General features: G+C 42.9%; 1 protein-coding gene and 1 gene segment (V, D, J or C); both read left to right on the top strand.

Moving 5' to 3' along the window:
* Nucleotides 1-2,252: 2,252 nt before the first annotated feature.
* Nucleotides 2,253-2,724, top strand: LOC129399664 (immunoglobulin kappa variable 1D-33-like). The segment is given in 2 exon segments: nt 2,253-2,307; nt 2,417-2,724. Coding segments are annotated over 2 exon segments (363 nt in total).
* A 14,536-nt stretch (nt 2,725-17,260) lies between these two features.
* Nucleotides 17,261-57,966, top strand: LOC101537355 (immunoglobulin kappa light chain-like). 2 transcript variants are annotated; one of them, XM_055120396.1, is made up of 4 exons: nt 17,261-17,309; nt 17,421-17,714; nt 53,005-53,040; nt 57,440-57,966. In XM_055120396.1, exons 1-4 carry the CDS (start codon nt 17,261-17,263, stop codon nt 57,760-57,762), a joined length of 702 nt encoding a protein of 233 aa, XP_054976371.1. In that variant the 3' UTR covers nt 57,763-57,966. The 2 variants fall into 2 exon arrangements, 1 of the variants encoding a protein (XP_054976371.1); XR_008627232.1 differs by lacking the exons at nt 17,261-17,309; nt 17,421-17,714 and adding an exon at nt 49,953-50,533 and having other exon boundaries at nt 52,897-53,040; nt 57,440-57,578.
* The last annotated feature ends 7,349 nt before the right edge of the window (nt 57,967-65,315 follow it).

The following is a 65,315-nucleotide window of genomic DNA, read 5'->3' as shown; positions in this document are numbered from 1 at the left end:
CTGTCTCAGGGTCTCTCATGGCAGCGTGACTGGGTGGGCAGCCCTGAAATCTTACCCTCTCTTCCTCCTGTCTCCAGATGCACTGTCAGTTTAACTTCTGCAGCTGTGAGCGCAGAATAAAATGAATGCTTCTGAATTTAGACTGCCAAATTGGTTCTGTTTCACATACCATAGTGAAACCACTCTTTTATCATTGTTTTTTGGCTTTGAGAGGCCAGCTGCACTCAAGCATTATTCTTGGTTCCTGGTCTAGGATCATTCCTGATGGGATCAATGGACCAGATGTGGTACTAGGGATTAAACCTCAGTTGGCCCCATGCAAGGCAAGGGCATACCCACTGGACAACCTCTCTGGTACCCGGTGGTGTCTTTATAATGAATTTCAACTTCGCTAAGGTCCTGGGCATTTTTCAACTTTAGTTCTAACTCTTCTCCATGAGCCCCTGTGGAGGTTGTTGTGGGAAGTGTGTTGTGGGGACTGAAAGAGCAGCAGGACTTGGTTAGAAGCTCCCTGCTGAGACCAGACTGACCCTGACAGCAGGATCCTGCAGCAGGAAGAGACACAGTGTCTGGGCAGGGAGATCTCAGCACACCTGGAGTCAGGTGAGTCAGATGTCAGGAGAGGAAACCCATCTCCATGTGAGTTCCCTGTCCACCACTGTCCGTCTCTTCGGTTACTTGCTACTTCATGGGGAAGTAGCATGCTCCCCACTGTTCCCAGGTACTCGAGTACTTTAGCATGTGCAGATTCATCTTGGGTAGTGGGTCATAGTGGGTCGCTCATCTGGTTTGGAATGGACGGTGCTTGAACTTTTGGTGTGGAAGACCGTGGGACTGTTCATAAATAGATAGGTTTATAGTTCCAAGGATACCCTCCAGAATGAAGGAACAACAATGTCATTGGGATTGTGGGTGGCAGCTCTAGCATCCTGGATGTCAAGTCACCTCATACAGTTCTCTGCACCAACCATGGGTAATGCTTCTCCTTTTGCTATCACCCTCTGCCTCGCACACTAACTCCAACACATGGTGGGTACCAGCATATATCGAGAGGTGTCCTTTGCTGTATGTAAGACCCAACGTCTGTGAGATCACCTACATTCACATTTTTGTGATGCTCTAGTCTATATCTTCTTTAGATACTACATCCTTCATCTGGTCTCTGAGAGCTGCAATCTCTTATAATTGAAGTAGATATAACCTGGGGTATACAGGTGATGGGGCAGAGGACATTCAATGCAGAGTTCGTCTAGATGGACTGTTCATCCATCTCTCTGGGCACAGTTAAACCTGGTCAGCTCAGGGGAAGAGGGAAAAACTAATGAAAAAAGTTCAAGGAGGTCAAAGAGGTTCCAGGTCTAGAATGACATAAAATTGGAAAGGTAGCAAGGTTTTGTAGGTATGGAGGGAACCTGATCTAGAGGATCAGGTTGAAGTAGTGGGATAATATCTCAGAAAGAAGTTAAGGAGGATGCAGGGCTCAGCTGGAGACACAGGTTAGCTTGATAGGTGCTCTCTCTTTTGGCACTAATTTATAAATCATGTTCCCAAACATTTTATGACCCTTAACACTCAGTGCACCTCTGCTGTTTTAATTGATAATGTCATGCTCACACACGCAAAAACTCAGGGATTGACTGTGATAATGATTCAAGAAATCATGAACCATAAATATCCACAGGCAGCTCCAGGTATAGGCCTGCTGGCTCCCAGCATTGCAGTAAGAGAGTAACTCTGCATCCTTGTTCCAAAAAGCATTGAATTTCTCAGCCAAGGGAGCTGAGCATTGTTCAGAGAAGCCTCCAAATTAATAAAAGTTTAGATATTGAAAATTTAGAAAATATGATTACTGAATAGCAAAGCCAAAAAAGAAACAACCCTTGCCATAATGAAATGCGCACATGTAAAATCAAAGATGTTGGAAGAGTTAGTGTCAGTGACTGACAGAAACTTCTCTGGGGTAGAGAGAGCAAGAAGCTCTGTCCTGACTCTCAGGAGACCAGAGAACCCGCCCTCCTGTGCTCACACGGGGGCCCTCCTGGGGCCCGGGGAGGAGCATGTTCTCTGTGGGCAAAGTTCTGCTTCCCCACAGGGACCCACACCCCTGACTGCCCTGCAGCTGGGCTGGTCCCCACACTCACCCTCCCCCCTCTGCCTGCCCAGCCTGCCCAGCCCCCTCTCATTTGCAAGTGCTCAGTCTCATGCCTGGACACTCAATAATAGTCTGTGTCACCCTGCATGTCTCACCCAGAATGGACATGAGGGCCTTCGTGCAGCTCCTCAGCTTCCTGCTGCTCTGGCTCCCGGGTAAGGAGGGAAATGAGGGTTGACTTGACATACTGCTCCCTGGGCTTCAGGGAAATTAAACTGAAGTATGGTGACTGGTGATGATATGTGTTTATATTTTCAATCCCAGGTGCCAGGTGTGATGTCCAGATGATCCAGTCTGCATCCATGTCTGCATCTCTGGGAGAGAAAGTCCTCATCACCTGCAGAGCCAGTCAGAACATTAAGAAAAATGTGGACTGGTATCTGCAGAAACCAGGAAAAGCTCCTAGGATCTTGATCACTGATGGATCCAGTTTACAACCAGACGTCCCTCCCCGGTTCAGTGGCAGCGGGTCTGGGACAGATTTCACTCTCACCATTAGCAGCGTGGAGCCTGAAGATGCTGCCACTTATTACTATCTGCAGTATGAGAATATGCCTCGCACAGTGATATGAGCCAGAACATAAACCAGCCACAGATCAGCTGTGTGAGGCTGGGCTGCCCCAGCTGCTCCTCCAGGTGCCTCCACTGCTCAGAGTCAGATGCAGCCACACTGTGATGTGATAGAGGATTCTGGTACAAGTTGAAGGGACACATTTCGTCTCTATCCATCTCCCCTTTTTTCAGCAGCAGAGAAACAACGGATCAGCTGATTTAGTTTATGGAGATTATTTCTCCTGAATAATGTGGTGACAGGGTCATTTTAAATTCAGAGGTGAGCTCTGCCGAGATGTGATCCTGGGGGGCGCACATGTGTGGCCTCTCCACAGCTGCATGAGCATGATTCCAGAGGCCAGCTAAACTACTTTTGGTACCGGCAGCTCCTTGCAGAATGTCTCCAGACTGAGAACTAAGCCGCAGCCCCATGCCTGCCCAGGAGGGGAATGGTTTTTCTCTTGCCTTTTCCTTGCCGGGAGGGGATGGGGGGAGGATGTGGCGACTGCTATATTATGAGGAACACAGATGAGAGGTACGAACTGCAGCAATAGACGTGAGGGTGCTCTCGGGAAGGTAGGTGGCACCGGCCCCGCTCTCCGCCGAGATGTGATCCCAGGGGCCACATGTGTGCGGCCTCTCCGCAGCTGCACAAGCATGATTCCAGAGGCCAGCTAAACTACTTTTGGTACCAGTAGCTCCTTGCAGAATGTCTCCATACTGAGAACTAAGCCGCGGCCCCATGCCTGCCCAGGAGGGGAAAGGTTTTTCTCTCTTTCGTCTTTTCCTTGTGGAGGGGGGCAGGGCGTGGCGACCGCCATATTATGATGACCACATATGAGAGTTACAAGCTTGCAATGATCCAATATCTGGAAGAAATTTTCCTGGACTTAGTTACTAAAATACAGAAATCCAAACCCGTGCGGCCACTATCGCGACCTCATTTCTCTTCACAACAGGTCTGACTCTAGTGGGGAACTCCTAGCAATAATAGTGAGGTTTTTGTTGAAATGTTGAATGTAACCAAAGTAAAGAAAAAGTGAAATTTATCAGTTACGCGGGGGGTAGGGGGGAATGGGAGGTATACTGGGTTTGTTTGTTTTTTTTTTGGTGGTGGAATATGGGCACTGGTGAAGGGATGGATGTTTCAGCATTGTATAACTGAGACTTAATCCTGAAAGCATTGTAATTCACATGGTAATTCACATTGTAATTCACATGGTGATTCAATAAAATAAAATAAAAATTCAGAGGTGAGGGGAAAGGCCACTCTATAAAGTCCAGCAACCATATTAAAATACGCTAGTAAGATCCCATAACAGAGTGTGAAAGCAAGTGTACACCATAATTATCTCACACTGACTACATCTCACAAGTTCTTCCTCACCATGCCAAGGCACCTTCTGATGTGGGCCAGAGGGAGAAACTGCATCTTGATACCTACAGAGTTTGGAGAATATACTTCAATCTGCTACCTGGAAAGGAAGGATAAGGACCTCGACTGCCATTGAAAACAATAAATACTTTAGTCACAGGGAAATGGTATTTTGTGCTCAATACCACTTGAAATCAAGTTTAGACCCTATGTGGAAAAATGAATGTTTGGGTAAAACTGAAGGCAAGTAAGAAACCATGGAAGAGAGGAACATTTCAGCAACCCATGCTAAGTCTAATGTTTTGCTATCTAGGGCTCAAAAGCAAAATATCCTCAATCACAAAGGCAGTGTTGCCTGCCTGTGCAGGTCTTGAATATTCCATAGTGAATAAGAAAATGAAAGTCACTACCTCAGGAGATTCCTATCGCTAATTATATTTGTCCAGAATGGAAAGTCAAAATCCAGTATTTGTATACAATATTGTGCTGCTCCTGACAGAAGAGGTATCACCTACAGGATGAACTCGAGGGGGAAACCTGTTTCCTCTTGGGTTCCAAGTCCACTGTGGGTCTCCATCCTTATGTCAAATCATGAGTGTCAGTCATCTGCCAGGATGCTTACACATCTTGACTTGGGAGAGTCCTGCTGGTCTAGAGGGCCATGAGGTCTGATTTGGATTGTTGGGAGATGAATTTTGTGGGGAAAAAAACTATCAAACTGTGAACCAAGCTGGGTCTGCAATTCCGGGACATGCAATAGAATAAAGGAACAGTGGTGAGTTGGGGTGCTGGCATGATGCATTTATGGACATGGATACTAACTCACCTCACACAGCCTTGTTCTTGCACCAGCCTAGCCTCATAAGCCTCCTTTCGGAAACACACTCTTCACTCCATATTAACTCCAACACCCTATGCTGGTGCCTAAGTAGTCATAAAAGTTTCCTTCCACTACCTGAATTTCAACACCTGTGAGGATGCTGACATTCACTGGCTTAGGTACTGTCCCCAGTCTTGTTCAGACACTAAGCCCTTTATCAGGTCTCTGAGAGCTGCTATGTCTTAAGAATAATGAGATGTTTGTGATGAGAGATACGCAGGTGATGGGACAGAAGACATTCAATAAGGAATGAGTCTAGGTGGAGTGTTTCATTCATGCCACCTGGACACATTTTCATCTTGTCAGTTGAGGGGAATACAAGGGAATGAAATAAACTTCTGGGTGGCCAGGAGGTTCCCAGTTTACAATGATACAGAGCTATTAAAGGCAGCATGACTTAGCAGATATGAAGGTAAAAGTCCTCACCCCAGGGCCAGGGTTGGGGGATAATATCTAGAAAAACAAGGAGGATATAGGGTTTGAAGAAGACACAGTTTGGCTTGTCGGATATTCCCTAAACTGGCACTAATTTATCAACCATGATCTCACACTGTTTATGACTCTTTCCCCTAAGTATTTATCTCCTTGGTTTTAATGATAATTTGTCATTCATAGAATCTTAGGACTTGGTTTTAGTGATAGCTCAACATAGCATGAACTATGACCTATGCAGAACCCTGACACCACCTGGCCCCAGAGGACCTTCAGGTTTTGGCCAGCTGTTTTGAAGGCCTGCAACCAGAGAATTTTGCATCCTTGCATTCTACCAATGAATTGCTCAGACTACATAAGTGAGTCTTATTTATAGGACCCATCACTAGATCCTATGAGCACCACCTGTGATCCCCCCCAACAATATAACTTAAAACATAAAAATTTATATATTTAAATATAATATTGGGATATGAGAACGATAAGGACATCTCCTATATCTTAATCACTTACAATGTTGGGCGCTTATGATTTCTGGATACCACAGCCGCCTCCTGAGGAATTTCCTCTGGGAGAGGTGTATGGAGCTATGAATGAGTTACTATGAGCATGAAGTCTCTGGGGCAGCCACGTGTGTCTGTGGGTGCACTGAGGAGGAAGAAATGTGTGTTCTGTTAGATGTGAGGCAGAGAGCTTCCATGGGCTCAGTGAGAAGATGCACAGTGCTGGAAACCCTGAGAAATGATACCCTGCAGGCACATCCATTGTGGTCAGCAGACAGCAGGATCTGTCCAGATTCAGAACCTTCCAGATTCAGGGCCCCGATACCCAGGGAATGTATGGCAGAAAGGTGAAACACTCCAGTTGTTGAATATGAGTGAAAACACTGGCAAACACTTTTATCTTGTCTAAGTTATGAAGCCCCTATCACTTAAAGAGGGGTTACATTTTCCATATCAAGCTATTTGTACAGAAACATGAATTCAATTCACTAAGCCCAGGAAAAGACAACTTAAAAGACGTGGTTCTAACCATATGAAACTCTTGTTAACTTAATAGCACCAGATAGCAGAGAATTGTTGACTCCCATGACTGTCTGAAAATCTGATACTTTGGATGTCTGACCTGGGAACTGTCTCATAATTGGCATGTGGGAGATAGAGAAGCAAAGTGGTCTCATATATTCCTGGGGTTGACCTGAACACATTTATACATAGGTAAAAGTGTCTGATGAACCAGAAATCTACTATTTGTAAGAGATAGGAGACAGAACTCCATTTATTCCACAATAAGATTTAAAGACAGTTCGATTCAAACTTCTACTTTTCAAGCAACTCCCAAGTTTAAATTTTATTCATAGAAAAGAAGAGAGTCACTTTGTTCACAAGAGGGACTTCCTCCACTTACACCATATTTTCACACCAATGTACCCACCCATGTACTTACAGGTTGTCCTGGGGAGGATCTATGTTTGAGTCTGACATAAAGGTCAGCTCTGCACTTGCTTTCACTCACTAGGACTTCTCGGGTGAACTTCTCAAAATGAGGTTCCAGCTCAGGTCCTGGGGCTGCTGACACTCTGGATCCCGGGTAAGGACAGAGAACATGAGAAATGGAAACAGTTCAGCAGGGGAGTGTGTGGGATCCTTGTGTGTGTATGTATGTTGGATGAGACATTTATGATCTGCTGGGACAAGTGACAGAGGTGAGAGAGTGAGACACATTCTGGAAGGAACAAGGGCCTGTGCTCTGGAGAGATGTGATAAAAAAGTAGAGATGGCACAGATAGAGACGACTTTCTCTTCATTAAACTCTCTTCTTTATTCCATTGATGGTTAATATAAACCATTCAAGTAATGACAGTAAGAAAAGGGAGTATTTTGATGAAAATCAGTAACAGAATGAATACAATGAATTTGAACATATTTTAATAGAAGGTTGCACTATTTTCAATACATTATATTCATGATCCAGAGGCGATGTGGTGGTGACCCAGTCTCCACTCTCCATGCCCATCATCCCTGGAGAATCGGTCTCCATCTCCTGCAGGTCCAGTATGACCCTCCTACATAGTAATGGAAATATCTACGTCTACTGGTCCTTCAGAATCCAGGAAAACCTCCAACGGGCCTGATCTACAGAGTTTCTAATAGAGAGCCTGGGATTCGATAGTTTCAGGGGTAGTGAGTCAAAAACAAATTTCACTCTTCAAATGAGAAGGGTGGAGACTGAGGATGTGTACTGTTTCCCTTGAGAGTTCTCTCTAAGGCAGGAAGAAGCCCTGACCATTGCCTGGTGTGGCTCCAAGGCAATGAAACAAACAAATTTCACAGCTCCCACATCCCAAGACTTCCTTCCCCAGTCACTCTCACCTCCTCCACCTACACCCCCAGGGCTTCTCCTCTGACTCTGTGATAAGACTCCAGGTGTCAGCTCCGACTCCCTGTCCTGACTTCACAGGCCCCAGTTCATCCTATTCACACAGGGGTCCTGGTGCCTTCAGAGTGGGGCCCTAGTTTCTCTCGTTCATGCCCATCTTCTCCTTAGTTATGACCATTTCCGTGGATTCCTGTGCAGGATATTCTTGGTTAGTGAGGTCATGGGAAGCTGAATGTAGAGTAGAATTCCACCACAAGGAGCGCCATTATACTTACAGGCTCCTTCTCATCTCTGGGACCCTCCTGCCTTTTCCAAAATATTGTTCATGATATCTCATGAGATCATAGTACCTAGGACTTATCTATCTATGTTGAACATCTCCTCTGTACCCTTGTCACCTGTTAGTCATTTCTCATTTCTCTGACACTTACTCACTAGACAGACACAGTCCTCTGAGAGCTGAACCCTTATAGGAGGAAGGACAATGGGCAGACTGGGAACCTTCCTCATTGGGGGTCCCATGGGAATCTGGCAATGGAATAAGAGTGTGATTTTTTTCCTGAAATATGACTGACCTGAACCCCCTGTGCTGCTCCTGTCGAACAAGTCACATGATAAACTCTGTCTCCAAGCTCTGCTCTAGGGAGGACCCATGTCCTCTAGGTCCTGCCCAGCACCTGCTGAGTCCCAGGGTTCCACCCCCCCCCCATGTCACTCAGTCCAGAGCTATGTCCAGCTCCCCATGGCTCACATAGGGCCCTGTTTGGGGACTTTTCCTTCATGATGCTGGGCTGGATGGCAGATGGGTCAGAAGGCTGAGCACATTGCTGGTTTTACACATTTGAGAAAATGTATGAAAGATAAAACCAACATTATAGCAACATCAGTTTCACATCTAGTCATATAGAAATCAACTGTCTAATACCACTCCCTGTCTTTTGCCCAAAGAAATCTTCAATGAGTATTTGGTAATCATCAAGGATTAGTCATTCATTTTCACAGCTAAGCCCTGTTGGAACAGACAACACAATTTACTTCAAGGACTACAGATAGGGACTTAGTTTGCATTTGTTTCATTGTGATTTTTCTCCACCTCTGTAATTCAGTGCAATTTTCAAATCTCAAGGAAGCCTACAGCTCCTTTTTTTCCCATGTCCCCAAGGAAGAGGGTCTTTATATCTGTACTGAAAATAACTCATACTTGGGCATATTACAATTACGAACCAAGTGATTTATCCACATCGGTCTCTGACAATCCAGAGATGTGACATGAACATGGGCAGAGTCTATGATTAACGATGGGTAGTCTGGGTGTGTGGATGTTGCTTATTGTTTCCCAAAAGAACTTGGTTAGAGTGGAAATAGTCCACAGCAGTGTTCAATTGTGTATAGGATAAGACATAGCTGCATCAAAGACATGGCAGAATAGTCTTCAATTACACTAAACTCAAATGTCAAACAGCTACTGAGTTGCACTAGTTGTATTTCATATCTCCCCACTATAATTATTATAGAGACAGTCAGACATTGGAAAAACACGGGCAATGCTCAAGATGAAAATCACTCTACATCCAGGCATGTAACTGACATAGAAAGCATGTTTCCCATCTTTGGAACCCTGCATTTGAATCCTAACACACCAAAGAAGCATTATGGGTCAATAGTGGATGAATAGTTATTTTGGGTCTCTCATGAAGTCAGAGAAAAAAATCTTTATGAGTCTTGATCTTGAGAGAATGGTCCCAAGGCCTTCTCAATGATGCATCCTGTAGTGAGCAGGCCTTCAGCATATAGTTTGTGGTCAAACATTCACATAAATAGGTTGAGAAAGCCATTTTACAAGATCCTGACGACTGGGACATTTTTACAAAAGCAGGATGGTTAGCCAACAGGAGCATATAGATCAGCCTTCTGGATATCTATTGTTATCTCCCCTAGTTGCCCCAGGTGCCATTAGTATCTTCTAGTTTTACCTTAAGGCCATGACGCAAGTAGATTGAAACCTAAACATACATAAGTGCTGTGGAGTTACAATAAAATAGCTTTTGCTTTTGTTCACCTTCCTCTGTATATGTGTGTGTGTGTGTGTGTATGTGTGTGTGTGTTTGTCTCCCCTCTCCCTATCACTCTCGTACCCTGGCCTCTTTTTTTATATTTTTAAAAAATTTTAAAAATTGTATTGAATCGCTGTGAGACAGTTACAAGCTTTCATGTTTGGGTTACAATCTCACAATGATCAAACACCCATCCCTCCACCAGTGCACATTCCCCACCACCAATATACTGGGTATACCTCCTCTTTCCCACCCTTCCCCTGCCTCTAAGGCAGACAATAGTCCCCATACTCTCTTTCTCGACTTTTGGGCATTATAACTTGCAACACAGACAGAGAGGTCATCACGTTTGGTCCATTATTCACTTTTGGCATGCATCTCCCATCCCAACTGGTTCCTCCAGCCATCATTTTCTTAGTGATCCCTTCTCTATTCCATCTGCCTTCTCCCCTCCGCTCATGAAGCAGACTTCCACCTATGGTGCAATCCTCCTAGCCCTTGTATTTACCGTCCTTGACACACTCTCCTTTTAAACCCCATTATCCGGTTACTCGGGACGGGACAGTATCCAATGGTGCATCAGAGCTGGGCTGAACTATCCTAGAGGAGGAATGGGGCTGGATTAACCACACTAGAGAGGAGCCAGGAGCCTCTGATCTCTGTCATCCCACCCCCACCTTTACCATTTTCCTTACAGGCTCCTCCTCATCTCTGGACCCTGCTCCATTTTCCAAAGGAACATCCACCCCATCTCTTGGGGTCATAGCACCAGCACTTACCTACCTGTGATGAACATCTCCTCTCTACCCTGGCTACCTGCTCATCATTTCTCCTCAACTGGATGACCAGTTTCTTAGGAATATGAACCATTTTGTTCCCACAGGGTCAAGCTGGAAATTTTCCCCTTGTTACAAACCCCAAGATTGTGATAGTCCTGGGAAAAACAATTTGGGACTGAGAGTGCATAATCAGGCACACAAAACTGTCGTAAAGGAAACATAAATACACAAATAAAAGGCTAAAAGTTTAGGGTCTTATAGATGTAGAGGGCATAAGAGGCAAAAATATAATCAGAAAGTGTCCAGACTTTGTACTTTAGGGTGCCTGCTGATTGTCTCTGTGAGACACCCCAGCCTCTGCTCCTCAGGCACCCACTGAATGTGGATGTGCTCACCAGCTGTCCTAATGTCCCTGCCAGTGTAAACACTGACTTACCTGTTGGGACCCAGTCTGTAGAGGTGACATTACCTTGAATAAACGGCTTCCTGTGATGTCACTGGAGCTGCCCAGGCCATCCTGAATCTTGGACAGTCCTTCTATGTGTGTTTGTTGGTCTCATTGTGTCTGTGTGTCTCATTCGCTGTGACTGACTCCAATGGACAGAGGTTGAAGTTGACAACTCAATTGGCCTAACGAGGTACATTTCCATGTTGTCTGACTGGGTTTACAGTCTCTGTTCCAAAGTCTTGGGGAAAGTCTGGCTGAATCTCCCAAAATCACAGGAGCCACCAGCACCTGAAGCCAATTAAGTTGCTGTATCACACAGTGGCCACCAGATGGCAGATGGACCCCAGAAGTGACAAGAGAGTCCCTGCATCTGAGCAATACTGAGTCACAGGCCTGTGGTCAGCAATGCCAAGGGCTCTGTGTTGTGGTGGGAAAGTATGAAACGTTTAGAGTCAGAGTTGGAGCGAGATTTTTACTCTTTTCTGCTTCAGAGATAGAGGTCCTGTCCTGCCCGACTACGATGGACTGCTTTAATGCCCCAACCAATTTCACAATTGGAGAGAGAGCTGTAGAGCACTGAAGGTAAAATGAGGTCACAGGAGGGCACAGGTGGGAGTATAGAGACACCAGGAAGCCCACTCTGTGTCCATACCCAGGAGCGGCCTGTGAAGACAAGGAGAGGGAGAGGTTCCTGCTGACAGGAGGAGGGTCTCAGGGGGAAGTGACCCTGAGGGACCTTCACATTCCCTTTGGAACCTCCCAGAGCGTGAGAATCTCTGGTGTGTGGTGTGAGCCCCCAGCCTGTGTGTTTCTGAGAGAGAGCTTGAGCTGATGCTTTATATGCACGCACCCTCTGAGCAGCGTCAGCCTCATGAGGACATCATGGAAGTGGTGGAGGACTTTGCCATTCTCTTTATCCTCACCCCTTGCTGATCTAATTTCTGAGGAAAAAAGGCCTCAATGTTCGATCAGGGCTAAAAGCTAAAAGTCCAACATTGCCTTGGGGATGGATCTGTTGGCTCTTTCTTTTTCTGATCAGAAAATGCATCAAACTGAATGAATTAATTTCTTGTTGTTAAAGTATGGGTTGTCCTGTTTTCTTGTCCACTAAGATATCAGTGAGGACACTGTGTGCCCTTCTGCAGCCTCCCTGGCTGTTTCTAGGAGAGGGTCCCTGTCACCCACAGGGCCACACAGTGTGAGCAGCATCTCACCCTGAGATCAGCCTCAGCCAGGGCTGCAGAGAAAGTACATGGGCTCAGGGTTATGCCTTCAATCCATCCAGATGATCCCTGGAAGCACAACTTCCCTGAGTATCAATGGGGGCATTCCTGGAGGTCTCTAGGACCACCTGGCTGACCTTGGTAGACAGGCATGGGGGCTTGCCTGGATGTCATCGGCTCAATTAGCATCAAGCTGTTCCAAGAGCTCAACTCTTAGTATTGAACTCTTTGGCTGGCTCATCTGACCGAGATTGCCTAGAATGACCAACACCTGCCCCCAGCACTGGTCAGGAGCTTCTGCACCACCCCAGACACATTGACAAAATCAGTATTTGTTCCTAGGTTACTTTTCATTACATTATTCCCTACTGCTCTGTCAGGATTGGGACAATGAGTGCAGACACATGGCTCTCTCACCATCACCAGGAAAGTGCTCCAGGGTCACAGACACCCCCTTGGGACACTCACCCCCCACCCACGGAACCTATTATGAAGTGTTTGTGGACTTGGAGTCCCTGGTAGCAACATGACGGGGGACAGCTCTGAAATCTCACTCTCTCCTCCTAATCTTTCCACACACAGCCCCACCCTATCTCCTCTAACTACCTGGTGGAGCCTGAATATGTGAGTTCTCAGAATTTCTGCTTTTAACTCACTGACCCCAGGTCATTGTGCATCATACCAGCTGTGGTGGCTGCTGAGTTAAAGCCCAGGATTCTCTTACATGCTGCCCACTGCTGACCCCAAGGTTCTGACCCTTCTACATGAATCCCTGACAGGGTCCTTGTTGGTAAGTGCGGTGCATGGAGCAGTTAATAATAATATAGGGATTGGTTACACTCCCTCAAGGGACAGCAGATTTGTTTGGAACAAGATCCTGCTGTATGAAGAGCAATGGTGGCAGGGAGGGGAGATCTCTCCTGCTCAGTCAGGTGTAAGGCAGCAAATGGCCCTGGAGGGTCCTATCCTGGGCCCTACAGAAGGGGAGCCCCGGGAGCTGCTCCTGTCTGACAGAAGAACTCAGGGAGGCCCCAGTTACAGGCTGATCACTGGAGAGGAAACCGTCTCCTCTAGATTCCATGGTCACTGATGCCCCCCCCCCCCCGGGGCCTGCTGCTTCCTGGGAAACATTCCAGATCCCCCTCCCCAGGACACTCAGTATGTGTATGTCCTGCTGTGCTAGTGATTCATGGGAATCTGGTTTGGTCTGTCTGGTGCTGAATTTAGTGATGGGGAGAACCATAGGACACTGCAGGGAGAGCTGAGTTTCAGTTCCAGGGACAGCCTCTAGAATGAAGGAACAGTGATGTTGATGGAGTGGTGAGATGGTGTAGGATAACATTGATTTGTCTTTTCTTCCTTGCCACAGGGAACTTAGGTTTATTTGGGTTACTCCCATCACAGTGCTCTGATTCCTCTGTGGTTTTTTGTGACTTCTTTCTTTGCGCTCTCTTGTAAATATTGTTTTCCTCTTCTCTTTAAGTCCTTTGCATAGTTTATTCAAAGCAATATCTTTTTTGTATGGGCACAAGAATATAGTAAATGCGATTCTTTTAAAAGATGGGAGTTAATTGACTCCCAGTGATATTTACCTCCTGGCCATCTGTTCTCTCAACATAAGCCTCAATTGCCCTTACTTTCTAGGCCCACAAAAGCAGGGTCCCAAAGAAGGACTGGATGGACACAGGGCAAGGGGTGAGCTATGGCATCGAGATGGGCCTGGCCAAAGTGCCATAATGCTTAACTCTCAGCGATAAGAGTTAAGTAAGAGCATGGTCATTTGCAAATTCTGTCATGATCCAAAAAGTAATAACTAGATTCGGACCCTACTAGGGTTAGGAACGATTAATCTGGCCTGAGCACTATAGTCTGAGTCTGTGGTGAGATGTTCCCTGGAGAGCTGCCCTACAAGCCTTAATGTCTTTCTTACTGTGCCCATACAAAAATAACTTATATTAAGATGTTAATCAAGATACTAGGAAAAAAAGAATACCCCTGGGTGGTGTTTCTGCCCTTGAGCCTGATGGGAGTCAGGAAGTCCTTTCTTATGTTGATTTTGCTACCAGACTGGGTGTAGCATGGGCCCAGAGGGCAAGGAGTGAAAAGAGGAGCAGGGAGAGGCAGAAAAGGGGTGTCAGGGAGTCCTTGGGAGAGAAGCAGTGAGAGTCAGAATCAGAGGTCAGAGGCAGAGAGAGAATCTGGAGATCTGGGATGGAGGAATTCAGGGCTAGGAAGGAAGAGTGCTGGAGGGGAGAGACGTGAGAGTAGGAGTTGTTGGGAGACAGAGCAGGGAGCAAGATGGAGCACAGAGAGATGAGCGGGAGATACAGGAGGAAACGGGAATGAGGGACAGTGTGAGTATAGATGGGGGGCTCAGAGAAACTGGAACAGGCGCGTGGGGAGAATGGACTAAACGGCAACTAATCAGCAACCAGCTTGGTCCTCGTTCTTCCTTCACCTGCCCATGGCCAACAGCCATCCCATTCCAGTCCATACACAGCGGCTGAGAGCATGGAACGCGGGCGGTGAGAGAGAGCTGCCCAAGGAGCCCTCGAACACACATCCTTCTGCATGCGTATTTTCTACAGGATGAGACCCTTAGGATCCCAGGTGCTGACTCACACAGCATGGCTCTCTATCCCAGCCCAGAGTGATAGTTCTCCCTGTGTGGTTCTATCTTTACTCCGCTCTGACTGTTCCCACCTTGTGGCACCCTGCACCCCATGAAGGTGTTCGTCTACTGTCTGTGAATCCCATAAACTGTGAGGATGTTCTCATTCACCATCCTGTAGTATTGTCACCTCGATCTTATTAAGACATTGGGTCTTATGTCTGATATCTGAGAGCCTCTGTGTCTCTGAGCAACAAGAGTTTCAAGCAAGGGATGCACCTTTGATGGGATAGAGGAAATTCAATTAAAACTTGATCAAGTTTAACTGTCTCAGCCACTGCACCCCAAGAGTGGATTGAACCTCACCCAAGAGGGGACCAGCAGAAAAACTCTGGTATGTGGGAACCCGTGAGTGAGATCTCCAATCCAACTTTTATCAGAACTAGACCTCTTCCCCCAACTCCTTATTTTTCCAGTAGCTTGGTAATCACACCCATAAAATGTCCCTGGCACCATGTATTCTCATCAATGGCCAAGACCCAGAGACTATAAACTAAAGCTCCCAGACAAGAACAATGTAGAATTTCTTTGAGGCGGCCACCCAAACTCTTACACTCTATCTCACTTACTTATGAAAAGTAGCACAGATTTATTTGATTTTAACATACTTGCTTGTATTCTCTTATCTATGGGTTAAATTCTCCAGAATGAAATTCAACAACCTTCACACACTTCCCTTTTATTGTGGTGGGAAGGTGCTCACTGGTGGGATTGGTGTTTGAATATTATCTGAAATAAACTAATGTGAACTACTTCTATATGAAAATAAAATATATATTTAAAAAATTTTAAATAGCAATTTCTTACACAAAATAACACCAGCAATTGGTGAGGGAGACTGACACCTCAGCAGACGTGAGTTGGGGTCCACATTTGACCCCAGGACCTACATGGCCCAGAGCACCTGCAGATAAAAGCCTGACAGTTCTCGACACTGCAGCACCACAAAAGCTTTGCGTCCATGGGCCAAGCATTGAACTGCCATCTCAGAAGACTGAGTTATTTTTAGAGTGACTGTCAGGTTCTCTGTGCACTGAAAGAGAGTCCCCCAACCTACAAAAAGAAAATTAAAACATAAAATTTTAAACCCTTCTAAAATGCATTTATATATGTTGGTATTCCAAAACAAAAAGAAAACCTCTTTGATATCCCAGAAAAGCCAAAAAGTATAGTCGAAGTGACATATGCACTTATGTGTTCACCGCAGCACTGTTTACAATAGCCAGAATCTGGAAAAAACCCGAGTGCCCTAGAACAGATGACTGGTTGAAGAAACTCTGGTACATCTATACAATGGAATACTATGCAGCTGTTAGAAAAAATGGGGTCATGACGTTTGCATATAAGTGGATCAACATGGAAAGTATCATGCTAAGTGAAATGAGTCAGAAAGAAAGACAGACATAGAAAGATTGCACTCATCTGTGGAATATAGAATAATAGACTATAAGACTAACGCCCAAGAATAGTAGAAATAAGTACCAGGAGATTGTTTCCATGGCTTGGAGGCTGGTCTCTCATTCTGGGTAACTCAGGGAAGGGACCACCAAGTAAAATGTGGTTGGAGGTCATGTGAGGGAAGGGTGATGCGGGGTCGAATACAGACTAGAGACTGAACACAATGGCCACTCAACACCTTTATTGCAAACCACAACACCTAATCAGAGAGAGAGAACAAAAGGGAATTCCCTGCCATAGTGGCAGGGTGGGGTGGGGGGAGACGGGACTGGGGAGGGGGGAGGGATGTTGGGTTTACTGGTGGTGGAGAATGGGCACTGGTGAAGGGATGGGTTATCGAACTTTGTATGGGGGAAACATGAGCACAAAGATGTATGGATCTGTAACTGTACCCTCACGATGACTCTCTAATTAAAAATAAAATAATAATAAAAAAAAAAAAAGAAAACCTCTTTGTCTCAAGTATATCCACAGCTGTGACTTAAAGGAGTCTGTAACAATTCCTGAGAGTATCTAGTGGCTGTGGTCTGAAAGAGCCTGTCCCTGGGGCAGAGGGATCAAGAAGCCATGTCCTGACTCTCAGGAGACCAGGGGACTCGCCCTTCTGTGCTCACACTGGTCCCCTCCTGGAGCCCAGGGAGGAGAATGTTCTCTGTGGGCAAAGTTCTGCTTCCCCACAGGGACCCACACCCCTAACTTCCCTGCAGCTGGGCTGGTCCCCACACACACCCTCCCCCTCTGCCTGCCCAGCCTGCCCAGCCCCCTCTCATTTGCAAGTCCTCAGAGCTCATGCCTGGACACTCAATAATAGTCTGTGTCACCCTGCAGGGTCAGTGTCTGTTGCACCCAGAGTGGACATGAGGGCCCCTGTGCAGCTCCTCAGCTTCCTGCTGCTCTGGCTCCCGGGTGAGGAGGGAAATGAGGGTTTTTAAGGATTTGGACTGTCTGGCTGTTCAAGGAAATTTTCTAACTTATAATTAATGATATTGTTGTACACTTATGTTTTTTTAATCTCAGGTTCCTGGTGTGATGTCCAGATGAGCCAGCCTCCATATGTGTCTGCATCTCTGGGAGAGAAAGTCACCATCACCTGCAAGGCCAGTCAGAGCATTAACAAATGGCTAAACTGGTATCAGCAGAAACCAGGGAAAGCTCCCAGGCTCCTTATCTATGCAGCAACCAATTTACAACCAGATGTCCCTTCCCGCTTCAGTGGCAGTGGATCTGGGACAGATTACACTCTCACCATCAGCAGCCTGGAGCCTGAGGATGCTGCCACTTATTACTGTCAACAGCATAATAGTTCCCCTCCCACAGTGATACACAGCAGAACATAAACCCCCAGAGATCAGCTGTGTGAGGCTGGGCTGCCCCAGCTGCGCCTCCTGGTGTCTCTACTGCTGAGGGTGTGTCAGATGCAGCCAGGCTGTGCAATGAGGGACAGTTCTGGGACATGTTGAAGGAACATCTTTCAGCTTCATTATTCTCAATCTTATCCCAGCGGCTCAACATGATAACAGATTTTCTGATTGAATTTACAGAGATTATTTTTCTGAAATAAGTAGGTGACAGTGTCATTCAGAGTTCACACGTGTTGGCCTGGGCATCCTAAAAGCCTAGAAACCATGCTTTAAAAGATATTTTTTAATTATAGCACATGTTGCTACCCCAGTTTTGAGGACACATGAGCAGCTTCATAGCCTCACACTGAGGGCGTCTCCCAGGGTGCATCCTCCCCGGCCATGATGTGCTGTCTGATGTGGCCAGAGGGAGAGACTGCGTCTCACCAGGGGACAAACCCTCACAATTCTGTGGTGTGTGGTGGTGGGGAGCAGGGAGGAGGGGACTGAGATCTACTCCTTTGACTGAGGGATTTTGATCCTGAAATCTTAATGTTAAATAAAACAATTGTACTGACAGGAACTGTGGTATACTATCCTGGATACCCTTGAAATTGTAAAGGGGTATAAACTTCATTCAAGCTGTGAGTGTGCAGGGGGAATTCAGGCAAGTAAGAGGAAATATCTGTCACACTCTGGTCCCATGGTCATCGATTTGCTCGAGCGGGCACCCTACTGTGGCGTATTCGATATCCAATAAGAGGAAATATAGAAAGGAAAATATCCACACCCTGTACTTAGCCCAAAGTCTTATACCAAGGCCCCATGGGAGATACCCTGGATAGTAGTGCCTGAGCTTCCCTGCACGGCCAGGCCTTGATACTCTCAAAGGGAATGTAAGTCTATGGAAATCACTGTTTCCTTAGGAAACACTACATTATTGATGATATGTTCCCAGTCTTGTGCCCACAAACCCACCATTTATCTAGTAGTATTGATTTTCCTTGGATTTGAATCCCTAGAATGGGAACATAAAATGTGGGGTGACATTGGTGGGGAAAATGTTGACCTCTTTTCGAAAGACAGATGCCCAGATCCACATTCCACATTTTGTTTTCCACTTTTCCTCAGCACAGACCAACCACTTTTGGCCTTTGCCAAACTGGTCCCGCCTCTGGGCAGGAAGCCCCTGGGCCATGGAGTTACTGTTCCCTGAACACAGGCTCTGAGTCCCCCAGACCCTGGGCTCTGGCTCCAGCTGAGAACGGGAATGTGGGGGCTCAGGGGCAGGTGCCTGTGACCCGGGCACTGAGATGAGACCTTGGCTCAGCCCGTGCAGTGTCACAGCCCTGCCTGCTCTAGCACATCAATGGCACCAGCAAGACCTTGGGGACACGATCAACACAGGGACACCCTGGATCTCAGTCTCCGTGCCTGGGTTCTAGTGCAGCCTGTGGGCCCAATATCCAGCTTCCCTCAGGGGCTACACAGAGACTCCATACATGTCCAACAGCAGCACAAACCCGGGAAATATCCAGAGATCTGCCACGTGTAGCATCCACACTGACACGTGTATCACAGAGAGATGGCTGAAGGGAACAGGAATATCTATATCACCTGTTGATGGTGATATGACTGGGTTTTGCTACCTTTATTTTCAAACATAGTGGAAAGATGTTAATTTAACCAAACTAATGCTTTAAAATGATATAAAACAAGCTATTAAATTGCACAAGGAAAAACTTACTTTTGAAGTACCAAAAAGCCATTTTTGGGAATATTTATGCACAAGCTCAAATCAATCATAGCAATAAATAATACAGAACTAGGAATGCAGGTGAGTAGAGGAGCTGGAGCACATGTTTTCCATGTCTGAGGCCCTGGGCTAGATTCTTGAAACCAACACATTAAACAGTGCTCTTGGGCACTAATGGTTGGAATGTCACACTGGTGTCTAAAGCAGCCGTGAGGACAGACCTCACCAGTCATCTCCATAGGCTGATGGCTTCCAAGGCTGCCTCACTGGTGCAGCAGCTGTGGGTGTCAGAGTGAGTCTGGAGAGTTCTGGAAGGAGGCATGGAGCTGGATTGCCAAGTCTACCACAGGAGTCAGGAGTCCTCTGCTCCCCGACACACCCCCACTGCTCACCTGGCATTTCACCTGCAGCTTCCTCTTCCTTCCTGAAGATTTTTCTGATATTATATCCATGACATGTGAGGACGAAAAAAACTAGCATTTAGCTCCTGGTGACACACATCCCTCCTGAATTCCTCGCCCCTCTTCATGGTTACTTCATGCTAGTTGAGCATTTTTTATAAAGATAAATCATCTTTTACTTTGTGCTTACAGAGTAGCCTTGTGTTGTGTATTACAGCATGTGTTTCAAAGACTGATGTAAAAAGCCTCTAGAATCACTAGGACCAGCATCTGAAATCATTTTAGCCGCTGTATCAGAAAACAGCCACTAGATGGAGACAGACCCCATAACTGACCATACAGGGAGCCTGCATTTAAAAAGCACTGGGACAGTAGCTGAGCTAGTGTCCGTCCCATTGTCAGTAGGGACAGGGGTCCTGGGGGAATGATGGGAAATGTATGGAAGTAGCTGTCAGAGGCTGAGTTTTATGCAAATTATCATATTTTTTCAGTGTGAGCAGAAGTCCAATATGACCTATCTGCTGGAAACATTAGTGGTGTTACCCCTTATCCATATCTCCCCAATTTATATTGTGACATTATTTCATCGTGACACTAGATGGGGAAGATAAACCATCACTTACTGAAAAGTAAAGTCAGATGATGGAGGATAAGAAGAGAGTACAGGGGCTGGAGTGATAGCACAGCGGGTAGGGCGTTTGCCTTGCACGCGGCTGACCCGCGTTCAAATCCCAGCATCCCATATGGTCCCCTGAGCACCGCCAGGGGTTATTCCTGAGTGCATGAGCCAGGAATGACCCCTGTACATTGGTAGGTGTGACCCAAAAAGCAAAAAAAAAAAGAAAAAAAAAGAAGAGAGTACAAAGAGACACCAGGAAACCCCCTCTGTCCCCCCAGGTACCCACCCAGGAGAACAAGGGTGAGGACAAGGGGAGGGAGGGGCTCCTGCTGACAGGAGGAGGGTCTCAGGGGAAGTGACCCTGAGGTATCTTGATCTTTATTCTCCAGCCTCTCAAAGAGTGAGAATCCCTTGTGTGTGGTTTGAGCCCCCCGGCTGTGTGTTCCTATGAGGGAGCCTGAGCTGATACTTCACACTCCTGTACCCTCAGAGCAGGGATGCCTCAATTACAGATAAGGGGGCACCCCATTACCTCTCCTACCCAGTCCTCTGACTGCTCAGGCTTCATGCTTAGCTTGTTTGTTGAGCCTGACCTTGCCTTTGCGATGAAACTGTTGTTGCTTTGATTCTGAACAGAAATACATCAAGCCAAATATTCTTAGAAATGCATTTCTCAGCCAGATGGCTGAGCATTGTTCACAGTGACCATCTGGTCCTATGAACAGGACATGAGGGGGCCCCCAAATAAATGAATGTTTTAAATAAAATTTTGTTTGCTTTGGGGCCACACCTAGCAGTGCTCAGGATTTACTATGTTTTTTCCCTTCAGTGATCACTCCTGACCCAACTTGGGGGACTGACCATATGGGGTGTCAGGGGTCGAACTAGAGTTGACCACACACAAAGCAAGAGCACTGCCTTCTGTGCTATTAAATTTTTAATGTTAGCACTACAGAAAATATAATGTTGAGATATCAGGACAAGAGAAAACAAAATTTGCCTTGATAAAATGCACAGATGTGAAATTTTTAAAAAAGTGTTTTTAATTCCTTAGCGTGATATGCAGTTGTGGATTAAAGGAGTTTGTATGATCCTGAGAGTGTCTCTGTGGCTGTGGTCTGAAAGAGCCTGTCCCTGGGGCAGAGGGAATAAGAAGCCATGTCCTGACTCTCAGGAGAACCAGGAACCCGCCCTTCTGTGCTCACACTGGATTCCTCCTGGGGCCCGGGGAGGAGCATGTTCTCTGTGGGCAAAGTTCTGCTTCCCCACAGGGACCCACACCCCTAACTTCCCTGCAGCTGGGCTGGTCCCCACACACACCCTCCCCCTCTGCCTGCCCAGCCTGCCCAGCCCCCTCTCATTTGCAAGTCCTCAGAGCTCATGCCTGAACACTCAATAATAGTCTGTGTCCCCCTGCAGGGTCAGTGTCTGTCACACCCAGAGTGGACATGAGGGCCCCTGTGCAGCTCCTCAGCTTCCTGCTGCTCTGGCTCCCGGGTAAGGAGGGAAATGCGGGTTTTTAAGGATTTGGACTGCCTGGATCTTCAGGGGAATTTTCTAACTTATGATTAATGATATTGGTGTCCACTTATATTTTTTTTAATCTCAGGTGCCAGGTGTGATACCCAGTTGAGCCAGCCTCCATCCGTGTCTGCATCTCTGGGAGAGAAAGTCACCATCACCTGCAGGGCCAGTGAAAACATTAACAGTTGGTTAGCCTGGTATCAGCAGAAACCAGGGGAAACTCTTAGGTCTCTGATCTTTAAGGCAACCAGTTTAGGACCAGACGTCCCTCCCCGGTTCAGTGGCAGTCAATCTGGGACAGATTTCACTCTCACCATCAGCAGCCTGGAGCCTGAGGATGCGGCCACTTATTACTGTCTGCAGCATAATGCTTACCCTCTCACAGCGATACACGCCAGGACATAAACCCCCAGAGATCAGCTGTGTGAGGCTGGGCTGGCCCAGCTGCTCCTCCTGGTGCCCCGATGCTGAGAGTGTGTCAGATGCAGCCAGGTTGTGATGTTATTGAAGAGGGTGGAAGAGGGCAGAAAGGGACTCTGGACACCCAAATTCCTCAATACAGCAGCACAGACATGAAAATAATTCTGCTGATGTGATAATTGCAGTAGGATTAAATGCAAGAAAACTGAGTTTTAGTACCAGTAAAGGTTCAAGCAGTTGGGGGAAAAATCACCCTGAAAGTCCAAGCAAAAATTATTTTTAAAATAGATTTTTTTTAAGTCATATTCCCTACAAAATTTAGAAAACTACCTCTCAGTGTCTGTGTTGCAAGCCATAATGCCCAAAAGTAGAGAGAGAGTATGGGGAATATTGTCTGCCATGGAGGCAGGGGGAGGGTGGAAAGCGGGGGTATGCCGGGGGTATTGGTGGTGGGGAATGTGCACTGGTAGAGGGATGGGTGTTTGATCATTGTGTGACTGTAACCCAAACATGAAAGCTTGTAACTATCTCATGGTGATTAAACAAAATGTTAAAAATAAATAAATAAATTTATTTATTTATAAAACTTACAGAGATTTCCCATAAAACCTAGTTTTTACTTGGTTTTACTAGGATTCCCTTTTGTGATCATTCCACATACCCACCGCAGTGATACAGTACATCAATTACAATTTATGAACAGATGCATAATGGCTGTGTCCACCTTTATAGCAATTTCACTGCCCTAAAAATCCTCTGTGAGCCAATAGTTATCCTTCTGACAATTCCTCAAAAGCATAGATGTTTATACTTCCTCCACAGTTTATTTTAATTTTACTTTCATAGAGTTGTTCACAGTAGTTGATTACATTCAGTATTTCAACACCAATCCCGCCACCATTACACCTTCCTACCACCATTATTTTGAATTTTCCCACCACCAACCAAGCATGCCCCAAAGGCAGATGCTAAATAATTCAGTTTGTATTGTTTGTTATGAATACTGTCACTGTCACTGTCATCCCTTTGCTCATCGATTTGTTTGAGCGGGCACCAGTAACGTCTCTCATTGTGAGACTTATTGTTACTGTTTTTGGCATATCCAATACACCATGGGTAGCTTGCCAGGCTCTGCCGTGCGGGTGCAATACTCTCAGTAGCTTGCCGGGCTCTCTGAGAGGGGCAGAGGAATCAAACACGGGTCGGCCGCAAGAAAGGTGAATGCCCTACCATTGTGCTTGCATTGGTGGTATAGTGGTGAGCATAGCTGTTATTAATAATTGACTAAAAATTATTCAAAAAGGCTTCCTTAGAGAAAAGTGTGTGAAAATTGTTCATCTCATTTTGGATCCACTAAGCCTCTATATTAGAGATCATTAACATGTTGTTAGAGTTTGAGTCTTGTGTACTAATATATGTATATATATATATATGTCTGTGTGTATAGTTTTTATCAAGATTGGTTTTCTTCTACCTTACACCCCATCAAAAGTGGTGTGCTACTCTTGATATATCAATGAAATAAAGTATAAGATGTCACAGCTGCACACTCCTGTAACTCTAAAATTTTACATAGGGTGCTAGAACTATAGTTACATTTTTTAACCGGGTGGTGATTTTGGGCTCTGGAGGCATCTCTGCAGCGTGCTGCTCTCTTCCACAATTCATTTGTGAATCTCTGAATCATGGCCATTAATGCGCTTAAATGGTATCCAGAGGCAGTTCATGGGCATGACTGCCAGGAAACTGGAAGCACAGGGAGACGGGAGGAGGGCCCCATCCTGACTCCAGACGAGCCTGGAGTTTTCAGTCACAAGTCCCACATACCTGGATTTTTTCAGCGGATTCAATCTCATGGGTAGGGGCTCAGGGAGAGCCTGTGGAGGTCAGCCATGAGCGTGGCAGCAATTGGGTTCTGGAGGTTTGGGTTGCCAGGGTTCTTTTGGGGCAGGCAGAGGGACACACCTGCTCCCTTTCAAGGTCCCTGGATGAAATCAGCCCAGCGTGGGGAGCGGAGACATCTTTGCAGTGTGTTGCTCTCTTCTGAGAGTCATTTGTGAGTCTCCTTTCTCCACAGTTCTATTATTTCCAGAATATCTATACATGAATTAGCTGTGATCTCTTTCAGATTGTTTTCTTTCCCATTGTACTCTGCATTTGAGTTTTGTCTTTCTTTCATGCCTTTTTGTTTTATAGTCTTTGGGGTCAGAGACATAGTTCAATGGGCAGAGTGCTTGCCTTGTATTCATCTGGCCCTGGTTTGATCCCAAGCACCACGTATAGTTCCTGGAGCACTGCCAGGACTGATCACTGAGTACAGAGACAGGAGTATGCCCTGAGAACCATTAGGTATGGCTAAAAAATCAAGAAAATTTTTACAAATTAAATAAAGTATTTCTTGCTTTGGTTAAAATTCCACTATCTGGATGTACCAGTCTCTTTAAACACCACCTACTGAAAGATGTGTTAGATGCTTTCAAATTTTGATGTTTAACAAAAATGTTCTATGAAAATTGAGTACAGGTTTTCTATGGATATCTTTTTAGTATTTTAGTAATTACCAACAAGTCCAATTGCAGGATTACATGTTAAAATAATATTTATTTGGTAAGTTGGGGTCAGAGCAATAGTACAGAAGCTAGGTCTCTTGACTTGCACACAGCCGACCCGGGTTTGATTCCCAACATGCCATACGGTCTCATGAGCACTGCCAGGAGTAACTCCTGAGTGCAGAGTCAGGAATAACCCCTGAGCATTGCTGGGTGTAACCCCTACTCTCAAGAAAACAAAGAACAAAAAAGAAAGAAACCACCAACCTGTGATATGATATGGTATGCAATTTGCATTCATTCTAGTGATGTATGAGAATTCTGGTTGTCACATCTCATGAAATAAGGTGCTGTCACTTTCTGGATTGAGAGAGCCATTTTAAGATGTGTGTAATGATAGTTCTGTGTTTCATTTTTCATTTTCTGAATGTGTACTGTGCATTTTTTATTCATAAGCTTGCTTAATCATCATCTATATATCTTACTTTGTGTTAAGGTCTTTAGTCCAGTTTTAATAAGTCTTTTCATTTTAAAATGGGGCACACCCAGAGGCACATAGAGATTACTCTTGACTCTGTGCTCATTCCAGACAGTACTCAGAGGAACAGGATTGAACCCTGATTGACCTCTTGCAGGGCAAACACTTTACCTACTATACTTTCTCTCCAGACTCAAGACAATTTATTTTATTGTTGTTGAGTTTTAAGCATTTTGTCCATTTTGAATAACAATCCACTATCAAATATATACTTTATAATCTTTTTCTTAAATTTTTGCAGTTATGAGTTTTCTGAATACAGGGGATTAAAGTTTAAGCTGCAATACTTTTTGGACTGTGGATAAGATAGTCAGGAAAACAAATAATAAAAATGTATGAATCTTTATTGCTCTCTCTTCCAGAAGCCAGAGCACATGTGTCACTGAAGGATACTGCCCTACTACTGTGTTGTCCAAAGCCTGCCCAGAACCCTGGGCTGAAGGTATTGATGCTGTAAATTCTGCAACACAGTTTCCAGAGAGTCTCAGGATTCACTGTCCCTCTCTCTTCAAGTGTAGTGACTACAATCCTCCTTTTTTGACTTTTAAAATTCAGTGAGGCTCTTTAGATAACTCTAAAGAAAGCCACATATGAAAAAGGAGTTTTGACAAATGGACAAAATTATGGCGAGGTTGGGATGTGGGGAGCAATCAGCCCAGCGTGATCTATTTCCAAATTCTCAGTCTTGCTGTCAATGTATGGAACCAGAACATATATGCATGTGCTTGCTACCAATAAGTCTGAGTTATGACATGAAAGATCCATTAACTCATAGATTGAACAGAAAATGGTGAAATCACATTGAACACATAATAATCATCTAATAAGAACTTTCCTTGCATACCAGAGGACTGGGTTTGATCTCTGCCTCCATATGCGTCACTAATAACCACCCAAAGCAACCTCTAAGAACCAAGGCAGGAGTTGTCTCTCAGCACCACAGGGCTTAACCACAAAACAAAACCAGAAGGAAGGAAGGGAGGGAGGGAGGAAGGAAGGAAGAGAAGGAGGAAGGAAGGAAGGGAAGGAGAAAGGAAGGAAGGGAAGGATAAAAAAGAGGAAAAGGGAACTTTCGTCACACACCAAAGTAAAACCCACATAGCATAAAAATATGAAATATAAAAATACTTTGGTCATTATAATTTATCCAGAAGTTTGTCACATTATCTTCATCATGGGAATTTTTAGAAAATATAAATTACAGGTCAGTTAAGACCTAGTGATGAGAACCTTCAGTTTCACTGGACACCAGGGAATCCATGTAAAGATTAAGATGTTTATTTGGTTAAACAGAAACATTTTTCATCTGGGCTGATAAAACATATCTAGTGAAAGCACAGTGAGTCACAATCTTTTCCCCCATAACATTTTGTATGAATGTAATGAACATTTTAAAAGATTAGCACAGAGAGACATAAGTTTATTATACAATAACATGACAGAATACCTTAAAACTTAACTCATGAAATATTGAATAGTGGAACTACTAAAGCAAATGAAAGCAATAAGGATGCATAAATAATTGGGAGCTAGGAAGTTAGGGGGAACAATACAACATAAGAGAAAAAAGTCCCTGGGAAACAAAACTGAACAAGTACTAAAACTCCTTTATAGGACCAGAGAGATAGTCCAGTGGGTAGGGCCCTTGCCTTGCACCAGGTCTACCTGAGTTTTATCCCTGGCATCCTATATGGTCCCCCAAGCACAGGCAAGATTGATGCCTGGGTGCAGAGCCAGGAGTAACACCTGAGCATCGCTGAGTATGATCCCAAAACAAACAAAATAAAAAGTAATAAAAATATCCTTTATATAATAATGTCCTGAGCATTTTTTTGTATGCCCCAGTATTGTAGATTGAAAAACATAGCACATAACTTGGAAAATTACAGATATACCATGAATAAATGTTAGATTACAAAAGTAAAAATATTAAACAATATAGTCAAAATATTAGTAAAATCTCCTGAACTTTAGTATAAATACATTAATATAAACATGTTATATCTGACAACAGCATATAAAGAACATGCACAATTTCTTTACATTAAGTTATCTATCTAGTTCTGACTGAAAGAAAGTAGGGATAGATTAAAATGTTATAGAATAGTAGACCCATGAGAAGGGTCAAATATGGTCAGGATCTCAGACTCCATGTATTTGGAAAATGGAGGAAATAGTAAAAATGAGAGGTTTGGAACCATAGAGAAGGTAAAACAAAGCTTCTATATCCAGCCCCCTCTTCCTTTATGCCCTACTTCTTGTGCTTGCTGGGGTCAGGGAGGTGCTCTTTGCTGCTTTTTATTTTCCTTGAATTAGCATTTTATTTCATCTGGGTGCTAGCCTCCTTTCTATCTCTCTCTCTCTCTGTCTCTGCCTCTTTCTCTCTCTGCCTTTCTCTGTCTCTGTCTCTGTCTCTCTCTCTTTTCCTCCCTCCCTTTTAAAATAAGTACTTGCTCAACACTGGAGAATCCTCTGGCCTCCATACCGAGCCTATATCTCCGGGACCCCCAGATGGAGCAGGTTCAGTCTCCCTGCCTTCTCCTGATGGAATCCCGGCGACCGTGAACTTCTATAAGCATGGCTCCACTATGTGGCTACAGGATGATTCCTCCGATTGCAACCTTTCCTGATATACAAAGTGAACAATGGAAAAATAAATGATTTAGCGTCTGCCCGTAACCAAAATGAGAGAGAAAACGGTGGCACACAGAGCCTTGTGGGATGGGGGATGGAACTGGCCCCTCTCCCTGCCCCTACGAGGACCTGAATTGCAGCCCATTAACGGCTCCTGGCTCCTGAATGGCCATGATCCCAGAGGCACACAGACCAATCTCGTAAACCAGTGGCTTTTGGCAGAAATGCATCTGGACTGAGCATTAAACTATGGCACCGTGCCATCCCGGGTGTGGAAAGGTGTTTGTTCCTTCTGCCTTTTCTCCCCAGCGGCGCCATGGCTGCCACCTTTTCAGAGCCTATTGGACAGCGAGGTATGAGACTGCAGTGACGTGACACATGGGGCTTCACGGGGCTATGGGGGTGGAACCAGCCCCTCTCCCCACCCCAATAAGACCCCGAGTTGCCGCCCACAAAGGGCTCCTGGCTCTTCAATGGCCATGATCCCAGAGGCACGCAAAACAATCTCAGAATCCAGCGGCTCTTAGCAGAAAACCCTCCAGAATTATTACTAAAATATCAGAAATCCAAAATGTTCTTCATATCAGCAATAGAAAACAAATTATCTAATGATGTCTTTTCGGCAAGTCTGAACGTTGGGGAAAATTCCAAATAATAATGGTGGATCTTTTGTCAAAATATTGAATGGGATCAAAGCAGAGAGGGAGTAAGGTGGAAATCATCTGCCCCATAGGCGGGGGGTGGGGTGGAATTGGGGGTATACTGGGGTTCTTGGTGGAGGGTGTGCACTGGTGAGGGGATGGGTGTTTGATCACTGTGTGACCAAGACTTAAACTGGAAAGCTTTGTAACTGTTCTCACAGTGATTCAATAATAAATAAATACTTGCTTTAATTATTTAATATTCTCCATGAAATCCTTCCTGGCAGACTCAAGAATCAAAGAACAACAAATGGCCTAAGACAATGGAACTGAAGGGTGGGTCTTCAGATCCTCAGAACCGAGACAGGAGTCTCTGGGACATTGGTGAGGGAAGCATGCCCTCTGGTGGTGGGTGTGGTTTTGGGACAATGTATGCCTGAAACTATCATTTACTGTTATTAACAGTGTTGTAAATTACAATAGCACTGTAGCACTGTCCTCTCCTTGTTCATGGATTTGCACAAGGAGTGGGCACCAATAATGCCTCTATTGTGAGTACATCAATAAAATGGGGAAGGGAAGGTGCAGAGAATCAGGGATCCAAGCAACTGTGTATGCTGGTGTCCTGACCCCTGTCCTGCTTTATCAAAAATAATTATTTTGTGCAGTCAAAATATATAGCTTCAGAGAAAAGAGGAAATTTCATGTCCAAATGCCTGCTTGCTGAGGCTGAAACAAAAATACAGTAGGTAGGGAGTTTGCCTTGCAGGTGGCCAACCCAGGTTCTATCCCCAGCATCCTATATGGTCCCCTGAGCCTTGCCCTGAACACAGAGCCAGGAGTAAGCCCTGAGCACTCCTGAGTATGGCCCAAAACCTATACATAAATAAATAAATGCCTGATTACATTCTTGAAGATTTCTAAATGCAATGAGATTGTTTGATCTCTGGGATCAAACAGGTTCAGGTTCTGGGGACTCTGAGATGAAGGATCTTCTCACCATCTTTTGTGTTTGCTATGTTGGTTTTGCCCCATTTTGCAACAATGAGAGTTCATTGTCTACAGCGGACATAAAACAGAGACTCAATGCTGAGGCTGAACCAAGCAGACATCACCACAGAAGCTGGAGGAGGTCACTGAAGAGGGGTCCCTCATAACCCAGGAACCCCACCCCGAACCCCACCCCATGCTGGCAAAGAACCTCAGATCCATGGTCCTTTTGTGTGCAGTTATTGGAAATCGCAGAGATACAACTTGACCTTGAAAGGCTGTAACACAGGCAAGGACCAGATCTGAGATCCTGGGGCTTCTGCAGCCCCCTGCTCAGGAGAGAGAAGCTAAAGCTAGTAGCTTCGGTCTTCAAGGAGGTTAAGAAAACATCCTCTCTTATAGGACTGGTCTGGACAAGCTTCTCATTGCTGGGTGCATAGTCCTCTGCAAATGTCTACATGCTACACTTACCTCTGTCCTTCAATCACCACTTAATTTAACCCCTAATTTATGAATGTTGAACATTCTCTATGTATGATCTCTTTGATGAGGACAAATGGGTGTGGGCCTCCTGAGATGCTTGCCTTGTTTAGATGCAGCTCAACAGCCAACTTTTTGTGTGGTTACAACAGAACACAGGTGCCCTTTTTTCTAAAAGATCTGGCTGGGTCTGAGGAACTCAGTGTCAAATTTTCAGAAGTCATGTGAAAATAGGACCTCACTGTCCTGTACCCAGCCTCAGCTGCTAACCAGTCACCACCAACACTCCACACCCTACTCCCGCCGTGGTTGGAGAGAGTCTACCCCTGAGAGACTAGCAGACAAGACACTGTTCAGTGAATCAGACATGCAAATGATCTTCAAGAAAACTTGCCTACTTAATGCCTGGTTACAGTTCTCTGTCCTAGAGTGGCCTCTCAGCTTGTCTGAACCTCTGTGACCTTGTACTTGGTTTCAGGAGCAGCAGACTTTGGGACACTCCAAGATGTGCTTCCAGATCCATCTCCTCTGTCTCCTGGTGATGATGGGCTTACACGGTGAGCACTTTCCCACTGCAGGCTGTGAGCCGGTCCTCTAGTTCCTGACACAGAGAGCATGTGTCACGTGGGCCTTGTAAAGGCCGTGTGAGATGTAGCAGGGTTTTCAGTGAAGTAGTATTAGAAGCTGAGGCATAGACCCTAATGCTGACCAGGAGGCAGAGACACAGATGACCTTGATCCTTGGTCTTCACCCTGAAGGCAGGGGTGCTTGTTCATGCTGAATCACTGGGAACCCATTTGGACCATAAGAAATGACATTATTATTATTCATCAGACTCTCAGGCTGGACTAGGACAAGCGGTCATCACTTACCCCAGCTTGTGAGGCAATAGGGACAGCTCAGGGATCCACTGATCAAAGTAGAAGGCCAATGAGAACACTACTACTGTCTTATTTTAGCAGGGCATGGATATGTTTCATAGGGAACAAAGAAATTTCCTCCCAGACCTTGTGAGCGGTCGTGTACTGTGTTGCCTCAAGATGTGGTTATTTTACAGGCTGCAGGGGGCACATCACCCTGACTCAGTTTCCTGAGATCCTGGCAGCATTGCCAGGTGGCTTTGTCTCCATCACCTGTAGAAGCAGCACAGAGGTCGGTACCTCCATGGCTTGGTATCAACAGAAACCCAAGAAGGCCCCCAAGCTGCTCATCTTCGGGACTTCAGCCAGGGCTGCTGGAACTCCCGCCAGGTTCCGGGGAAGCAGTTATGGCTCTGACTTCTCCCTGTCCATCCATGGAGTGGAAGCTGAGGACGCTGGTGTGTATTACTGCCAGCAGCATTTCAGCAGACCTCTCACAGTGACACGTCCCCAAACAATAATGTTGCTCTGACTGTAGATGCCTGAGCTTGAACTAAGACACCTGCATCCCTCGGGGACCTCTGAGCAACAGATGTGAGTCAGTATTGCAAATGCCATGTTCACAGGGTTTGTGTTTTCTACCAGCTGAAGCATTTGCAGAGTTATTACCTCATGTTCATTTATTTATTCGGAGGCAGAAGGTTGGGGCCACACCTGGCAATGCTCAGGGTTAGGCATTTTCTTTGAATACAGGAAACCCAGCTTTGAACCATCTGAGGGTACATTTAAGAATGTTTGAACGATGCAACTTCTGGCAGATATCTCTCTGGACTTAGTTACTAAAATACTAAATTACAGAAACCCAAAACTGAGAGGCCGCTAAGTGTGGTCACTCGACCTCATACTTCTTCATCCTCAGCAATGGAAAACAAATTATCTAATGCTTCTTTTTCAGCAGGTCTGACTTTAGGGGAGAGACTCTCCAAACAATAATAGTGAGTTTTGTTGAAATATTGTATGCAATCAAAGTGAAAGTAAAGTGAAATTTATTAGTTACACAGGTGGGGGGGGCTTAGGGTGGGGGGGCTAGGGGCGTGGGGGGGTTTGGGGTGTGAGGGGGCGGGGTGGAGCTATACTGGGATTCTTGGTGGTGGAATATGAGCACTGGTGAAGGGATGGGTATTCGAGCATTGTATAACTGAGATTTAAACCTGAAAACTTTGTAACTTTGTAACTTTCCACAATAAAAAATTTTAAAAAATAAATAAATAAATAAATAAATAAATAAATAAAAAGAAAAAAAAAGAAAAAAAAAAGAATGTTTGAAATTAAATCTTGTACTTGTTTGGTCCACTGCAGATGTTTGTTGGTGATGCATTGAAATATAACGTGAGATAAAAAGCGAATTCAGACATAAAGTTCTAAAACTGAGATGAAAAGCTGATTCTTTAAAACACTGCACTTGGCCTCCCCGTCCCAAGGGACCCAGCTCAGGCAGCCAGAAACCTCCAGAACTCAACCGCTGCCATGCTCATGGCTGCTCTCCACAAGCTCGGGCCAAGTCTCACCCATGAATGAACCTTTTCCTCAAGACACTTTATAGAACACACCCTACACCCATACTCCAAGAGTATCAAACCACATCTGATGGAATTCAAAGTAGGAGGCAACCAACGTTCAAGATAAATATTACATTATTTCAGTTCTGCTTTGGGGCAAGGATTGGGGTACAGGATGGAAACACCTGAAACATGGTGGTGGGAAGGTGTAATAGTGGTGGGATTGCTGTTTGAATATTAAACGCAATGCAATCAAATATTGGAGGAAAAAATTTAAAACAAATACCACTGCACTTGGGGGCTGGATTGATGGTGCAGCATGTAGGACTCTTGCTTTCAAGAGTCATTCAAGTTCCATCCCTAGCAGTGATGGTGCCCCGAGCACCATCAGAAGTGAGTTCTGAGCATAAAGATAGGAGTAAGTCCTGAGCACCACCAGATGTGGTCCAATAACCAAAATAAGCATATAAACAAATACACAAGCAAGCAATTTGCCAAAATTAACTTCAGAAATACTGAAAATGGAATATGCCATATGTCGACTAACAATTTTTATATCTTATGTTTTCTTATCCTTTAAGGTAATGTGTTTACAATAGTTTATGGTATTGATAGATAAAGCAACTATATTACCCCATCTCCAAAGTGCCCAAGACAGTCCAACACTGTCCCTGTGTGACTGCTTGGTTTTGAATTCAAGATTCTTATAAAGGAGAAATAAAGACATAGTAATGGATATCAGTTGAACTGAAATGCATAATTACTCCCCGTCCTAGAATATGCAGAAAAACGATACTTAACTTTACCTGTTTTTATAAAATGTGCCATGTGACAAATTTGGAAGACAAAGTTGAAGGATTTATGATGCAAAAATGATGTATATCTTTCTCCTAGTTCATAGTTTCTTGAGTAAATTGCCTGAGTTTCTTTGGGAAAAATATCAAAGCAAAATGTTCTCCATACATCTAAGTCAAATTTTCAGAGTTTTCTCAAGAGGATTTGAGTTCCACCTCAATCATTGCTTTATGTCCTGTGAATTGGCTCAGGGACAAGATCTAATTCAGAAATTGTGACAGTGGGTTTCTATTCACAGAAACTAGAACTAATTTGGTGAAAATTTCTAAGAGTCTACATACAACTTCAAGCGAACTAAATCCTGATTCATTGCCACAGATTTCTATTTCTGATGTCACCCTGCCCCCTCCTGTCCATTTTGGTTCATTGCACACACATTACCTGTGAAGATGATTACCTGTACAATTATTACTTCACCAGTGAAGAATGTAGTCTGCAGTACTCTGTACTACTCCCTGGTCCCAGTCATCACAGGCAGGTCCTTCTCCAAATGGGAATCACTTCTGAGGGATGGTTTAGAGCCTTTGTTGGGTAGTTTTAAAATGTTTTTCACTTTCAGTATTAATATTGCAAAACACAATGCCTAATAGGTGAGGGGCGGGGGTGGGGGGGAGGAGAGGGAGAGAGAGAGAGAAAAAAAAGCACCTGCCAAAGAGGCAGGCGGGGGTGGGGGGGAGGGGGAGTGGTGGGTGATGGGAGGGAACCTGGGGACATTGGTGCTGGGAAATGTACACTGGTGAAAGGATGGGTGTTGGAATATTGTATGACTGAAATCCTATCATGAATGGCTTTATAATGCTCTAAAAAATAAAATTTCTGTTAAAGTGTTTTTTATTGATTAAGACCCTGTGGTTTATAATACTGTAGTGATAGTTTCTCATGCACATAATTCCAATACCACACTCATCATCAGTGTACCCACCTCCCTCCCCCAAGGAACCCAAGGATTTTCCCAACACCCCCCCCCCCAATTCAACCGTGTGAATCAGTCCTGCTTGGTTGTTATGTTGAAGTCAGGATTTCCTAAAAGACAGGCTTCAGGATTGAGCAGACACAGGAACTGGGTTATGATATAGTTCAGGCTGTTCTAGAAATACTTTAGTATCACACGGTGCATCATATTTGGAGTAAAGGGGTGGACTTGTATACCCTGCGGTGTGTAATTTGATAATGTCCTATCGGAGAAAGAAGTGAGACCTTGTGTCAGGTAGTTTCTAAATCAAGACAATTCCCCACGGAGACAGACAGCTAAGGATGCTTCAGGCAGGATCCCTAGAATCTGGGAGAAGTGGGGCATGATGAAGGGGAATCTGGGCAACACATCACAACTTCTTTCATGTTTTCAGTGAAAATGTGCCATCATTTCCCAGGTGGTGCATTTAACCAATCCAGGCATGTATGGCCAATACAGCATGATGATTGGAATACTGATCCTTATATGTGAGCAGGGCTTAATTCTACTCAGTCTCATTGCCATATAATGATGAAAGAAAGTTATAATCATACTGTACTATTTGCTCATTAGTTACTCACATATAAAAGTCATTGACCAGCAAGAGGGACAACATGAACAACAAACCTGTTAATATATATAACAATATATATTATAGATAACAATATATAAATATATTTATATATACAATATATAACAATATATTATATATGACAATAATATATAACAATATATATATGCCACACAGAGAAAGACACAGAGAGAGAGAGAGATATGAGAGAAAGGTGGGGGAGAGAATTTCAGTGCAGAGATAGAGTATGCTGAAAGATGTGTTGACATCAAAATACAACTACAGGTGAAAATAGTAATTAAAACAATAATAATATTGTTTAAAACTGTAATTGGTCTCTTGGCCATTATTACTGGAAACATACTCAGATTCTTTTCTGGAAAAATGTTGCACAGGTGTGTCTGAGGGAACCAGCTTTCCTTCCTTCTTCCCTCTTTCTGTTTTCCTCTCCTCCCTTCTTTCCCTTCTTCCCTCCTCTCTCCTACCTTACTTCTTTCTGCCTTCTTCCCTCCCTTCTTTCTTGCTTCCTTTGCCTTCCTTCCTTTCCTCCTTCCTCCTCTCTCTCTCTCTCTCTCTCTCTCTTGCATTTTGGGTCACACCCGGCAATGCACAGGGGTTACTCCTGGCTCTGCATTCAGGAATTACTCCTGGTGGTGCTCAGGGGACCATATGGGATGCTGGGAATCCAACCTGGGTAGGCTACGTGCAAGGCAAACGCCCTACCCGCTGTGCTATTACTCCAGCCCCTTTTCCTCCCTTCTCATTGTTGCTTCAACAATACAGACTTCAGCACTGTAGCCCAAACAACACTGCTCCTGGGTGACCTCTGACTAAGACTTGGGAATTCCTTTTTCATAGCAAGCTTCTAAAAGAGGGCCAGTAACATCTAGCAGATTGGACTTTGTCAGAATTTGGGTGGGGGAAACTCACCCAATTAATTGCCCAGTTGTTTTCTAAGGACACACATCTTCAAGGCGTCCACACTTGCCAGAGGGGAAGTCTTCCACCAGAGCACTGCTGAAAGAGGGTTTTATGGAAATGCATACCTGGGATTTCCCCAGAGTCATGGCTGTCCTGAAGGGTGGGTCCCCTCTCCCTCACTGAAAATGTCCACCTACTTTGTCTACTTATCCAATAGAAATAAAATGCCACTGTATTCTCTCCTGGGTCATTGGGGTTCAGTTCAAAGGAGAAGGAGCAGAAGGAAAAGCTGGAGGAGGAGAAGGAGGAGGAGCGAGTAGAAGGAGGAAGACAATGACAATGACAACAACAAAAATAGAACTACATCAAAATTCAGTTCCTCTGTCTACCCAGACACTGGCTATTGCTCCTTCAATGAGCTGTTGATTTAAACAACACTCTCCAATCAAATTTTTAAACCATCTCTGTTAAAAGAGCAAAACACACTAGTTTCTAATAAGTATCTTCACAAGTGTGTGTGAAGAACCAAAAAAGGCAGGAGGGGGCAGAGTGACATCAGAAATAAGAATCTGTGATGCTTAACCAGAAAGTACGTTTACTTGCAAAGTCAGAGGATTTCATAAAAAAAAAAAAAAAAGCTTCAAACCCTCTAGCTAAGGTGAATTAAAACCAAATGTCTCATTTTCTGACTCAGTTCCTACACCTGAACCAATTCACAAAACCAGAAGATAGCAGTGATTTGAGTTTGATTTCATGTTCACTCTTTTTTTTGTTTAAGTAATTAAAACATCTTTCAATTTTAGATATTTGAACAAGTAGCAAAACTTTGATTATTTTTTTAGTCTTACCTCAGTTAAATTGCTGGAAATTATTACTTAAATTGTGTTGAATAGTAAATATACAATGATAGAAACACTGAGAGGAATTCTTCATATCCTTTTGAGAAAAATCCCAAAATTTTGCCTCAGATGGGAAACATTTTGCTTCAATATTTTATAAGAGGAACTTGTGGATGTTTTCCAAAGAAACTATGACTTAGGCAAAGAACAATAGATACATCTGAAGAGTAAGTTGTCCAACTTTGTCTAATATCTGTCATACAACGTGTTTTATAAAAGTCAGGAATTAGGAGCCAGAGATAATACAGAGAGATAGTACAGCAGATAAGGTGTTTGCCTTGCATGCGGCCAATATAGGTTTTATTCTGGCATCCCATATAGTTCCCTGAGCTCTGCCAGGAGTGTGATCCATGATCCCTGAGAGTAGAGCCAGGAGTAAGCTCAGAGCACTTCGAGGTGTGACTGACTCGACCCTCCCACCCCACCCCCCACACACGAAGACTGAGACTTAAACCTGAAAGCTTTGTATTTTTTTCACGGTGATCCAATCACGAATCACGAAATCCCGTTAATCACCGATTTCTCGGGCAGGCTCAGTAACATCTCATTTTGTCCTTTCCCTGAGATCTTAAAAGTCTATCTCGACTCCGCCCTCCTAACGATGTTTCACTGGGGGCTCTTCAGGGTCAGGGGAATGAGATCCAGCTCGTTACTGGATTTTGCATATGAATACACCATGGGAAGCTTGCAAGGCTGTCCCTTGTGGGCCAGAAACTCTCAGAAGATTGCCAGTTTCTCCCAGAGGGAGAAGTAGTCTAAAGATATAAATAAAGCAAAACTGCCATAAGCTTCTGAGAGCTTGCTTTTAAGTCTCTCTCTGGATGTTGGCCGTTGATGGGATTACACACACCTGGGTTCCTCTGCCTGTACCTTCATGCATGAGGCCTGTCCGAACGTGTGGAGAGGGGCCTCCAGCATGGCTGTAGCTAAGTTCCGGTGGTCTTCGGCCGCCAGGAGCTCTGCTCGGGGTGGGGAGGGAAGCTGGAGCCCATCCCCTCTGAAGGGCCCCGGGGAAGACAGCCAGACGTGCGGGCAAGAGACTCTCTGCACAACCCCCTCCCCACACACACAAAGACTGAGACTTAAACCTGAAAGCTTTGTATTTTTTTCACGGTGATTCAATAAAATAAAAGTTTAAAAAAAAAGTTGAGCATATTATTTCTCTGCATATTCCGGGATGGGAAAGGATTATGCACTATGTACTTTACTATGTTTTTATTCTGATAGAACAGAGAGTAGGGTGCTTGTGTGCAAGCAACCAACCCAGGCTTAATTGCTGGCACCCCATAGTGTTCCCTGAGCCCACCAGGATGCCTGAGCGCAGAGCCAGGAGTAAGCTCAAACAGCACTATAATTCAGGAACAACTAAAGAGGAAATGAGATTTTTCTGACACGTCAACCAAGAAGCACGAGAAATGTCCCCTGAGGGAGGAACTGGCACCATGAGGAAGATGAGAAAACAATTGTACTGATTCCCTCTCAGAACATTTATTGTTAGTTAAAGGACTATACCGACCTGGGGATAAGGTCTACCATTCGACAGCTTTGAGGTCACAGTCAAGCACCCTAAGAAACACCCACAGGTCTCTGTAAAGCTACTTCAGAAGAAGCATCTTGGGGGCGGAGTGGGGGGGGGGGGGAATGAGTGTCTCCCCTAGTCGGGGGATGGAACCGGTCAGAGCCCTCCCAGAAAATTTCTTTCCTTCTGTTACTAAGGCAAATCAGTAATCCCTGTTGGGGGGACCTGGGGGCACATGAGCTGTACCCCTTCAGTGCAGACAGCAGTTTACAATGGGACAGGGGAGGGGGAGAACCCAAGGCAGGTCATGAGTGCTGGGCTGGGGGTGTCTCTGGCAGACAGCAGCACCAGGAGTGACCCCAACCCTGCACTCAGCAGCCCAGACCTCTCTATCCTTGGGAAGATTTGCATGTACCGCCCCAAGCCTCCCCACTGTGCCAGGACAGACCCAGCCCTCTGTCAGAGGCTGCGCATCAGGTATTTTAAGGACCAGATCTGAGCAGATTCAGGAGTTGAGAGGCAGCAAGATGGTGTCACTGTACCAGATCCTCGGGCTCCTGCTCCTCTGTGCTCCAGGTGAGAGAAAGGTCCCAGTGGAGACACTTCGGAGGCAATCCTTATGCTCCCTAGGAAGGGTGGTGATCCAATGAGGCAAAAGATGATGACCCTAACAGCCCCCTGTCTCTCTGACCGCAGGCTCCAGTGGACAGATAGTGCTAACTCAGGCTGATAAGTCACTGGCCGTTTCTCCGGGAGAGAGCGTGTCCATCCGCTGCAGAGCCAGCGAGAGCCTCCTCTTCAAAGACGGGAAGCACTACTTATCCTGGTACAAACACAGTCCTGGGAAGAGCCCCCAGGTGCTCATTTACCATGCATCCACCCTTTTGATTGGAGTGTCCTCCCGGTTCAGTGGCAGTGTGTCCGGAACAGACTTCTCACTCACCATCAGAAACTTGGAGCCTGAGGACTATGCCCACTATTACTGTCTTCAAACTTTTAAAAACCCATTCACGGTGGTTGGGCCCCCTACACTAACCCCAACCACGGTGGGCCCACAGCCCAGCTGTACATCTGCCCTCTCCTAGGAATCTCCACCAACAGCCGCTGAACTTCAGCAAGACAGGCTGTAAGTCAATTTACCAGCACTGCCACGGGTGGCCTGTAGCGCCTCCTAGCCCCTTCTCTCGTCCTGAGTCTTAAGACTCGGCCAAAGAAGAAACCTCAAAGACAGAGAAGGAAGTAGATCCGAAGAAGCTGGAAAGTAACCAAAAATGGATCTGGCCTCTCCCCCCTCCTGAGTCTCCTCTAGACATGGGGGCAGCTACTTCTCCATCTCTTCTGACTTGCATGGTCCACCCATGCCCCCAGTAACAATCTCTTTCTGAGAATGTTAATAGGAGCTGACAAGAGCTTGGGGTGAAAGAAAAATTCTTAGTTATTCCTTTGTCACTGCCAAAAGAGGCTTCATTTTAACCCTCCCCACCGTCTCAAATTCCATTCCTATGGATACCTTACATCCTACTCTTTTTACTATATATATACATATATGTATATATATATATACATATATATTTGGGAAATAGGGTTACAATAGTGTTCAGGTTTCTGATACTGACGTACAAAGTTACTGCACAGCTCTCCCATTGCTGTGCCCATGGCCCTTCATCCTATGTCACTTCCAGTCCAATGTTCTTCCCCCGCCACCATTGATTATTTGATTACTAGTATATACTGTTACCTCCCTTAGCACTATCCAAGAGTTTGAGACCTCAACAACAGGCTATTTTTTAAATAAGCCACACACATATGGTCAGTTACTATATGACAAAGAAGCCAAGTATACGCACTAAGGAAATGCCCATCTAAATTCTACTGCTGTGAAAACAAAACTGCGACATTAAGACATGAAATTGGACTGCTATGTTAAACCAAACTCATGTTATTTAATACATGGAGTTGATTAAATTTGTGTTAAGTAAACTACGTTCAAGGGTGAGTCACCAGTGGTAGACCCTTGTATCTCAAAGGTTTAAACATAATTCTGAATTCAAAAAACACGTAGAACAGGCTAATCACAGGAAAGGGAATTGAAATGGTAGCTAAGAATCTTTTTTTTTTCTTTTTGGGTCATACCAGGTGATGCACAGGGGTTACTCCTGGCTCTACACTCAGGAATTACTCCTGGTGGTGCTCAGGGGACCATATAGGATGCTGGGAATCACACCCAAGTCAGCCACGTGCAAGGCAAACACCCTACTATTGCTCCAAACCCAGTTGCTAAGTATCTTTAGTGTGTTTATATTTTCATTCACTTGCAGTACTCTTCACTTCTGTAATTTCTGATTATATTTTTGCCATTTCTATCTCGTTCTTGTACTTTGCAGTGACATCATTTCTTTGAGCTCATTAAAATCCTCAGCATGGCATCACTAGAGTCCTTCTGAGCATTTACAGAGCTGGTTGGTACTGGAAGAGCCATGCAGGGTAATGTTGTCACTCACTGAGCTTGTGGGCTTGTGCTATCTTCCCCTGTGGGTTTGCTGGGCCCCTGCTGTGCTGGCGGAGAATCTTTGTAGTTAAATGCCCTGGGAGACTCTGAGGGATTAGGTTGGATTAGGTCCTTTTCCTTTCCTGCCCACCTTCACCCAGTGACAAGAGGTGTAAGTGTGAGCAGTGTGAGGCCTGGTGAAAAGAGCTGTCACAGGCTGCATACATGGCTGCATACATGGCCAGAAGGTACAGGAGATGTGGAGGTGGGCCAGCTGAGATGTGGAGGTCGAGCATGGGGCCTCTTCTGAAATTCTTAATGTTACTGTCATCAAGACACCCCAGTGTGTATGTTTGTGTATATCTACCTATATGCATGGTTGATGATGTCTATAAGCATTAAAAATGAAAATAACTAAATAATAACTGTCATATTGCTGACTTTGTTTTGCCACATTGAAGTCAGCTTGCATTTGTGGCAGTATGTCAGCAGATGACATTGTTATTCAAGACAAGAAGACCCACTCCAGATGGAATTCCAGAGACCAAGAGCTTCCACAAGGAGCAACCTCCCCCCGACCCCACCTTCCTGGGTCCCCACCTGCTCAATAGACTGGCTGCCAGGCCCAAAATTTGCCTCCAGGTGCCAACAGCCCTGGCCCAGAGACTCCCAATTGAATCCCAAAATGGATGAGTGCCATACAGAGATGTCTCTGGAACCCAACCACTTACAATCTAGAAATTTACATTTACAATCACGGCTGTGCAAGCTCTCGTGATATTCAAATGAGCAATGGAAAATAAATTATCTAGCATCTGCCCCTGGCAGGTAGACTTGAACGGTGGTGGGAAATTTCGAGCAAAAGATAATGCCCCAAATTAGAGAAAGAGTATTGGGGAAATTGTCTGCCATAGAGGCAGGGTGAGGACTGGGATATGGGTAGTGGAAAATGTGCACTGGTGGAGGGATGGGTGCTCCATCATTGTATGGCTTAATTTCAAACATGAAAGCTTTGTAACTCTACCTCACGGTGACACAATTTAAAAAGAGAGAGAGAGAGAGAGAGAGAACCCTTGGTGCAGGCCCAGGAGGGCACACTCAGAGTTTTGTCTTGCGCTGACTCAGAGGACCCTTCATACCAAAGAGCTAAACTGCTGGTGGGGTCTGAGCCTTTCCCCTCCTCTAATAAAGGCGAGCCTAGCATTTAAGGCCGCCAAATTAGTCTCTTATTTTACAGTTTTTCCCCAAAAGGCTTCTGCTCCTGCTAGGCCCACGTTTTCATGCTTTTTTTTTTTTTTTTTTTTTTTTGTCTCTTCTTTAGTTTGTGCCTTTATTCCCATCTGAAAAGCCCTTTCTAGTTCTAGTTCCTCTTCTGGGGTCCACTCAAGTTTAACATTTTGAAACCCGGGTAAGCCAGTTTGAAATTCTGTTTGGCTAAGATTATGTGACTGTTTTGGTTCTCCGGCTGGAATGTAGACTCTTCAGTGGCAGAGCCCCATTTTCCGTCATGGTTTTTTCTCCCCTAATTTCAGGGTAAAGCACACAGTACAAGTGACCTGTTATAATTGACTTTATTCATTCCAGATTCTTCGTCATTGATACTCTGTCAGGATCACCTTTTTGTTAGCTCTTGTCTACCTTACAAGAATTCCTAACCCTAACCCCAGCCCTAAATCTAATCCTAACCATGCCCCCAGAAGAGTGGGTTTCTTGTTCTGGTGATGGCTTACAGAATTCACTAGGGCAGGTTTTATGCAATCAGGTTTTAACTAACAGATACATGAAGTCTCGGTGTGTAAACATCTAGCTTTTGCAGATTTATGCCAGGCAAGGGGAGAAAGCTGACAAAAGCTTTCAAACCTTGTTCAAACTCAGACTCAGTTTTTCTCTATCTCAGAAAAAAAGGAAAGGGGGCCATTGGCAAAAAATAAAAAAAATAACAGTAATTCTCTACTTAATATTATTATTATTTTTTTGCTTTTTGGGTCACACCCAGCAATGCACAGGGGTTACTCCTGGCTCTGCACTCAGGAATTACCCCATGGCGGTGCTCAGGGGACCATATGGGATGCTGGGAATCGAACCCGGGTTGGCCACGTGCAAGGCAAACTCCCTACCCGATATGCTAACGCTCCAGCCCCAGTAGTTCTCTACTTATAACAACTGATGAGACTTGGGGGCTGTAGTAGGCAGCTGTGACTGTCCACATTCATCTCTCATCCCTGAGGAAGATTAACCACTGCTCCCACCCCAGTGTGCTCTCAATTTTGAGTAAATGTTCTTAAGGAAGTACATATTAAGAATTATGACTTATTCTATGTGATAAAACATTGACTTTTCCATTAAAAGGACTAAACCGTTGACCATTAAAACTTTAACTTCTGGGGCTGGAGCGATAGCACAGTGGGTAGGGCGTTTACCTTGCATGTGGCTGACCCATGTTTGATTCCCAGTATCCCATAAGGTCCCCTGAGCACCGCCAGAAGTAATTCCTGAGTGCAAAGCCAGGAGTAACCCCTGTGCATTGCTTGGTGTGACCCAAAAAGAAAAAAAAAAAAACCTTTAATTTGTACAGACTAAATACTAATTTGGGAAGGGGTAGACTATTCTGTTTTGAAAGGAAAATATATAGTTTTCAGGTTTGAAGCTATTTTCAAGAATAAACAGACAAAAAATCCTGGCCTTATTCCCTCTTTTTCCCATTTCCCTTCTGTGCTTAGAAAAGAAAAAAAAAAGAGACAAGAAGACCCATGAATGAGTCCCCTTTCTTGGGGAGAAAAGACACACCTAGAGGTGGTCAGGAAGATATTTTTCTTTCTTTCTTTTTCTTTTTCTTTTTTTCTTTTTTTTTTTTTAATTTTAGACCACAACTGGCTGTGCTCAGGACTTGCTCTGTGCTCTGTGTTCAGGGATAACTCCTGGCGGGGCCTCGGGGCACCATCTGTAGTATCAGGGATACAAACTTTGTTGGCTAGTGCAAGGCAAACACCCAATCTGCTGTACTATAGCTCCAGCGCCCACTTTTTTTAGTTTAAATTTCAAATTTTTACCTTGCCAAGGCTAATAAAGTTCACTTTCTTCTTATTAATTAGAGTATCTACCACATATGTAGGCTGAATAAAGTCAAGAGCCAATAAAACAGCATGAATTATTATGGACATTCATACATTATTTGTTACTTTTGGTATATATTTTTCCTCTTGCTTCTAATAATACGTATATGCTACTCATAGGAAAATGTTTCTGGCATCAGGATTGGAAGGTCTGTCATTCAAGCGCAAATCATGTTTTATGTTAATATATCTTATATTTGAAATATATTTTTCCTGAATTTTTTTTTTTGCTTTTTGGGTCACACATGCTTTTTGGGTCACACATGGGTCACACACAGGGGTTACTCCTGGCTCTGCACTCAGGAATTACTCCTGGCGGTGCTTAGGGTATCATATGGGATGCTGGGAATCAAACCCGGGTAGGCCGCGTGCAAAGCAAACGCCCTACCCACTGTGCTATCGCTCCAGCCCCTGAAATATATTTTTATAACATAAGTTCAAAGTTGAATTTTCTCTAAGATTTTTCTTTGTTAAGAAAATTAACAATAATCTCTTTACATTTCTAATGTATGCAATTTTCTATTTATTACATGTAGTCTTCAAAGTGCTTTTCTAAAAACATCATTCTTAGAATTCACTGAACTGTTGTAATTCATTCTTTAAAAAAATGTTTTACCATTTTTATTGAGGTATCAGGATTTAAAATACTGTTAATCATACATTTTATGTAAATGCCATTCCAACAGCAGCCCCATTTCCAGAGAGCTCCCTTCCCTCCACCAGTGTCTGAAGGGTCCCTCCCAGCCACCTATCTCTCATGTAAGCTCAGTTCTATAGGCACAATCTCCAGTTCCAGTGCCTTTGGAATAAAAGGCAACTGAAGAAATAGTTCCCTTACTGTTACTTTATATCCCACACATGAGGGAGATTTTTTTCTTATTATTTGTTATGCACATAGTGACACCTCCACATATAGATGACTGAAGCTAAACTCCTTCAATTCACAAAATTATAAATCAATAATAAATTGATAATTTTTTCAAAAAATATATCTCCTTTAATTTCAGTATGAAATAAATAAACCCTACATATATACAATTTAGTAAGAGTAAAAAGAGGAGAAATAAGAATATTTTAAGGGACCTAGGCATGCAGAACTTGTGACTGAAATCTCCAGGCTCCCAAGAGTTGGGAATGGGTTACCTCCCCATATCTTTCTGTGTTTCCGGTAGCCTGGCAGTCACATACAAGAACTGCCTTGGCACCATATAAGCCCATTAACAGTCATGATCCAGAGACTCAGAAATAAATCTCTCAGAAGAGAGCAACACAGAATGATACGTTATAGAGATGCCTCCGGAACCCAAAGTCACCGTCCAGTTAAAAAAATAATTAATTAATTAAATCAGTTGTATAACAGTATTTAAAACTTTAGGATTTCTGGAGCACATGGCCACAAATACTCTATACCAATGATGTACCAAGAGTAGCACAGCATGATGGGATGTAACCTAGAAGACAACCAATCTTGGGAAGGAAAAACTGTGTGTGTGTGTGTGTGTGTGTGTGTGTGTGTGTGTGTGTGTTAAGCACACAGGCTCATTCTTTAGCAACATGTTAGTAATCTCTTATGCAAGGGCTTAATGGCCCCAGAGTAAAATACAACAGTCTTCACACACTTTCTCTAAGGAAATTATTTTGGATCATTTTTAATAGATTATTCATGACAATAACAAATAAATTGTTTAGGTCCTGCTTTGGGGGCAGGGTATGGAGGTTGGGATGGAAACATTTGAAATACAGGTAGGTGTGATGATGGTGGGATTGGTATTGGAATATTAAATGTAACAAATGATTATGAAAAACTTTATAAAAGTAAAATAAAATTTAAAAAATAAATAAATTTTAAAAAGAAAACTTTATGGGAAAATATGAATAATTCTGTATAAAATTCTGAATAAAAGAGTGTTTTATCCTAAAAGGAAATATTGACTTTATGTTAAAAAATATTATTCTATAGAAAATGCTACAGTATCCATAATCAGTAAAAGATTTTAATAAATGTCTATAGGTATAATATAGTCACTTAAATAGATATAGAATATTCAATATAAATAAAACAAAATTCATTATTGAAAAAAAATTCCTTAGCAAGCTAGGAATGAACAGACCTTCCCTAATCTAGTAGAGGAAAACCATAAGTACAATGAGCGAATGCCATACTCAATGGCAAAGTGCTGCAAAGTTTGACTAGTCCTTTATAGAAGCTCCTTTAATACTTCTTGTGAGACTGGCTTCAAGTCTATAAATTCCCTAAGTGAAGAAATACGAATGGCCAAAAGGCACATGAAAAAGTGTTCTACATCACTAATCATCAGAGAGATGCAGATCAAAACAACCATGAGATACCACCTCACACCACAGAGACTAGCACACATCCAAAAGAACAAAAGCAACCGCTGTTGGAGAGGATGTGGGGAGAAAGGGACCCTTCTTCACTGCTGGTGGGAATGCCGACTGGTTCAGCCCTTCTGGAAAACAATTTGGACGACTCTCAAAAAATTAGATATTGAATTCCCATTTGACCCAGCAATACCACTGCTGGGAATATATCCCAGAGAGGCAAAAAAGTACAATCGAAACAACATCTGCACATGTATGTTCATCGCAGCACTGTTTACAATAGCCAGAATCTGGAAAAAACCCGAATGCCCCAGAACGGATGACTGGTTGAGGAAACTTTGGTACATCTATACAATGGAATACTATGCAGCTGTTAGAAAAAAGGAGGTCAAGAATTTTGTAGTTAAGTGGATGGGCATGAAAAGTTTCATGCTGAGTGAAATGAGTCAGATAGAGAGAGACAGACATAGAAAGATTGCACTCATCTATGGTATATAGAATAACAGAGTGGGAGACTAACACCCAAGAACTGTAGAAATAAGTACCAGGAGGTTGACTCCATGGCTTCGAGGCTGGCCTCACGTTCCGGGGAAAGGTCAACTCAGAGAAGCGATCACCAACTACATTGTAGTCGAAGGCCATGTGGGGGAAGAGAGTTGCGGGCTGAATGAGGGCTAGAGACTGAGCACAGCGGCCACTCAACACCTTTATTGCAAACCACAACAGCTAATTAGAGAGAGAAAACAGAAGGGAATGCCTTGCCACAGTGGCAGGGTGGGGTGGGGGGGAGATGGGATTGGGGAGGGTGGGAGGGACACTGGGTTTACGGGTGGTGGAAAATGGGCACTGGTGAAGGGATGGGTTCCCGAACTTTGTATGAGGGAAATATAAGCACAAAAGTGTATAAATCTGTAACTGTACCCTCACGGTGATTCTCTAATTAAAAATAAATAAATTTAAAAAAAAAAAAAAAAAAAAAACAATATAAATTCCCTAAGTGATTTTCTGTCCATGAAGTTTTGTGAAATTCTTTCAAATCTAAATTGTGATCTAGATGAATAGAGTATTCTTGGTGAAGGGTTCATTTCATTGAGGGCTGTTGTTATTGTTGTCTAATTGCATCTCACTATTCTCTTCTGATATAGTTTCTCATTTGATAGCTCTGCTATTTTAATGATTTTTCTTTGTACATCCCTTTTATATTTTTGCTGCTTTCAATATTCTATCTCCATCTTTGGTTTTTGTCATTTTGATTATATTGTGTCTTAGGATTTTTCTATTTGTATTTATTTTGCTAAGACTCTGCAGGCCTCTTCAACCATGATGCCTGAATTCCTCAATTCTGGAAAATTCATATCTGTAATTTATTTGACTAGTGCATCTTCATCTGTTTTGCCTTCCTGTTTTTCAGAGATTTCAATGATTATTATATTGTTCCTCTTGAACTCATCCCATAGTTCTCTGGTGTGCTATTCATTTATTTTTGGACTTCTTTCCCATCTTGTTATTTTTTAGAAGCTTTTTACATCTTATGAAGGAACTCATTGGTCTCAGCTATCGTTATTCTGCTGCTCAATCCTTCTACTGCTTTTTTAAAATATCACCTACTACATCCTTCATTTCTGTAACTTCTAATTATAGTTTTCTCATTTCTGTTCTCATACTTTTTTTGTATGATGATGTGTTCCATCATTTCTTTGTACTCATTAAACATCCTCAATATTATGTCACAACAGTGATTCTCTGAAAGTTTTCAGAACAAGTTCTTGCAGTTAGAGCTTTCTATGATATTATTCATGCTCATTGAGTTTCCTGGAATGCTAAGGTCTTCCCCATTATGTTTGTTGTGTTCCTGATATGCTGAGGGTGAATGAATCTTTTTAGTTAGCCTCCAGGAGTCTCTTAAATATTAATCTGGATGTCGCTCTTTTCCTTCCTCACCTGTCTTCACCCTGTAACAGAAAGTATAAATGCAAGATAATGTGTAAAGAATGATGAGTTGAGATGTTATGAGGGCACATATGTAGTCATGGTGTGGGGATGGGCTGCTGAGTTTTGTGAAATTCCTTTAAATCTAAATTATGTTCTAGAGGACAAGTGTGGAGGCTGTCAGAAGCCAGCTGGAAGGGAGGGAAATCTGCTTATTTTCAAAAAGTCCCCCAGAATGTCAGCCAGGATGTTAACCTGGGCGGAAGGAGTGGGGGAAGGAGGAACAAGCAGAGAATCAGGAGATGTAGAGGTAGGCTGCTGAGATGGTAGAGGTTTTTTAATTGTTTATTAAACAAACCCACAAGGATAAGAAAAACAGACAGGAGGTGAAAGCAGTAATATTAAGTTGAGAAACGTCCAACTTAATTGGCACACAAAGCTGAACATAAGGGCATGAGGCAGTGTTGGGCACCAAGCAGAAAAGGTTTAGAACCTCAGCTCTTATCCAGGATAAGCAAGATTGGTTGGAGAGATATCGGAGGAGGGGCAGTGATTCAGTTCTGGACCCTATGCCAGTAGGAACTCAAGTAAAGTATTCACGAGAATTCTAAGACAATAGAGCCAAAAGTGTAAAGAACAATGCCTAAATTTTCTCCACTGCATGCACATGCAGAGCACACCCAATCACAGCAGCTGTTCTTTTTTTTTAATGTAGGAGTTCTGCTTTTTATTCAGTCAATGATTAAGAGCAGCTGTTCTTTTTTTTTTAATTTTTTTTAATTTTATGTTAGTTCACAATATTTGATTACATTTAATATTCAAACACCCATCCCACCACCATTACACCTTCCCACCACCAAATTCAGGATGTTTCCATCCCAACCCCAATCCCTGCCCCAAAGCAGAACCAAAATAATATATTTTGTATTGTTTGTTATAAAAAACCGCTGAAAATGTTACAAAAAAGTATTCTTAGAGGAAAAAGTGTGGAGGTTGTTGTATTTCACCCAGGGGCCATTAAACCTTTCTATAATAGATCACTTACATGTTGTTAAAGGTTGAGCTTTGTGTAGCTTATACCTACATATACATACACATATACATATACATATATATGCAAAAATATGTATATTTCCCTCTAAGATTGGTTGCCTCCACTTTGAACCCTATCAAATGTGGTGCAGTAATCTTGGAGTATGTGTAGGGTGTGTGGTTTGAATATCTCGGGTGATAAGAGCAGCTGTTCTTAATGAACTTCTGTTTTTCTTTTCCTTTCTTCCTTCCTCTTCTCTCCCTCCCTCCCTCCCTCCCTCCCTCCCTCCCTCCCTCCCTCCCTCCCTCCCTTCCTTCCTTCCTTCCTTCCTTCCTTCCTTCCTTCCTTCCTTCCTTCCTTCCTTCCTTCCTTCCTTCCTTCCTTCCTTCCTTCCTTCCTTCCTGGACTAGGATTGAAAATGCATCCCAAATATTCTACCAACATCTCCCAGTCATGTGATGAGATTCTCTGAAGCAGGATGAGGGAGGTCATAGGGCTGGGTGTCCAGTAAGCAGACTGGGGAGGGCAGAAAACTCCAGGGCAGAGCTAGAAAGCTTGTGAACACCAGCTAAGAACCACAAAAACAGTATGTAAATTTCAGGGGTTGATCTTCAGCAGGGCCACATAGTGCTGACAGAGCTGCTGCTATTTTCTCCTTCACTCAGGGAAGTAAAAATATCTGCAGCCTTCATGCCCTCTTGGATATAAGTTCAATGTCTGGTTTTCTATAACTGGATCATAATCTGGAGTCTTCTATATGACACATGCATTTGCATATGATTGGATAAAGGACTTTGTGTTCCCAGCACATGTTCTTCAGAGATGAGTGGAAACAGACACCACCCCAAAGGAGCAGAGAAGTAGCAAATTCTCAAGTGGTTTCCTCCATCCCTCTTCTTCCTGGCTAATGAGGTCAGCCCAGCCTGGGCCCTGGAGATTCCCATTGTGACATTCTTTCTGGAAGATTGGTCATTGATTGGATTCCAAACACTACTGAATGTGGGCTCCAGAAATTTTTCTTCACTGGATGCAATAGCAGCAGAAGTGAAAATGACAGACATCGTGGTCCTATGGAAGCTTCAAGCCAAAGTAAAAAAAATCCAAAATTTTGAAGTCTGCTGTGATTAATGAACTGAAAAGATATACTGAACAACAGTCTTCAATGCGGATTATGGACACAAATATTCTGGAGCTAGGTAAGAAGTCTCCGATTACTGTAATTTAAATCTTGCAAAGCCATTTGTAACCCTGACTACTGGGTGGATCACTATATGTAAGGCACAAGACTGCAGACCCCTAATTAGGTCCCGTGAAAAGCAAAGTTACTGTTTCTTAAAATGTTAGACTTGAGGAGCAGAAATTTGAGACGTTATTTTTACTAGATGATTTGCAGTCATGCTTACTAGATTACTAGATGGTTTGTACTAGATTACTAGATGATTTGTAAGCATATTTATGATTTTACTAGAAGATTTGGAGACATGCACTTGGTCTCTGTTCTCCATTCACTGTTATGTTAAGTTAGCTTCTCTGACTCAAGATTTCTCACATGCAAGATATGGAATAGTATTAGCTTTCAGGCAGTAGGTCTGTGGGGTTAATCAGATGTGGTACTCCATGTACAATGTAAGTACTCAGTAAATGTCAGCTGTTATGATTTGTATTTCTCCTGTCTACACAGAGGAAATCAATTTCTACCTCTTCAGAACTCATGCAAACTATGCCCTTGATCAACTACTTTGCACATTTAATTCCAGCCTGCCATTTTCTCCCTTGTCTCTATTACCATTTTGATGCTTCTCTCTGATCACCTCATGAGGTCCACTGCTTATTTTTCCAATCAAGGTCACTAGCAAAGTTCTGTGTCACAAAATCAAGCAAACCCACCCAATCCTCAGAATTACTCAGTAACGTCTCCATTGGTCTTAGCCCTGAGATTTTAGAAGCCTCTCTTTCCTCATCCTTCCCAACGGTGCCACGTTGGAGGCTCTTTCAGGGTCAGGGGAATGAGACCCATCATTGTTACTGGTTTTGGCATATGAATACGTCACAGGGAGCTTGCCAGGCTCTCCCATGAAGGCAGGAAACTCTCGGTAGCTTGCTAGGTTCTCCCAGAGGGAGAACTAGGCTAAAGGATCGTGGCAGCGTGCTTGCAGGAGCTTGGTTTTATAGTCTCTGGATGTTGGCCGTTGATGGGATTATAAGGCACTGGGGGGAGTTTCTGGGTATGACCGCCTAGCTACTGGAAAATGGGGGATCTGGTTGGAAGAGGCCCAGTCCCGATCCGAGCAGGCTTGGAGATCTCAGCCCCGGGTCTGGCACACCTGGGTTCCTCTGCCGGTTCCTTTCTGCGTGAGGCTCCTCAGAATCACAGTCACTTCTTTTGTAAAACATACTATTGTGGTGCTCGGTGTTGGTCTCTGTTATAATTTATTGATGCTGACCTATTATTGATTTTTAATTGTTTAATATTGGGATTTAAAAAAATTAATTTTGCAAATGTTAATTGAGTTTTTGTACAGTGAAGAATCCTGACAGGGTCTTCCAAATATAAGATAAATAAAACATCAAACAGCTTGCAACCCACTGGGGTTGAAAGAATCTGACAAGTAGTTTTGAGCAATTAAGTGATCTTGGCCCAAGGACCTATCACTGTAGTCTGCAAAGTTATGCCATTGGTTTGGGGATTATGTGGGAGAAGGTCTCTCCTGAGCTGATTTAAAAGACAGTTGGTTTCTCACAAGTTAACACTAGTGGCAAAGGTGTTTTCAATTGGAGGGAAGTGTTGTATAAAAGAATTTGGGAATTTGGGAGCCCTAAAGATGGTGGGAGCTGAGGTAGGAATAGAATGTTAAGAGAGAAGAAAACTGCAATAAATGAAGCTAACTTCAAAACCAAACAAGGTCTTCAGGCTTCTGTGAAAACATCTCAGATACCACAATTCTCTGGCAGCTCCAAAGTCTTTCTGGTTCACCTCAGTTCAGTGAGATATGTTGGGTTTTACCTCTTCCATAATATTGAATGATCAACCAAGTTAAGACTATTGATACTTTCAATACTTTCTATTGATATTTGTTTTTTCACAACTTTATTTCTGCGTTGGTCTTTGGTTGTTGGTCTTCAGTGCGACCGGTTTATTTCAAAATACACTTCTAAGTAAATATAAGTCTTGATGTGATATTCATTTTGTTTACCTTTTTTGAAACATCACTATGGAAAGGAGAGAGTCTAATAGGCATTCTTTAATTAATATTCACTGAGAAAAATCTAAAGAGTCTAATAGTTATATTCAAAGAGGTTTATCATCTGCTTAAGCTCCTCCCTTAGAAAGTATAAAAAAGTACAGGTTTTTTCAATTTGTCTTTTTTGTAATTTACATTCATCTTACTTTTAAAATAAACAGTAGGTTATTAAAGAAAAAAACCTCACCACAGACTGATATATACATAATGTCATATATATGAGATAAATACATATATACTCTTCTATGTAGGAAGACATAGATTTTATAGGAATTTATACCTCATCTATACAAATATTTTGTGAGGGAATTCTCCAGACCTTCTAGATTTACTGCAGCAGGAGTGAAACATCAGCAGCTGAATCAGGACTCAGTTCCTTTTAGAGGTTTATGTCTAACAAGTCAATGAGAAAGCATCACTGTGGTGGACGTTCGGCGCCGGGACCAAGTTGGAAATCAAACGTGAGTGAAATTCAAACTCTCCTTCCTCTCAGTTATCTGCACCTTATGATCCCTTTGTCTATTAAGTGTCTTATAAGCTTACTCTAAAACCAAATTCTGACATTTCTGGGGGAAAATACAAAGTCTTAGGAATTAGACATTCTCTGTGAAAAACAAGAGTAGTGAGAATAACTATTATGACAATTTCTGAAATTTAGTGGGGAGTAAAATCATATGTTCTGAACAGAGCTTTGCTCAAAACTGTCAGAAAGGGAAACTCAGTTCTTGTAGAGAGGGGAAATGAAGTAGAATCACTGTGTATATACTTTCGGAGCGGGGACCAAGCTGGAGATAAAACGTAAGTATTCCTTTAACTGATTCTTCACTATTTCTAATTGCTTTGCTTTTTGTTTCTTTTTGTGTATTTTCATTAGCTAAATGTTAGGGATAAGACAAATTTCATTTTCAGGTTAGTAGGCAGAGAGAGAGGCATTTGCTTTTCGGGAGGTGAGATAAATAGATAATTTTTAAGATTTCTAAATCAAAATGACTTAATTGGGGCAGGGAACTAGCCAGCCTTTCAGGGCAGGTTTTTATAAATATGGAGGCTAAGAGGCATCAATATGGTTCACTGTCAGCCAAGGAACCGAAGTGGAGAGCAAATGTAAGTACATTTTTGGCTCCATGACTTCTGTCTTTTGTTCTGTCGTGTCATTTATGCAAGTTTGTGATATCTTGGTTAAGTGGGCCATTTCTGATGGCCCCAAAATAATTAGTAAAAATCCACAAAACAGCCAACTTGTAAGCTCAGAAAATAAATTGTTGTGTTTATATTTTAAGGGTAGAATTTAAGAATAGGGAATGGATAGATTTTTTTCCATCAGAATTAGCCTTTTTTCTTGTGACTGGTTTCTGAAAGAGGTATTTGTTGAGGAAGGAGTATGAAAAGCCCCACTGTGGCTGACTTTCGGCCAAGGGACCAAGTTGGACATCAAAAGTAAGTGTGCTTTTTTAATTCTTTTCTTTGAGAATTGTGAAGTTGAGGGAGTTTTGTGTTGCAGAGATGAGTTGAGGAAAATTTTGAAAAAATAGGATTCTTGCAAAAACTCAGATGAGTTAGGGACTAAAAATAGTCTGGTCTCAAGAAAGAAAGAGCAAAGAGCTAAATAATTGGCATGACATTCAATTGTCAGATTTTCTCTGTCATCAGTAGAAAGAGGTTGGCAGAAAAAGAGGCTCTAGTTAAGGGAGGAGAAGCTAAGCTAATATTAGAGATCACCTTAAACAAAGGGACACGCGTGGAGATTAAATGTATTTTTTATTTCTTTATTGTCTTCTAGTGAATGAGTGCTTTCTGGTCTACCTCAGGCACAAGAGTTAAACTCAGGACCAAAAGCGCATTTTAGAAAAAAAGCTTAATCTAAACAGAATGAGTCTAAGGGAGAAAAATGAGTGTCAGTTAAGCAAAATGAGTGTCACTGAACATAGCTTTGTAGCTCCAAAGAACAAAAGTGAATTAATTTTTCAATTTTGTTGCATATTTATTTTTGCTCATTTTGTATGGCACAAGAAAAGGAGAAAACTGTATTTCTTGGTCTGTTTTCTTTTTTTCATTCAATTTTAAGATGATAAAAGTCAGTAACATGCACTAAAAAGTCATTCTGAAATTAGTAAAGTAGGGGCTGGAGTGATAGCACAGCAGTATGGTGTTTGCCTTGCACACAGCCGACCTGGGTTTGATTCCCAGCATCCCATATGGTCCCCCGAGCACCACCAGGAGTAATTCCTGAGTGCAGAGCCAGGAGTAAGCCCTGTGCATTGCTGGGTATGACCCAAAAAGAAAAAAAAAACAGAAATTAGTAAAGTAGGGGGCCAAACAGATGGTAGAGTGGGTAGGGAGTTTGCTTTGCACGCAACTGATCTGGGCTTGATTCCTGTCACCCATATGGCTCCCTGAGCACTGCCAGGAGTGATCTCTGAGTGCAGAGCCAGGAGTAAGCCCTGGGCACCACCAGGTGTGGTCCAAACAGAAGAACAAAAAGAACTTCGTAAAGTGAACCCATCAGCCATTTTACTTAATAGTCAGCTGCTATGTCATCATAAAGTCTAAAATGAGTGATAATCAGTCTTTAAAATTCTAGAGTCTATATCTTAATAGGCATTTTTAGTTTTTAATTCAGTTTCCATACTTGGCCAAACCAGTAATGATCTTGCATATAATGAAGGAAAGGTGATTATTTCCCAAATCCCAGTTTTAAAGGAATTAGCTTTAAAAGGGGAAAGAAAATAATTACGTAACTTTTTAATGCCTACAGAATTGTAAAAAAAAAAAAAAACAACCAAGAAATATTTTATTTTAGTATATTCTATTTCCCTCTGTTATTACTCAGTCATATTTTTAGGTCACCAAGGATGTTGTGGCACAGCTAATTGGCTCTGTGGGCCCCATAGCTGTCTTTAGGGCGTTTGCCTGGTCACTAAGGGCCAGCAACATGCAATAGTGATTGACTGGACTGCGGATCTTTCCTAGCACAGTGATACAAGTGATGGCGCTAACAGGTGGTGAGCACCAGGCATGTGAAAAGTAAGGTGAAGCTCATTCACTAGAGATGTAAGAAACCATATTCAGCCATTAAATTTTCTCAGTGAGGTTTACTGTTAGAGGACTGTATAGACTGATTATTCCTGTGATAAGCAATTATTTCAATAGCTTCTCAAATGTTTTTAAACAGTTAAAGCTAGATCCAAAAGAGAGAAATACATTACTCTTTGGGGATAAAGCCATACCAGCAAAAGTCTAATTTAAGTCTACCTAATCTGGCCACTTAGGTTTTGCACAATATTTTTACTGAGTTTATAATTAATATCATAGGAATATATTAACTGATAATAAATCAGATACTATTTTGGCATGTTTTTCATTTTCAAAAGTATAATGACTTGGTTGTATCATATTTTAGTTGTATAAAACTTCTATTAATAAGCACTACTAATAGAAACATATATAAAATATATTTTCTAGGGGCCAAAGAAATGGTACAGTGGGTAGGGCACTTGCTTTGCATGAAGCCAACTCTGGTTTGATCCCCAACATTCCACATGGTCCCCAAAGCACTGCCAGAAGTGATTTCTAAGTGCAGGGACAGGAGTTAACTCTGAGCATGCCTGGATGTGCCCCTCCCCAATTTTTTTCCAATAACTTTAGTCTGTAAGAAGTAATTTAATCTTAGACTAACCCTCTATAATGATAGAGTTATTTGTTGCCATGTTGTATTGCTATAAGATTATTTGGGGGGTCAAAAGGATTATTTTGGACTTCTAAGGACATAAAAATTTTAGAACCGTATTTAAAATACTTAAAGTGTTTTTAAAAACTATTTTAATCTATTAATTTCAATTAAAAGCTAATATGATGTTTTATAAGAATTCCATTTTCAGTATGCTAATTGCTTACTGATGTAATGCAGATGGCAAATTTAAAACTTATCACGAATTCATCCAGATAGAAATAGCTTCATAAAATATTTCCTCCTCCCCCTTCTTTTTTTCTAGAATTGCATTGTTCTACTGCCAAGTCTAAAATCTCTGGGGGAAAAAAATCACAGAAGTTACAAGAAAATATCAAAACATTAAATGTTTGCTATCACATCTTGAACTTTTTGGTTAACATAGAGGTTAAGGTTTATAAAAATCTGTTTGCTTATCTGCTGACTTCTTCCAGTAAAGAATTCCCTGTTTGTAATTTTTTCAATTTTGTTTGTAATTTTAACTCTAGCTTTCCAACCAAGGGCTTGAATGCCCATAGAGGGGGTTTTCCAGAGGCCATCTGTCAGTCACTTATAGTGATGCATGAAGTTAGCCAGTTCCTCCTTGGCAGGTGGCAGAAACTGAAATTGGCCCCTTCTGAGCTGGCTGCCATTGCCCCAGAGGGTGAGAGCCATCAGGACAGGGTCTGGGCCTCACTTTGAGGTCTTCGTGATGTGTGTCAAGGTTGTGAGTCTGATGAGAGAGAACAATGACACAGACATGAGGCTGAGGTCCTACTCTGCAGGATGTTTATCCCCAAGACGGCCAAGGGTAGTCCAGAATGGGAAGGCAGCCTGAGTGTCCCGCATGATCCTATGACAGACTCCAGGACAATGATCTGTGCAGAGAGAACAAAATTTTCCCTCATTTCTAACCTCTGTAGAGTCAAGTAAAGGGCGTGTCTCAGTGAACTACAGGAGGCAAAGCATACAAATGAAGTGACTTTGTTGAGGGGTGGGAAGAAACTCCAAATCAAGATGATGAATACATTTGGGGGGCATGCCTTCCTGCCTCTCTCTGTTTCTGTGTTGAAGTTTTGGGATGCTCACAAACAAAGCACCCAACGGAGAACTTCCTTGTTACTTACACTCCATTTTCTGTGCTTCCTTCTTAGGGGATAACGCTAAGCCATCTGTGTTCATATTCCAACCATCTGAGGAGCAGTTATCCACGAGCACTTCCTCTATCGTATGCATGATGAATGACTTCTACCCCAGAGACATCCAAGTCGTTTGGAAAGTGGATAATCAGGTCCAGAATTCTGGCATCCAGCGAAGTTTCACAGAGCAGGATAGCAAGGACAGCACCTACAGCCTCAGCAGCATCCTGACGATGCCCACTTCAGAGTACAAGAAGCATAGTGTTTACAGCTGCGAGGTCTCCCATGCAAGCCTGTCCTCCCCTCTTGTCAAGAGCTTCAATAGGGGAGAGTGTTAGAGCAAGAGGCCTACCAGGCACCGTCTCCCCCGTCATCTCACCCCAGCCTCCCTTCCTCTAGCCTAGGGCCTTTTTCTCATAAGAGTTACCCCTATTTCATTCCTCCAGTCCCTCTCCCCAACTCATCACCCACCTCCTCTTTGGCTTTAATTATGCTAATATTGGGCGGGGATGAATAAATAAAATGTATCTTTGCACCTATAACTTCTCTCTTCCTTTATTTAATGGTTGTTATATAGAAAGTCCTCATGGGTAGAATCTTGAGAACTGGGCCTTAAAGCAGAAAATGTGTGATAAAACTAGTGTTACCATAGGCGAATTAATACAGGCAAAAATTAAGTGAATGGACTGAAGAGATAATATATAAGTTAAAGCATATGCCAACGCTTGATCCCTGGCACCACATGGCACCCTCAACAACACCAGGTGTGGTCCTGATGGCCCCAGAGCACCCTTTGGCATGGCCCTGGTGGTTCTGCTGCTGCAAGGCTTGAGAAGCACCAAATTCTCAGGTCTTAGCATTGATCTGCCAATCTCAGTGGCCAAGAGCCACTATGAGTGGCCCCTGAACAAATTTTGAGAGGTCTCCCCTCCCCCAAAATAATCACTTATATCAATCATATTTCTAACCACAAAACACCACCATACTTCAAAATTTAAAAATCCAAACATTTGAGGGCTATCAAGATAGTACAGTGGGTAGGTCATATGCCTTGCATGTGGGCAACCTGGGTGTAATCCCCAGCATTACACGTAGTGCCCTGAGCACCATCAGGAGTAATTCCTGACTGCAGAGCCACCATAAACTCCTGAGCATTGCCGGGTGTGATCAAAAATCAAAAAATCCAAACATTTATTATATTACAAAATGATTTATATTTGTTCATTTATTTTCCAATTGCGAATCCAGTTCAGGATTTTAAGTGACTGAAACCTATCCTGGCAGCTCAGAGTCCAGGGTGAACACCAACCCCTAGCAGGACACCTCTCCACACCAAGGCATACTACAACAAACACTCATACACACAGATAAGAATTCACACACACACACATACACACACACACATTCACCCCACCATCACTGAGATAGTAAAAATACATCAAAGAACCTAACACATATCGTTGGGATGTGGGGAGAAACCTGAGTGCCCACATGAGTGTTCAATTCAAATTAAGTGCAATCAAGAAATATTTTATATCCAATTCCTTAATAAGAGAGATTAAAAAAAATAACAGGTCAAGACATGCAGTTGGTAAGTATGGGCCAAAGGAGATACTGGTCTATCTTCTGTTTCAACCCTACATTTCAAATGCTTATGGTGTTGTACAGAACAGAGAGTCAAACTTGTAACTTTTGTGAGATCTCCTCCTCCATCCAGTTAACAAGGAACATCTGTAAACAGAAATGAAATAGAAAAGACTTTGAGCAAGGAGACAGACAAAATTAGCCTGGATCTCATGTACCAAAGTTTATGTGATTTCTGGAGAAAGGGGCATATTAAATCAACTTTGATTCTCCCCTACTTCTGTTTGGGTGCCACACCCCTTTCCTCTCATCCACTCATTCATCCAACAAACATTTACTGACCACCTTGCTTAGCCTACAGTCTGAGAAGTAACTAAGACTGTGCTTTCTCTCAATAACTTCATGCATCTATAAATTTCCTAGTGTTTTACCTTTTCCTTGTTAGTACTAAAGAAGGTGGGAAAGAAGAGTCGTGGAAAAGCCAGGAAAAGAGACAATGATGTGGCACCTACTTTTTTTTACTACTTTCAAGATTTTGGAGATCTCAAAAACTCAACAGTATCTCTTCAAATGATGTGAACTTACTCACCCATTTTTAGTGGGCAAGTTCAATAGTCAGGGTTCTTCTAACTGGGCTATTAATTCAAAGCAAGGCACTGATGAAGAAGGGAAGGAAGCTGGATGAGATTGTGAAGGAATAACACAGGGAGATTTTTGTGGAAAATGCAGTAATTCTGATTTTTGACTGCAGGGATACATCTAGACCTGAGACAAAATATTATAAAAGTATATACTCATAATGCACCAGTATCCTATTGAGGGTTTTGGTTTTGTACTATAAATTGAAGAAAAACCACCCTGGAAGCTGGATGAAGAGAAATTCCAACCTCTATGCTCTGCCTGCTGATTCTTGTGCCTCTATAGTTATTTCAACACAAAAGAATGTATTTGGATGAGCCCTGAATGCAATGACTGGCATCCTTGGATATGACAGATGTAGGACCCACAGCAAGAATGCCAGAAGATGGGACAATGCAGCTGGAAACTGGAAGCAATGACAAGGATGATTGGGGAGTCACTACAAGGTAGGACCGAGGTACAGGATAGATTCTCCCTCAGAATCTGGGAAGGAACCACTATGACTGCAGATTTCTGACCTACACAACTGTGAAAAAATAAATTTCTGTTGTTATAAGTTACCTGTCTCATGGAACTATTTTTCATAGTAGCCTAAACAAACTAATAGAATGGGGATTAAAAATAATTAACAGAGATCAAAGATCAGTTCTCAACCAACTTTCATTTGTCCTGACAACTCTGACCCAACAAGGGTCTATGGTCCCCAGAAAGAGATGGTCAAATTCACTTATAGAAATGAGGTACTACTGAGGCTGGAGCAATAGTACAGTGGGCATGGCGTTTGCCTTGCATGCGGCCAACTAGGGTTCGATCCCCAGCATCCCGTATGGTTCCCCAAGCACTGCAAGGAGTAATTTGTGAGTGCAGAGCCAGGAGTAACCCCTGTGCATTGCCAGGTGTGACACAAAAAGAAAAACATGAAATTGGGTGTTATAGGCTGAGATTCCCTTGAGTTCAGAAAGTTCAGATCAATGTGTCTTAAATACCAAAGAGACAAGGAAGCTTGACTCTTTCTTGTAGGACTTGTAGGCTTTTTTTCTCACTCTCTCTGAAAATTAATTTCAGAGTTCTACAACCCCCATTCTAGAATTTATTAGCTGTGGGACTCAAGTATCTTAACTTCTGTGGGCCTCCCTTTGTTATCTTGAACTTTCAGCATGCTGTCTGATATAGATCAAAACCTCAGTGAGGGCTGCTGGTAAAAGGGATCAACATTCATTGATTCTATTTATTTGTTAATTTAAATTTTTTATATTGAATCACAATAGGATACACAGTTACAACATTGTTCATGATTGAATTTTAGTTATATAATGTTCCAACACCCATCCTGTCACCAGTGTACCTTTCCCACCACCAATGTCCCAAGTTTCCTTCCCCCAAAACGCACCTGCCTCTATGGAAGGCACTTTTCCTCTCTCTCTGTTTCTCTCTGTCTCTCTCTGTCTCTGCCGCTCTCTCCCTCTCTCTCTCTCTCTCCTTCAAGGTAATCATGCATATCCCTTTCCCTACTTTCAACACTCAGTTCCTGTCCAGAGTGATAATTTCTAACCATTACTGTCATACTGGTCTTTTCTCTATCCTAACTGCTCTTTGTTCCACACACAGTTGTGGCAAGCTTCCAACCATTGGCAAGTCCTCTGGCCTCTGCCTTACCTGGCCTTGGATATTGGTCTCATACTATTTTTTATATCCCACAGAGGAGTGCAGTCATTCTATATCTGTCTCTCTCCTTCTGACTCATTTCACTCAGCATGATACTCTCCATGTCTATCCATTTATAAGCAAATTTCATAACTTAATTCTTTCTAACAGCTGCACTTTATTCTATTGTGTAGATGTACCATAGCTTCTTTATTCAGTCATCTGTTATCAGGCACTTGGGTTGTTTCCAGATTATGGCTATTGTGATTAGTGCTGCAAACCACCTACTGATTTTAAAGTAGCCTAACTCTTAGGCTCCGACGTTTCATTGATCCGATAGGTGATCTAAGGCAGAAATAAGGAAAAGAACAACAAATACTTTTGAGAAGGAGAAAGAAAAAAATAGAGACAGAGGAGGTAAGAGAAGGGAGAAAAGAATAGAGGAGAAGTGAAGGGAAGTCTGCAGAGATGGAGGGAAGTTCACAGAAGTGAGTTTCCTCAGACCTACAGGGTTTGTTCTTCTCAGAACAGACACAGCATCTCAGAAGAGCAACAAACACAATTGAGGGAGAAGAGACCCACACACAAGGCACAGAGAAGAATATCAGTGATTAGGGAGCAAAAGTGCTGGGCCACTTAGAAGCAATGAATAAATTAGAGACTGAGCATAATAAGAAAAATTAAAACTTCCTGCCAGTTACTATCCAATTTTAAATAACAATAATAGCGGTCAGAGAGATAGTTCAGCAGGTAGGGCAACTGCCTTACATGTGGCCCACCTGGGTTGATCCCAGCTTCATATAGGGGGAGACCCCAGAGCACAGCTAGGAATGATCCCTGAACACAGAGTCTGGAGTAAGGCTTGAACATTGCCAGTTGTGGCCCCCAAACCAAAAATAAATAATTGTAATAAGTGTTTAGAATCACAAGACCAGAGGAGACTTTGGTTCAACTGCTAACTCACCATCTCCACCTGCCATCTCAATGTGCCACCATCAAGTTGCCAGGGGAAATTCATTCCTCCTCTGCATTTACTGCATTTAGTAGCCCTGTCTGCTGTAAGACAAAGGGCTGGGCAGGGACTTCAAAGTCCTTTTCAACTTTAATATCTATTTCTCAGATTGAGATTCTCTGTGTCCAAAAATTGATAGCAGATTTTTTTAGCTTCTTTCTATAAAAGGACAAATGTCCAAAAGTACCTATTTCTTCAGAGTTAGTGATAAGTCATTCCCAGGAGTTTCTAAACAAGTCAACAAGTTTAACATGCATTAGTTTGGAGAGCACTGGGAGAAGAGGGAGGACAAATGTTTAAAGATTAAGAAATGGAAAATGGAAAGAAAGAACTTGGGGAGAGAGAGGAAGATTGAGAAGGAAGAAGAAGCAAAGGTTGATAGAGGAGAAGAAATGAAACAGGAAGTTAACATAGGCATTTATTTGTGGTTTGACATGGTACCTAAGTCCAAGGTATTGATAATTATAAAATCTAGCTCTTCAGTTATGTCCTCCAACTTTAAATTTTTCTTGTATTTTCTAGAAACCCTAAACCTCAGTGAGCTAACAAGAATACAAGCATATAAGGACTTTTAATCTTCCTATAAAAGGTGACATTTGAGCTAGGAACTGTGTTGAGGAAGGAGGAGGGTTGTTATTAAAAGAGAGAAGAGAGAAAGGAAGAAAGAAAAAAGAAAGAAAGAAAGAAAGAAAGAAAGAAAGAAAGAAAGAAAGAAAGAAAGAAAGAAAGAAAGAAAGAAAGAAAGAAAGAAAGAAAGAAAGAAAGAAAGAGAAAGAAGAAGAAGAAGGAGGAGGAGAAGAAGAAGAAGAAAAGAAGAAGGAGAAAGAGAAGAATGAGAAGAAGAAGAAGAAGAAGAAGAAGAAGAAGAAAAGAAGGAGAAAGAGAAGAATGAGAAGAAGAAGAAGAAGAAGAAGAAGAAGAAGAAGAAGAAGAAGAAGAAGAAGAAGAAGAAGAAGAAGAAGAAGAAGAAGAAGAGGAGGAGGAGAAGGAGAAGGAGAAGGAGAAGGAGGAGAAGGAGAAGGAGGAGAAGGAGGAGGAAGAGCAGGAGGAGGAGGAGCAGGAGAAGAAGAAGGAGGAGTAGGAGCAGGAGGAGGGAGGAAAGAAGGAAGGAAGGAAGGAAGGAAGGAAAAGAAAGAAAAATTATCATACAAATGGTGCTCCAAAACCATTAGACTGTAAGAAACTACCTAATGAATATAGACCAAGTACTAAATAGCATTCCATCATCCACTGGACTTAGTGATGCAAGACTCAGTTAATAACTAGACAAGAGCCGTTTTTATAAAATGGCAGGACAGGAGCTGGAGCTATAATAGTACAGTGGGCAGGGCATTTGCCTTGCATGTGGCCGACCCAGGTTTGATCCCCAGCATCCCATATGGTCCCCTGAGCACCACCAGGAGCAATTCCTGAGTACAGAACCAGGAATAACCCCTGTGTATTGCCAGTTTGACCCACAAAAGCAAAAAAATAATAAATAAAATGGCAAGACAAAAAAAACTGATCAGCATGAATAATTCTTACAAGGAAAGATTTAGACAAAAGAAAGAAAGAAATAAGGTAGTAACTAGAAGAATGAGAAGTGCATATTTCAATGTTAGTGAGAGCAGAGCAGCAGAAAGGAAACTATGGTGCACTGGGGAAGAAAGAAAATTACTGAGCAAATGAGACAGGAAGCTAGGACACAGATTGAGGTGTTGTCCTTCGCTAGAAACACAGACAATTCACCAGGGAACTGGTCAGGTAGCTTTCTCCCCAATTTTTGATGGGGATAGATTTTTTTTTCTTGTAAAGTTCTACCAGTGCCTTGTATGTCTTGGGTATTAATCCTTTATCAGATGGGTATTGCATAAATAATTTTCCCAATCTGTGGGCTGTCTTTATATCTTGGTCATCATTTCTTTTGAAGTGCAGAATCTTCTTAGTTTAATTTGTTTATCTTTGCTTCCACTTTCTTGGTCAGTGATGCCGAATTCATGAAGATTCCTTTAGTTTCAATATCACGAGGGGTTCTGCCCACATTTACTTCCACTTATCTTATGGATTCAGGTCTGATATTGAGGACTTTAATCCATTTTGATCTGAGTTTTGTGCCTGGCATTAGAAAAAGGCTTGAGTTCTTTTTTTGGGAATGAAGTTGTTCAGTTTCCCCAGCACCATTTGCTGGAGAGGCTTTCCTTGATCTGCTTCATATTTCTTGTTTCTTTGTCAAAGATCAAGTGATCATATATCTGAGGGTTGGTGCCAGGATACTCAACTCTACTCCATTGATCTGCAGGTCTTTCTTTGTTCCAATATCATGCTGTTTTGATTACTACCACTTTGTAGTAGAGTTTGAAATTGGGGAGGTGATGCCTCCCATCTTCTTTTCCCATTGATTGCTTTAGCTTTTTGTGGGATTTATTGTTTCACATGAATTTCAAGAGTGGTTCATTTATTTTGGAAAATTTCATGGGTATTCTTATAGGGATGGCATTGAATCTGTATAATTCTTTGGTGAGTATTGCCATTTTGACAATGTTAATCCTCTCATGGAATGTGTTTCCATTTCCTTGTTTCCTCTTTTATTTCTTGAAGTAATGTTCTATAGTTTTCTTTGTATAGGTCCTTCACCTCTTTAGTTAAGCTGATTCTGAGGTGCTTCCATTTGACAACCAATATCTTCTTAGGACTTGACTGTTCCCCTACTCCTGCTACTAAGTGATCATTTCTCTCACTGTAAGATTCTACTTCCAATTCTAGTTGCAACCTCTTGAAACACTAAAGCTAGATTCTTCATGTAGAGTTTGTTTATTTTGGGACCACATTCAGCTGTGCACAGGGCTTACTCCTGGCTCTGTGCTCAGGCATCAGTCCTGGCAGGGCTTGAGAGACCATAGAGACCATATTGGATGCTGAGGGTTGAACCCAATTGAACCCAGATTGCCCAAATGCCTGGTGAGTGTCCTCCCAGATGTACCATAGCTATGGTACCTCCACATAGAGTTTTAAAGGAGGTGATGGAGAAGACAG

This window comes from Sorex araneus, chromosome X (assembly GCF_027595985.1).
Source record: "Sorex araneus isolate mSorAra2 chromosome X, mSorAra2.pri, whole genome shotgun sequence".
In the NCBI taxonomy this organism is placed as follows: Eukaryota; Metazoa; Chordata; class Mammalia; order Eulipotyphla; family Soricidae; genus Sorex; species Sorex araneus.
This window is presented reverse-complemented; position numbering and strand designations above follow the sequence as displayed.

What these genes read in the sequence shown, in the direction of transcription:
- LOC101537355 (XM_055120396.1), top strand. Translation starts at nt 17,261, where the DNA reads ATGAGGGCCCCTGTGCAGCTCCTCAGCTTCCTGCTGCTCTGGCTCCCG. An exon ending in CCTGCTGCTCTGGCTCCCGG is followed by an intron (nt 17,310 to 17,420) that starts GTGAGGAGGGAA and finishes TTTTAATCTCAG; the next exon opens with GTTCCTGGTGTGATGTCCAG. An exon ending in ACAGCATAATAGTTCCCCTC is followed by an intron (nt 17,715 to 53,004) that starts CCACAGTGATAC and finishes CATCACTGTGGT; the next exon opens with GGACGTTCGGCGCCGGGACC.